Source organism: Medicago sativa, chromosome 1 (assembly GCF_051527215.1).
Source record: "Medicago sativa cultivar Bolivia chromosome 1, Bolivia_mono, whole genome shotgun sequence".
Lineage (NCBI taxonomy): Eukaryota > Viridiplantae > Streptophyta > Magnoliopsida > Fabales > Fabaceae > Medicago > Medicago sativa.
This window is the reverse complement of record NC_140749.1, coordinates 50,857,747-50,929,835: the sequence shown is the minus strand read 5'-3', so window position 1 is coordinate 50,929,835 and position 72,089 is coordinate 50,857,747. Positions and strand designations below refer to the sequence as shown.

The 72,089-nt window shown below is 36.1% G+C and overlaps 2 protein-coding genes, 2 long non-coding RNA genes and 1 other non-coding gene across 5 annotated transcripts; 1 reads left to right on the top strand and 4 right to left on the bottom strand.

Moving 5' to 3' along the window:
• Positions 1-15,138: 15,138 nt before the first annotated feature.
• Positions 15,139-18,610, bottom strand: LOC146955157 (cytochrome P450 93A3-like). The gene is made up of 2 exons (XM_085720367.1): positions 17,540-18,610; positions 15,139-16,057 (listed from the first exon to the last, which is right to left on the bottom strand). The coding sequence occupies exons 1-2, from the start codon at positions 18,458-18,460 to the stop codon at positions 15,422-15,424; spliced, it is 1,557 nt and encodes a 518-aa protein (XP_085576493.1). The 5' UTR covers positions 18,461-18,610; the 3' UTR covers positions 15,139-15,421.
• Positions 18,611-22,509: 3,899 nt separating this feature from the next.
• On the bottom strand, positions 22,510-24,045 carry LOC146955155 (uncharacterized). The gene is made up of 2 exons (XR_015016344.1): positions 23,543-24,045; positions 22,510-22,781 (listed from the first exon to the last, which is right to left on the bottom strand). It is a non-coding gene; the product is annotated as an uncharacterized LOC146955155 (long non-coding RNA).
• LOC146955156 (uncharacterized) lies at positions 22,689-23,432 on the top strand. Its single transcript, XR_015016346.1, has 2 exons — positions 22,689-22,827; positions 23,190-23,432. It is a non-coding gene; the product is annotated as an uncharacterized LOC146955156 (long non-coding RNA).
• A 3,852-nt stretch (positions 24,046-27,897) lies between the features above and the next one.
• On the bottom strand, positions 27,898-28,004 carry LOC146955154 (small nucleolar RNA R71). Its single transcript, XR_015025164.1, has one exon. It is a non-coding gene; the product is annotated as a small nucleolar RNA R71 (small nucleolar RNA).
• A 34,274-nt stretch (positions 28,005-62,278) lies between these two features.
• On the bottom strand, positions 62,279-64,941 carry LOC146955153 (3,9-dihydroxypterocarpan 6A-monooxygenase-like). The gene is made up of 2 exons (XM_085720348.1): positions 63,942-64,941; positions 62,279-63,280 (listed from the first exon to the last, which is right to left on the bottom strand). Exons 1-2 carry the CDS (start codon positions 64,854-64,856, stop codon positions 62,822-62,824), a joined length of 1,374 nt encoding a protein of 457 aa, XP_085576474.1. The 5' UTR covers positions 64,857-64,941; the 3' UTR covers positions 62,279-62,821.
• Between the last annotated feature and the right edge of the window lie 7,148 nt (positions 64,942-72,089).

Sequence of the window (72,089 nt, the reverse complement as noted above, 5' to 3'; positions counted from 1 at the left end):
ACAAATCCACTGCTAAAGCTATGTTTGCTTCTCTCTGTTCAAATTATGAAGGGAGCAAGAAGGTCAAAGAAGCAAAGGCTCTCCTGCTTGTACATCAGTATGAGTTATTCAAGATGAAGGATGATGAAACTATTGAGGAGATGTACTCAAGGTTTCAAACCTTAGTTTCTGGGCTACAGATTCTAAAGAAGAGCTATGTTGCTTCTGATCATGTAAGCAAGATACTCAGAAGCTTACCTGCCAGATGGAGACCAAAAGTGACTGCCATTGAGGAAGCTAAAGATTTAAACACTTTAAGTGTCGAAGATCTTGTTAGTTCTCTCAAAGTTCATGAGTTAAGTCTTAATGAACATGAGTCTACTAAGAAGAGTAAATCAATAGCTCTTCCATCCAAAGGCAAGTCATCAAAAGCTCTCAGAGTGGTTGAATCTGAAGAGGAAGAACAGTCAAGTTCAGATTCTGAACCAGATGCTGCTGAAATGGCCATGCTCTCAAACAGACTTCAATATCTGGCCAAGAAGAACAGAAAGTTTCTCTCCAGAAGGGGTAACTCCAGAAGCTCAAAGAAAGAAGATCAGAAGGGATGCTTCAACTGTAAGAAGCCTGGACACTTCATTGCTGAATGCCCTGATCTTCAAAGAGAAAAGTCAAAGGACAAGTCAAAGAGGTCTACATTCAAACCAAGCAAACTCAAGAAGCAGATTAAGCAGAGTTTAATGGCAACCTGGGATGATTTGGGTAGTGAATCTGGATCTGATAAAGAGGAAGCTGATGAAGATGCAAAGGTAGTTGTTGGGTTGGTAGCAACAGCAACTTCAGAAGCTGGATCAGATTCAGACTCAGAAGATGAAAATGAGGTATATTCCAAAATTCCCAGAGATGAACTTGTTGAGTCACTTAAAGAACTACTTACACATTTTGAAGTAAGAACCAATGAGTTGAAGGATTTAAAAGAAAAATATGCTGATTTGGTACAACAGCAAAAATCAACTCTATTGGATCTGAAAGCTTCTAAACAAGGACTGAGGGGCTTTGACTTCATGTGTAAAACATATGAAGATCAGCTCAGGTTCTTATGTCAGAAGCTACAAGAAAAGTGTAATGAAAAACCTTTAAGTAACCATGAAATTGCTCTTGAAGATTTTATTATATCTGGCATTGACAGAAGCAGAGTGGCTTCTATGATTTATAGCATTTACAAGAACAACAGCAGAGGAATTGGTTTTCCAGAAGTGAAACTTGAGAAAACCAATCTAAAATCTTGTTGTGAATGCATCAAGGAAGGTCTGAAAACATTCTTTGTACCAGAAGGGGCTGAGTTGGAAACTGTTGTTCAATCAGAACCTGAAGCTTCTAGTCCTAAGGCTAAGATTACTTCAACGCCAAAGAACTCTAAGTCAAAGGCTATGATCAAATCTGATTCCAAGACTTCAAAGGTCAGGATCCTGAAAAGATCAGAACCTATTCCTCAGAGTCTGGTGAAACCAAAATCTGGGGTTCTGAAGTCTAAGTTTCAGAAGAAGATAGTTACTGCTTCTGAAGTACCAAAACCTAAGGTGATGGTTAATCAGAAGCAACCCAACTCACAGCACAAGGTACAAGAAGTGAAGAGTAAAGCCTTAAGTACTAACCTTCCAGGACCCATAGAACAATGGGTACCTAAATCTAAAAATGTCAATGATGCAGGTATGTCTAAGAGCAGTGCCAAAGCAAAGATCATGGTACCTAGACAGCGGTTGCTCAAGACACATGACAGGAGACAAGTCCATGTTCCTCAGCCTAACAATGAAAGAGGGAGGAAATGTGAAATTTGGAGGCAACCAGTCAGGCAAGATCATAGGTACAGGAACTATTGGTAATTCCTCTACCTCAATTAATAATGTATGGTTGGTAGATGGTCTTGAACATAACCTTTTGAGCATTAGTCAATTTTGTGATAATGGTTATGATGTGCTTTTTGAAAAACCCAACTGTACAGTAATCAACAAGAAAGACAAATCCATTGTGTTCAAGGGAAAGAGAGTTGACAATGTCTATAAAATCAATTTTTCTGAACTGGCTGATCAGAAGGTGGTTTGCCTACTATCAGTGAATGATAAGAAATGGATGTGGCACAGAAGGTTGGGACATGCTAACTGGAGGTTAATCTCTAAGCTTAGTAAGTTACAACTTGTGAAAGGGCTACCAGACATTGACTATCATTCAGATGCACTCTGTGGTGCATGTCAGAGAGGGAAAATTGTGAAATCATCTTTTAAAACCAAAGACATTGTTTCAACCTCAAGACCTTTAGAATTACTCCATATTGATTTATTTGGACCAGTGAGTACTGCATCCCTATATGGAAGTAGATATGGATTAGTCATTGTTGATGATTACAGCAGATGGACTTGGGTGAAATTCATAAAGAGTAAAGATGTTGCGTGTGATGTATTCAGTAGCTTCTGCACTCAAATTCAATCTGAAAAAGAATCAAAAATTTTGAAAGTCAGAAGTGATCATGGTGGAGAATTTGAAAATGAGCCATTTGAAGCTTTTTGTGAAAAACATGGAATTTTCCATGAGTTCTCTTCTCCTAGAACACCACAACAAAATGGGGTTGTAGAGAGAAAGAATAGAACTTTACAAGAAATGGCCAGAACCATGATTCATGAAAACAATTTACCAAAACATTTTTGGGCAGAAGCAGTGAATACAGCATGCTATGTTCAAAACAGGATCTATATTAGACCTATTTTGGAGAAAACAGCATATGAACTCTTTAAAGGAAGAAAACCCAATATCTCTTACTTTCATCAATTTGGATGTACATGTTACATTCTGAACAACAAGCTCTACCTAAAGAAATTTGATGCCAAGGCCAAAGAGGAATCTTTTTAGGTTACTCTGAAAGGTCAAAGGCATACAGAGTGTATAATTCAGAAACACTTTGTGTTGAAGAATCTATGCACGTTAAATTTGATGACAAGGAGCTTGAAGATAAAACTTCAAAGCAAGGTGAAAGTTCTGCAGAGATACAGGTTCCTGAAGCTACTCCAGAACCTGATCAGATAGCTGAATCTGAAGATAGTCCAGAAGCTGAACCCACATCAGAAGCACAAGATGAAGCTGCTTCTGATGAAGCACAAGATGGCTCACATCAAGCAGATCCTCCCAGAAACACATTCAAACACAAGTCTTCACATCCTGAGGAGCTAATCATTGGAAACAAAGATAGTCCAAGAAGAACAAGATCACATTTCAGACAAGAGGAGTCAATGATTGGACTAATCTCAATGAGTGAACCTACAACAGTTGATGAAGCACTTTCAGATGATGGATGGATCCTAGCTATGCAAGAAGAGTTGAATCAATTTCAAAGAAATGATGTGTGGGATCTGGTACCCAAACCTCAGCACAAGAACATTATTGGAACAAAATGGGTATTCAGAAACAAGCTGAATGAGCAAGGTGAAGTAACAAGAAACAAAGCCAGGCTTGTTGCACAAGGGTATAGTCAACAAGAAGGCATTGATTACACTGAAACGTTTGCTCCAGTTGCAAGATTGGAAGCAATCAGGTTACTTCTTTCCTATGCAGTTAATCATGGCATAATATTATATCAAATGGATGTCAAGAGTGCATTTCTAAATGGTGTCATAGAAGAAGAAGTGTATGTCAAGCAACCTTCTGGATTTGAGGATATTAAATATCCTGACCATGTTTTTAAACTGAAGAAATCACTATATGGCTTGAAACAAGCTCCCAGAGCTTGGTATGATAGACTAAGTAATTTCTTAATCAAAAATGATTTTAAAAGAGGACAGGTTGATACTACACTCTTCAGAAGGACCCTTGAGAAAGATATTCTTGTTGTGCAAATATATGTTGATGATATAATATTTGGTTCTACTAATGCATCTCTTTGCAAGGAATTTTCTGAGTTAATGCAGGATGAATTTGAAATGAGCATGATGGGAGAGCTGAAGTTCTTCCTGGGCATTCAAATCAATCAATGCAAAGATGGAGTCTATGTTCATCAATCAAAGTACACAAAGGAGCTTCTGAAGAAGTTCAAACTTGAAGATTGTAAAGTGATGAACACTCCAATGCACCCTACGTGCACCTTAAGCAAAGAAGATGAAGGAGCTAAAGTAGATCAGAAGCTGTATAGAGGTATGATTGGTTCTTTGTTATACCTCACTGCATCTAGGCCAGATATTTTATTCAGTGTATGCTTGTGTGCAAGATTCCAATCAGATCCTAGAGAATCTCATATGACTGCTGTCAAGAGAATCTTCAGGTATTTGAAAGGAACAACTAATCTTGGACTCCTTTATAGGAAATCCTTAGATTATAAGCTAATTGGATTCTGTGATGCTGATTATGCTGGTGATAGGATTGAAAGAAAGTCAACCAGTGGCAATTGTCAATTTCTGGGTGATAATCTTATATCCTGGGCTAGCAAAAGACAAACAACTATTGCTATGTCTACAGCAGAAGCAGAATACATTTCAGCTGCAAGTTGTTGTACACAACTACTTTGGATGAAACATCAGTTGGAAGATTATCAGATAACTGCTAACAGTATTCCCATTTATTGTGATAATACTGCTGCTATTTGTTTGTCTAAAAATCCAATTTTGCATTCAAGAGCTAAGCACATTGAAATCAAACACCATTTTATCAGAGATTATGTTCAAAAAGGAATTTTAGATATACAATTCATTGATACTGAAAATCAATGGGCTGATATATTTACTAAGCCTTTAACTGTTGAAAGATTTGATTTCATAAAGAAAAATTTGAACATGCATTACGTGTCTGATTAGATGTTTGCTTGCTCCTGAATAGGATTTTAGGTTCTGAAGTTAGTTCAGAAGCAGTAGTCCATCAAAAGCTCTTTATTGAGGTTCTGAGGAAAACTCGCTTCTGATGACGTCAGCATCTGAAGTCCAGAAGCTGGATTTATTGCTTCTGAATAGTTGAATTAGTGGAAACGTTGGGAGTTACTTTTTAAAGTAACTTCTGGCACACTAATTTGGTAGTTACTCTGTGAACTTCTTACGTGGCCTGTATGTGTTGGTGTATAACTAAAAGGGCAATGATGATTTAATAGCTTTGAAAGTACTTTTCATGCACCCCCAATTTTGTCATTAATGTTATGTTTGTTTGTCTCTTTTGAATTGCAATCGTTTTACTTTTAACACTTTGACAATTCACACACTACTCACTCACAACAAACACATTTGCTCTCAAACCTCTTGCGAAGTAAGCGCATTCTCTCAAACCTTAGAACCCTAAAATCTTCATCTTCTTCAAATCTTCGTCAATCATCAAATGGCATCATCAAGCTCAAATGTTTCAGAATCTACTTCACGGATGGTCCCTGAATTTGACTACAAAGGAAGAAGCATGAAATTGGAAGAATGGGAACTACAGGTTCAAATAGAAAATCCGGTGGATTTTGAATCACTCGCCTTCCATGAGTGTTGGATCAGAAGCTACTATGAAGAGCAGGAACTTATGCATTACTTCAAGATGTTGAATGGACCAACATACGAAGCATTGGTAAGACACTTCTGGGTAAGGGCTAAGGTTTATGACAAAGCTGCGTCTATAACTGAAGAAAGTCAAATGGTGTTGATTTATCCCGAACTGGAAGGGAAGACCAGAGAAGAAATGGGACTTGAGCCATTTACAGGTATTGAAATCAGGTCAAGTATTTGTGGTATTCCAGTGAGAATTGCGGAATGGCAGATAGAAGCTGTACTCTGTAGAGAAGCCTCTGGAAAATACTCTGGAATTGATCTCTCAAATACAGCTGAAGAACGCCTCTGGAAGGAAAAAGTAAACTTGGCACTGTACAACTCAACGCAAGCAGGAAAGTATGCTGATCTAAGCATGGATAAGAAGCTGCTTCTGAAGATTCAGAATGAGGACTTACTTCCATGTGATGGTAGTGAGAAACCCAATTTGGCACAAAAAGTCTTTCTTCAACACTTCATTAAGAAGGAGAAAGTGAACGTGCCAAAATATATGTTCAAATACTTGATAGAGTGTCTGAAACAGAGTCAGCTGCAGAATAGAACCTGGGTACCTTATGGAAGACTCCTGTCAGAAATATTCTATCAAGGAGGAGTCTTGGACAAGCTAAGCAGTGCTGAAGCCTTCACAGATGAGTTGCTTGATACTAAAACTGGAAAGTTCATTAATGCACAAACCCTCAAGAATATGAAGTTGATCCCTGCTGTCACCAAGCTTCATACAGATTTGAGTGAATCACTTGTTAAGTCTGATCTTATGAAGGACTTTCCACCCATCTGCAAGAAGGATCCCATTGAAGTGCAGATGTACTATATAAAGGAACATTTTGAGGCAACCAATGAGAGAATCAGATTGGAAGATATTCCAGAGGAAATGTATGGTGGTGCTCTGCCACGAGCCAGAGGCAGAAAGTCAAAAAGGAAGATGACTGCAGAGCAATATCTAGAGGTTGAACAATCTGCTAAAAAGGCAAAAGTTGCTACTGATAAGCTCAAGATTGGTAGTTCATCAGTACCTTCTATTGAAGAAGCCATTGAAGACATGGATTCCAGGATGATCATGGATGTTGGCATTACTCTTGATCAACCTGCAATACCAAAGAAGAAAAGGAAGCAAGCAGTAAGGAGGACCAAGAACTTCCCTCATGTTTCTAAGAAGACTGAAGCTGCTACTATTGTGTCAGAAGCTATTGGAAAAGCTATGGAGATTGCTGCTGAGCTACAAGAGTCTGTAGTTTCAGAAGCCAAGCAACTGTTGCTGATGACCAGTGAGTCTGTTAAAGAGGATTCTGATCCTGAACCAGAGAAGGTAATTAATATATCATCAGATTCCGCATCCACACCATTATCAGATTCTGATGATTCTGATGATGATATACCCTTAGCCCAACTCTTTCAAAAACCAGTAAAAAGCAAGTCAACATCAACCAAAACCAACGAAAAGCCCTCTCAGTCAACTACTTATGAGCCAGTTGGTCACATAATTAATGAGAAGTTGGCTGAAATGGCTGTGCAGAGAGAAAAAGTCATTGAGACTATCTTTCGCCTTAACCCTCAACCCCTTAACATTCAACCTCTCAACATGATTCCTCCAGAAAATGTTGAGTCTACTTCAGAAAAGGCCTCTGAAGCAACTCCAGAAGCAGCTGCTTCTGAAAATGTTGTTTCAGAAAACCCCCATCAACAAACACCTGAACCACATAAGCCCACAACACCCCCACAATCACCAACAGCTACCATTGACCCCCAACTCAACACTCAAACATCAACATCACCACAACAACCATCAACAGAAACTGACTTTCAACCTTTACCTGAACACTCCCCAGAACCAACTCCCATGGATGTTGACATCTCTCTAGTCAATGTTCAAGCCTCAACCTCTACCACACACATTGCCTCTGACCAGCCTTCATCTTCAAACACACAAACACACTTTACCATCCCAGTTCCTAACCCTGTTCAAGATTTGGAAATCAGTGATTCTGATCTTGAAATCCTTGAACAACCACCCTCAAACATCCTGGAATCTGGATATATTAATTCTGAGCTTCTCACAATCCTGAGTCAGTTGCATAATCTTGTGGATCAACGAAGGACAATTGATCTCACAAGTGCATATGAAGACTCCTGGGCATCTCTTCAGAACCGGGCAACTGAGCTAATTGAAAGCATAAGGGCTAAGTGCATCAGAAGCAAGGAAGCTTCTGTCAGGAAATTAATGGAGCATCTGAATCAGAGTCTCAGAGTAAGAAGTTCTACACTGCTCCTGGCAAACCAGCCTTTCTTCTCAGAAACGGACTACTTGACCAGAGAAGCCAGGTTGTGTAAGCTTCTGAAGAAACAGATGGCACAACAGCAGCAAGAAGCTAAGGAAAGGGAACAGGCTCTTCTCCAGAGGCAACAACAGCTTGAAGAACTGTTGCAGAAGAAGATTGAAGAAATGGAGGAGATGAAGAAACAACATCAAACCAACACTTAGTTGCACACCCTTGTGTTTTTCTTTTTGTTTGTTGTTTGTTTTAAATTCCTAGTCCTTGCTTCTGAAACCATTCTGTTTTAATTCTCTTTGCTTCTGAATGCTTACTGATTCTGACTGTTTAGCTGCTTCTGATGTTTTAGATATTCATGTTTATATATCTTTGATCTGATTAATTTCTTGTATACTCTCTTTTGTTTGAATTTTTCTCAAATCTTTTTGTCTTTTATGCTTATTTTTTTATTTTTTTTGATAATGACAAAAGGGGGAGTATATGTGACAAGTATTTAAAGGCTCTGAGCCCCATTAATGGCATTTGAAATTTTTTGAAAAACTTCTATCATTTTTTACCTTATTGGTATAAGCTATGAACGAACGAAGAAGTATCAAAATTCAAGTAAAATTAATTGAACCATTCTTCTTATCTATACGTTAATTCTTTCAATGATTCAATTTTGTTTTTAAGCTCTGATATTTTTTATTGTGCGAAAAATGAATTTAATTAACCTGGATAGAACTTAGGGGGAGCTTACAAACCTCACCTTAAAGACTATCAGACTCAGGGGGAGTTTGAGCTTACAAACCTCAGATTCTGAGCTTACAAACCTCAGAACCCCAAAGTCAACTTGTTAATTAGATTAACAACAATTGATCAATTTTAAATACTTTTGTTTGTCATCATCAAAAAGGGGGAGATTGTTGGAACAAAATGTGTTTAACAATGAACCTTAAAGAGTTTTGATGATAACAAGGTATTAAAAATTGTAAATTGGACTAGCTAATATTTGTTCAAGTGTACAGGACCATAATTATAAAGTTACATCATCATTGGTTCTGAATGAGCAAATAAAGAGCAAAAGAAAATGAAGCTTAGATGATTCTGAAGGCAAAGCGCTCCTGAAGTCAAGCTGCTCCTGAAGAAATACCGCTCCTGAAGTAAAGCTGCTCCTGAAGAATAATGCTTCTGAAGACAAGAGGTCCAGAAGCCACATCATCAGAAGCTGCAGAAGTCATATCATCAGAAGCTGCATCCTCAGAAGCTGCCTCATCAGAAGCTATTTCACCAGAAGCTGAATCTCAACTGGATTTGCAAAAGATTCAAGAATTGAAGAATTATCAATGCAAAAGCTGTCCATTGGATTCGAAAACACAAACAAAGGATTAGTGGAATTTTGCAACGGTCATTTCAAAGGTGTTTGAAGGCTTGTGCTTGCATTTTGGACGAAAGCGTTGACATTGTACTATTGTACGAATTGTACAGCCACGTTCTCCACTACTCTGTTTTGTGTCCACGCTTCAAGACAAGAAAACAGCTCCAGAATACGGTCTCGCCTGCATATATGTTCCTTTGGATAAGGAATGGATTTCAAATTGGTTCTTCATAGGACAACAACCAAATCAGGCAAAAGATCATTGGTGAAAGATCAAGCTTCAACTAACGACTCTTTGGTGTGCTGGCAATTTCACAACGTCTCTTTCACACCTCTATATAAAGGAGTGAAGACCTAGAGATTTGGCAATGCAAGAACGCTGAACGAAAGACTCACAAGATTTTCACAAGTACCAAACCTCTGCTGAAATTGTTCTGCATTCACTTAGAATTTCTGTGTCTCAAAGTCATATCTTAGAAATTCTTAAGTCCATTGAGTCTGTATCTGATTTGTATTGTGAGCACCTCTGATTGTATATCAAGTGTTCAATCTTAAACAATTTTCTGTGTAATTTTGTTTAGTTAGGAAGTCTCTTGCAGTTGTGCTTGAGCAGGAAGTCTCTTGATTGTGTTCTTGAGCAAAGGAAGTCTCTTGCTTGTGTGCTTGAGCATTGGAAGTCTCTTGCTTGTGTGCTTGAGCATTTGTAATCAGATATTACTCATAGTGAAATCTCCTTGGAAGTGCAAGGGGGACTGGACTACTTCCGGATTGTGGAAGGAACCAGTATAATTGCTTTGTGTCGTTCTTATTCTCTCTCTCTGTTTTATTCCGCTGCATTTAGATTCTGATTATCACTTCAGAAGCTGTCTCACCTAGCTTCTGATCAGTGTGTTCAGTTTTTAGGAGAAACGAAGAATTTTTCAAAACACAATTCAACCCCCCTTCTTGTGTTTTTTCTCACCTTCATTATTGTCTAAGGGACATGGTTTGAATCTTGTATAGATACTATTACTTTAGGAATACCGGTCAGGTATATATTCATGTATGCCTTTGAAACAACTAGTTATTTTGCCACCGAGCATCTGAAGTCAGCTGATTCAATCAATCTCGTGTCGTTTTGTAGGAATGGAGATGTATGTTGATGGATAGGTGGAGTTACATCTGAATCATAAAAAGTAAACGAACGATTACTAGGAAACATTACATGAAAATATTTTTGAATGTTAACCTAGCACAAATTTCTCTATCTTGATATATTTTAATTGTGATCAAAATATCAAAACTACTTTTACAAACATGATTTTGAACTTATGTGGATTTGAGCAATATTAAAACCAAGTGTGGTCTTCGTGGTTTGATACAATTTGTTTTTTATAAAACATGCAAAATACTCACTATTGTACGTGGATAGGTAAAATCCTATTTACCAAATGGCATTATTGTTGGGGATTGCATTAAATTTATTTTGAAATATTTTGTTTATAATTAAGTTTGATTGGTAGCCAGCTAGCTTACCTACCGAACAAGACATATTTTAAGTTCCTGATTACAGGTATAGTTTGTTATTTTCTTTTTGTGCTAGGAAAAACACTTGAATGTCAAGTGATTTTTTGTACTAAGATTGAAAAGACTGAAAGGAAAAACAGACGCCATGCAAAGAGAAGGAAGAAACAAACCCTTCAACAACCAACAATAACCAATATGGTCAATAACAATGAAGTATTAACAACACCGAAGATTGGTATGATACGTCAAACGCAGAAACAACCAAAGGTCGATGGAGATTAAGATAGGAATTATCCATCTCTTTCTCTGGAATTGATTCATTGGAATGTCCAGTAGCGTCGAATAGCAAAAAGAAAACTTGTACTTGAGGTTATTTCCTAATTCTCTCATTGGACAAACCAAATACTTGTATGTGGCTCAACCAATTACAACTCTGAAGAAATGGAACACTTTGGAAGACAAGTTATCAAAATATTCTTCCTACTGAGTAAAATTCACGACGCCAAGACAACAATTGTTGTCTTTACCCAAGGTTCTGATGAAACATTATGTGATGCACATAAGGGATTCAGATGATTGTTTTGTATATGCCCTAGCCAGTGATTTAATGACATTATAGAAATCCATATCTTAAGGAATGGTCTCCAACAACCACATAAACTCTTGCTCGATGAACACCAGAAGGCGCACTCACGACAAAAAGTTCTACTGTTTCCATCAAGATTATGTATTCCATTGCCATTGATGATCAAAAGTCAGAGTACAGCCAAGGTCAACATACAAAGAAGGTCTCCATTGCTTTGTACGAGCAAAACATCCTTGGTCTCGAGCCTTAGAATGGATACCAATGATGCTTTTCTCGCACAAACCGATTTTGTTTTCATTAAAACTTTAGAGGAATTGTACAAACCAATTTTGTTCCAATAATCTCCTCCTTTTTGATGATGACAAAGACAAGTATTTAAGACAATTGCTATTGATTTAATTAACGAGTTGACTTCAGAGTCTGAAGTTTGTAAGCTCCACCTAGGTCTGGTAGTCCATAAGGTGAAGTTTGTAAGCTCCCCCAAAGTCTTATCCAGGTTAATTGAATGTTCATTTAATCAATATAAAGTGCATCAGAGCATATTAGAATAAATGAGTCTATCATTTAGATTATGGTTTTAATTAAAAACTCTTAAGTGTTGAGTCTCGTTAGATTAAGACTTCATGGTTTAATTTCCAGAGTTTAACAATTTAATAACAATTTAAGAATCATTCATTCATAATCGATCATGACTACTGAAGATCCTAGAGTTAGAATGTTCTAGGCTCTCTTATACGGTCAGCCTTAGGCTTAAATACTTTATGTCCTACTCCCTCTTTTCTCATCAACAAAAATATAATATAACATAGCACACGTAGATATGAATAAAAAGAACTTGTATAAAATAACAAAATATACATAATCAACAAGTTTAATGTGCTAAAAATTATGAACATAAAGAGGGTATCCTAAGGTTGTTTGGACAAAAGTTGTATCAAAGTCTGGATGTCAGAGCTTGTTTCATCCTACTGAGTCTTCAATTCTGCTTGATTTACCACAAACACTTCTTGAGTCTGACTCAAGGCAGATTGAGTCTGAGCAAGCTCTTCTATCTTTGCTTCCAAAACCTCTTGTTTCTCCTTCTGAGCATATAAATCTTCCTTAAGAACAGTTAAGGCTAAATCCTTAGATCTTTTCTTTCTGAAGAGAAAGTGATGGACAAAATTGGCAAGTCCATCAAATCGTAACAAGATATAAAGTAGTAAGTTTATTGTTCTCAACAAGGATTGTTGTTCAACTTAGTGATTAATAAAACTTATTTTAAATGGTAAAAGTGAATTGAATTTGAATAGGGTTGTAGGGTTAAATTGCCCTACTAAGTGTAGAATTAGGGTTTTTTATGCAGATGATTAGCGGTGATTAAGGAATCCTTTGAATCTCCCCTTCGTCATTGTTGGATAAAAACCTAAAGGTATTAAATATTTATGTATGCTACTTATGATTTAATGAAACAAGCTGATAATCCTCACACGAAGCTTCTCACAACAACTATTGCAGGACCAACCTAAATTGAGTACTACGTTGTACAAAGAAGGGAGTAATTAAACGACCGGAATTCAAACTTTTACTTCTTGATATGTATAAAAAAGGTGATCATTAGAAAAGCCAATGGAACTGAAGAATTTCGGGTTGTCAGTGCCTACTTTAATCCTATGGATCATTCTTCAAGATTATTCACATAGTTAACCAATTGAAAAAAGCATTAAAGAATGGGCATAATCTAATTTAAATTGGATCATTGTAAGACATAAACTAAATAAAACACTTTATTAATAATATACAACCAATAAGAAGGGGTTCATCATGGAACCCTGATCAAGAGGTTTAGTTGCTCATGGCAACATAAATCATAATAAAACAAAAGAGACACATACCTTAAAGAGAATAAGATAAGGAAGAATCTTACCTTGAAGCTCTGATGTTTGACCCTTGCCTTCAACCGTCAAGTTTTTTTTTTCTGAATGAAAAATAATGAGAGCAAGGGTCTCTATTTATAATAAATGATTAGGTAGGGTTTATGAGAAGAAAACTAGGCTTTTTGCACCGATCCATCTTGGAAAACAGGAAACAGGAAAAAAAAATACCCGCAGTCGGGCTCTAGCCATGCCCACAGCGGCGCTATTCATGCCCACGACAGTAGAAAAACTGCCTCAGGCGTGAGCCACGCCTAGGGCTGCCCCGGATGTGCAAAATTTTGTGTTTTTTAACATACTATTTTAAATAATAATGCAGTGATTAATAAAAATATTTCAAGGTGTTACTCATCATCATTCCAAACAAATCAAAACTCCATCGTATAATATCAAGTCCCAACGAAAAATAAGTCTCACCAACATAAAGTCATACATCATATCTCAAAATAAATACATCCTCAAATGGACTCAAGGTTCCTCAAAACATAAACTGAAACATAAATAAAATCATGTCATACCCCAATTTTTGACCTAAGATCCTACTTTCACACGCTCTTTTGACCCGGAATATTCCTTGACTTTTCAAGAAAAATTTCGGCAGAAAGCTATTTTAAAATAACTCATTTTGATTTGTTTTCGGGCCCACTTTTTATTTTATTTTTAGTCTTTTTTATTTATTTTTATTTTTATCACTTATTTTATTTTTAGTTTTTTTATTTATTTTGTTTTTGCCTTTTATTTTTTTAGGGGGCGTTTGTTTGAGGGTTACAAAATTTATTCCCAGGTATCAACTTGCCCAGGAATATAAAGGGGAAATTTTTATTCCAGGGAAAATATAAAAAAAAAGTGTTTGGTTAGTTGTTTAATTTGTAGGAACTTCTTTTAAAATAATTCCAAGGAATAGAAAAAATATGTTTAGCTCGCAATGTAGAAACCTGGGAATGAACGTTATAATTACACAAATGTCCCTATAATATAAACCATAAATCCAACGTGTGTACAATGCTCTCCTTCACTTCTAATTTTTTTTTTTTATAAATTGATTATTGTCCAGATGTAAACACAAAAATATAGAAAAAAAAAGTGTTTGATAAATTGATTATTGTTCATGTGTAGACACAAAAATCTATAGTAAAAATATGTTCAGGTATTCTTCACTTCTAAACTCCTTTTTTTTTTTTTTTTTTTTTAAGTTCTTCACTTATTATTATTAGTTTTTTTACTGTCAAAAAAAAAATTATTAGTTTTTTCAAATCTGCAAAAGATGTAAATCATATACAAGAAACATGAAAAACTTTTATTGGACTCTAACTATATCTAAACAAACTAAATCACCAAAATCCAGCGATCAAGGCTTCTTTGAGGTAGCATAAAACAACCTTCATCTGACATAAAGGCAATAGTCTTCCCATTTTATATGAGTTGAATTCTAGTGCCCTTACGAATAGCGGAGTTGGGCTGCTTAACTTTGATATCAACTATGGTGATATCAATTCTCATGATGGATGATATTATCTTGAGCCTTTGATCTTCATGCACAGACTCCACTCCTTTTGATGTATAGACCCAACCGTCTTCCTCAAAAGTTGTGTTGTTCGTCTCATTTAGAGTTGTAGAGATTTTCAACCATCTTTGCGTTGCAAACAAGATCCTCATATCACACTCTTTCACAGTGGATATTCTAATTAGTTTCATTTCTTTTTCCATGAGTTGTCATCGTTTTGCCATTGAGATTGTAAATTCTTTCCCAAATACCCAAGAGCTCATCATTTTGGATTTTAGTTTCGCTTTCAGATCTATGAACACTAGGTTGCTTATTAGAAAACATTTTGAAAAATTAAGTGAAGTATATAACTTATTAATAAATAATTAGTGTTTTTCAATAAAAAATTACTATTTTTAGTTATTTGAATATGTGTAATATTGTCCATATTAGACAAAACTTTTATAATTAGAGATTGAGAGAATCAATACATGCATCAAATCAAATCAAAATATTATAGAATATTATAAAGATAAAGAGTTTGTGGACGCAGTAAGATGCCACATAATAATAGTGACTTAAAAGTGATTACGAGTTGACAAACCAACCAACGGTCAATTGAGAGAAGTACCCTAAAGATCCTACAAACTCCAAAGAAACACAACACAAGTCACCATTTCATCTTTTCTTAAAAGTCATGAACCTTTGATTCCTTTGAGGATGTGACCGTCCTCTTAATTCTTTTGAATATAAATTGATTTTGAAATTTTGAAATTTCTTAATTACCAATATATACATTAGAAGGAATGATATTAAACCGAGGAATAGGGACACACATCAATGGATGAGCCCTTGGAAGGGTCATAGCTGGTTTCTCTTCCATGTTAACTTTTCCATCACCATCAATCTTCCAATCAAAACATTGAATCATGGCAGCAAGGTTTATTGGAACAACTTGAAGTGCTAATGTGGCACCAGGACAAACCCTTCTTCCAGTTCCAAATGGCATAAGTTGGAAATTTTGTCCCCTAACATCAAACTTATTCTCTTCACTCATAAACCTCTCCGGCATGAAGTCAAGTGGATTTTCCCACAGTTTTGGGTCTCTACCCATTGACCATAAATTAACAAATAAAAGGGTCTTTGCTGGAATCTCATAACCATAAACGACGCAACTTTCCGAGGACTCCCTACCTAGAATTGGTACGGTAGGATGAATTCTTAGAGTTTCTTTGATTATCGCGTGCAAGTATAGGAGTTTCGGAAGATCTGACTCTTCTATTAATCTCGAGTTTTCTGTTACTGCATCAATCTCTTGTCTTGCTCTCTCCATCACATGTGGGTTGTTTATCATCTCAGCCAGAGCCCATTCGATTGTTATAGCAGACGTGTCTGTTCCTGCCATAAATATGTCCTGCATAAACCATGGTCTAAAATTATAGTAGATGAGTCTCTTTTAATTCGTCCTGGTTATTTAGAACACAGCGATACCTATGAAATTTAGTTAGATATGCATTCATCATGCAATTAACATTCATATTTTTGTAAGAATTTGTTCAAAAAACAAATCAAATTTTAAATTAATTTTGCCAATGAGAAATAAAAATCATTTAACTGGTTAAATTTAATGTAATCCTAATAGGTTAGCTGCCCCTTTCATGGCTGTCGTCAGTACTGTAATATTATATATTTGGTCAATCACGGATGAAGTTGATTTCGTCCAAGTTAAAAACAAAGATTTAATCAGTAGATAATATCCACTTGCAAATTGAAGAAAATGCAATAATTGAGTGAGAAACATTTTTTGAAGTTATCTACCCCTTTCCACTAAATTAACTTTGATTGATAATGAAATTCAATAAGAGAAGAAAAAGGTCAAACAAACGCGAAGTCTTAAATTGGTAATATATATAAACACTTGCAAGAAACATATCCAATGATGCGGAGATATAAAACCTAGATACTTGACACGATACGTCATTGATACGAAGATACAGATTATTTTTTAAATTTAAGATACAATACGGTTGGGATACTTCAATAAATAATTAAGTCTAGATCTTAATATCTAAATGTAATATATATATATATACATACATATATATATATATATATATATATATATATATATATATATATATGTATGTATATATGAAAGTAATTTTGATAAAAAAAATGTGACAATTAATCAATTACATATATCCGAAAAAATATAGGTTAAAAGTTATTGTATTTGGATTGATTTTTAACCTTATTTTCAAATATCAGTCTTGCTTATATTTAATTTCAGATAGAGTATATCCCAAAAAAAAAAAAAGAACATCATCATTGTTAAACTATATCTCAAAAAAAACATCATCATCTAATGTATATGTTATAACACTACTAAAAAAACAAAAACTGTTGAGGGAAGTTTAGTGAGGGAAAACATGAAATCCCTCTCTAATTTCGTCAGTAAATTTTGCCACCAAGGAATTTGCGAAGAATTTTATTTTTTCAGTCACTAAATTCCTTTCCTAATTTTGCTTTTCCTGGTAGTATAAAGTAGTTTTTTATTTTTACTTTTCTTTTTTTAAAGGAAAAAAAGAAATTAGAAAAACCATGATTCCTTTTTTTTTTTTAAAGAATAAACTAAAAACAAAATAATAGAAAAATCTAGTATGCCGCGCACATCGGTTCTCACTGTTGTATCCCTCGCGTATCCCAAAAGTATTGGAAATGTATTGCACAATGGTTAAAATTTAATCACCGGATACTTTTTGGGTTCGTATCGAGGTGTATTGGACATATATTAGTGCAAGATATGTATTGGATACGGTTCTTCATCAATTTTGAAGTAGATAATTTGGGTATGTATATGCTAATAAAAATACTGAATTTTCGAAAATTTGCGTACCAAGATGAAAGCCTTGACATTCTCTCTTGTCAATTTTATTTCAGTGCTCTCATTCTCAAGTGTTTCCAACAAAATATCAAGTAGATCCCTAACATGAGCAGTACCATCACCCTTTTCCTTCCTTTTCTTCCTTTCCTCTTGATGCTCCCTAATCACCCTCTCCATCATTGTGTCAAACCTGTGCATAATCTCTTTAAGCCTTTTGTTCATTCCCTGAAAATCCAAATTCTTAAAAAACCAAATAAAATCTGACACATTAAACTTCCCTGCAAGCTCTGCAGTGTCTGTCACCATCTTCCTTATATCTTCAACATCGTCAATCTCATTCTCAGAACATGTTTTACTCATTGCCATCCTTGCTATTATGCTATTGGTGAGAGTCAAGAGCTCGCCACCGACATCAACAACCTCCCCGGCTTCCCCTTTCCTCTGCAAACGTCTAAGAAACCTCATAGTCTCTTGTAGCCTCACGGGACGGAGTTGATCAAGTGTTCTTCCACCAAGAAGCTCTGACATGCACATCTTCTTCATGAACTTCCAATAGTCACCATAAGTAGCAAACAAGAAACCCTTTGAGCCATATGATAAGTAGTCAACTGCTGCACTTCTAAAGCGGTTGGAGAAGTAAGTTTCATTGGTTTTAAGAAACTCCTTTGCTATTTCTGGACTGGAAGTTACTACACATAGCTTAGATCCTAGGAAAAGTTTCATTATAGGTCCATAGTGTGTAGAAAGTTTGTGAAAACTTTGGTGAGGTAATTTCGAAATAAGGTGAAGGTGTCCAATGGTAGGTAGTGATAAAGGGCATGGTGGAGTAAGATGGTTCTTCTTCTTCTTTCTAGTTATTATTATGGCTCGAACTGCAATTGTTGAGAGTAGCCAAAGCAAGAATAGTTGGATATAGTCTTTCATTTCAGCCATACTGGAAATTTTTGAAAGAAAATGTGGTGGCTATGACTTATAGGGTGGCAATAAACATATACTTGAGGCACTATACCTATATTATATCATTTGATATGTATTGTTGTTGATACACCTGTCCTGGAATATAAAATAATATGTTTTTTGCTTGTCAAAGTCAGATATAAAAAGTTATATGTAATATTTGCATTTCGGCCAAACTTGAGTATGACTTATATATAAGGTGACTTGTAGGGATGACAATGGACAAATTTATGGATATATTTATATTTGACACAATGATAGAATAGAATTATCCACACCCATTGTGGTTGCAGCTATGTCCGAAATAACAAGTGGTCAAAATTATGTTGTGATCGTAAATCAAAATAAAAATTGCATTGCAATTTGCAACTATTGCAACAAAATGAGTGCAAGAACCACATCATAATCAGTTTACAATAAACTATACACAAATTGTTTTTCTATAGGCGTAACACCCAAAAGAAAATGCATACACCCTACATCATAAACACCACTAAAAACCAAACCTATAAGAACAAATCAACACCAAAACCAAGCTAACCCCCCCCCCCCCCCCCCCCCAACCAATATAAACCAAAAGTTGAGCAAAAACCTGACAACTCCATCGTCAATGGCCACCATAACAAAATCCAAACATCTATCGTCCGCTACTCACACCAAAGTCACTCCAAAAAATCATCATACCTGCTCAATGCTCTAGCAACAGAACCCCACCTTATCATCACCACAAATGAGTCAAATTTTTGCACTCATTCGGATTCCATCACCAATCAATCATGTGTCTTCTAAAACGCATTCTTTAAAGATTGAACAAAACCAGCTAATCGAGTTGATAGGTTGGAGATTTTTAATGTTTAATCCTTCGGGGGCTCTTCATTCATCATCTTATGATCTTCCACATGTCATCTTCATATTTAATTATATTTCATCTTCTGTAGCTTCCATTACTTCTATAAATTGTCGCACTTATTCCCCACGAAAACTCCACGAGTGTTTAATGGAATCTGATTTGAGAGCTATCTTATCTGTTGCTCCAAAAAATTTATGGCGGTTACATGGTTCTTTTGGGTCAACTCTCGCAAACAAGTTTGTGTGGCTTTCATGAATTGCCTTAACATTTGGACTATTACTTTTTCCACCCTCCTCTGTTCTTGCGCGCCCTGCAAAAAAGACACAAATACCCTGGTTCAGATTATGTAATCCAAACCAGATTGTTAGCATTTCTGGAAAACGAAATCCAAACAGTTACAATATGTGATTTTTTGTGTTATCTTTGATGTCAAAGGTCTCTGTTGTCCATTATATAACCCCTGCATAAGCTACAAAGCAATTACAAGGGTTATATGAATAGTCAACAATGACCATTACACCACAAACACTCCTAAAAAACTAAACAAAAATTGAAGAAAATGTAAGAAAAGAGGTAATGTGAAGAATGAAGGAATTTGTTGAATATGGAAGCCTATTTATAGCCTAAACCAAGTCCTAGGTCATAATTACAATCAATGAAAACATGTTTGTGGTGCTAACCGTCCAAAAATGCATTAATGTCGTTAAATAGAGAGCAATCTATTTAAAACAACATGAGAAAGATCCTCAACACAATGACAAAAATGTCCATGGTTTCTTTGGTATGTTTGTGTGTTTTGCTTGAAATGAAGATGAAAACCAGAAACACTTATTTATAGAGGTATCTGGACGTTGTGGACCACAGAAATTGTCGGTGCAATGTGATCCATACAAAAGAATCCTATGCTGAAGGAATTCGGATTTTGTAATCCGAATTGCACTTACACCCTATAAAATTGAGTTGAATTCAGATGATTTTAACGTTTGAATGAACATTTTGGCATAAAGTAACACATAATGAAAATTTAGATAATATATATATATTATTTAAAACATAATAAAACATCTTAGTTGAACAACATATTACTAACACATAAATAAATAAAACATAAAACATGTAATTAAATAAAACAAAGCACGTCATCACGGATCATTTAAACTAACGTCTTCGTCTGGTGCGTCCATTACTGCCCTGATCTCCTCGTAGTTCCTTGGCCAGATCAAACTTTGTTGAATATGTTCAACAGATCTAACCAACGAAGAGTCCAACTCGACCGGCCCTCTAGTACTGAACTGACTAAAGATGGAGAACATGGTTCTCACGTCTTCGTCGTTCATGAGATTCATCCGGGTGAACCACACACTTCCGGCTGAGTCGGTCGACGGACATCGGTACTCAACATCATTCACCCTCCGTGTGTCTCTGTAGTTGAGTTTGAGGTTGATTTGATTCAGCTGACTCTTCAACCTGAAGAGGCTAATATCAGTGGGAATCCTGAACAGATGGAGTGGTTTCCCACGTTGTAGTAAACTGCAGCTAGCTTGGTGTTAAGATCAAAAACAGAGTTTTCCATTTTTTTTTTTGTGATTTCTGGTTATGAACACAGGGACACCTATTTATAAAGGTCTCTATGCATTCTGGACCACAGAAAATTTCGGTGTAATTTGGAACACATGAAAAAAAAATCATGTTTTGGATTATTGTATAATCTGAAATGTACCTCACCCCACAGAAGGCGCGCAGTTTCCTTCAATTTTGCCCAGTATCATATAAATTTGGATAATCTGGAAACCATGGGAGGTTTTCGGATTATATAATCCAAAAATAGTCAGTTTCTTTGGTCGGTGGTCTGTGCCACAAGAAACACGTTTTCAAAGGTTTTCACCAGCATTAATGGCTGGTAAAATTCCTTTGAACACGTTTTTTGACCAACATAATGGGGAGTTACAATCTAGGCAAATTTTTTCCCTATAAATAGCCTCCAAACCTTCACATTTCTCATACCATCATCTCACACTCTTTCCTCCTCTCCTCATCTTCCTTATATGCACAATGTGTTTCCACCGTTGGCCTTTCATAAAAAGAGACTACTTTGGAAATTCAGAGATTATATGAACGATCAACGGGGAAGATAACACGCTGCAAAGAAGCACGGTCTGTCTGGGTGCAAGGTTGATCTGTCTTGGGTGCAAGGTTGACCATCAAGGTCTCTTTTGCCTTAGACAAGAAACATACCTTACCCCCCACACTTCCCCACCTTGCACTACTAATTTAGCTTTGCCCAAGAAGGTTTGCTTTACTCCCCTTTTCTCATCCCCCTCCCTCCCTTCACATATTTTGCTTTACCCCATCTGCTTATGAAGGAGATTTATTTTTGCCCTAATCCCCCCTCCCTAGACAAGAAACATACATCATGGTAAATGTATCAATTATATTAATAAAATGAGATTTTGTGTATTATTTTTGTTCCTTTATTTTTGTTTTTATTTGCATTTATTTTATGACTTTGGCATCTAAATAATATAAAATAAAGCCAAGTGTATTGAAATTCTGGTAAAAGAGATTTTCAGATTAAATAATTGAAAATTTCTGGGAAATTAAATTCGGATTATGAAATCTGAAAGGCATTTTTGTTATTTTACAGAGCGCGCGAGAACTTAAGAGGCTGGGAAAAGTAATAGTGTAACATTTCTTCTATTGATTTCAGGAAGTTTTACCTTGTACCACTATATTTATTCTTTCACCCTTACAAACTATATAAAATTCCAATTATAACCATTTATCATTTGACTTCACCCTACCAAAAATTTCAATATGTATTTTTTTTTTTTTGGGAAGGCTAAAATACAGATCCACCCAATCATCTTCATACATAATATACATCGGTAACAACATTAATTAATCTCTCTTAATATAAGAAGAGAAGATGTTGTGGAAAATTTATTTTTGCCCATCAATGGTTGGCTGCCACATCTCACTATTAAGGGTAAATTTTGTCTAAAATTTACTTTTTCTAACTAAATGATGTCACTTAACTACTATGACGTCATTTAAGTACAAAAAGCAATTAGTTTGGTTTATTTACTCTTTAAAAAACCATTTCCATCACATGCCAACTAACACCAGAGATTTCGGTTGTAAGGAAATGAAAAAAGTCCCTTTTGCAACAAAGATCTACAAAATCAGACACTACATCAAATCAAATACCACACACTTATTACATTTTCCAATGTCAATTCAAATTCAAATTTGTTTTTCGCTCTCTTCACTTATTTCAAATCCTATATTTCTATAAGATACTCTATTCCTACATAAAATTGTGTTCACTCGCTTCTTCTCCCACTTTTCATTATTTAGCTGTTACCTCTTCTCAACTTCTTATCTTCAATATCTCTACTTCATATATTTTACAAGAATGGTGAATGATCCTCTTCAATCTCGAGCAAACTATAAAACAATAAGAAAAGCACAAGTAAATGATGAGAAAACATGGGTAAGTGAATGATCCTTTTATATTTTTTTTTCTTTCATTTCTGTTGGATTTTAGGAATATACTTGCTGTTTTAAAAAATATATATAACTAATTTGTAAAAAAAAAAAAACGTTCAAGAAATAAAATAAAATCTACATAAAATACATGTTTGGACACATTCCTACTTTCATTGTAGACATACTTTCTTGTGTTAAAAAATCAAATGCTCAAATATCTATTCTTCAACAGCACAAATATATATATTCTTCAATGTGCTGCTGTAGAAACTTACTACACATTTTTTTTCTTTCTTTCTAATCTCATTAGTTGTCATTGTACTCTTAATCTTCATTTTTTTACTGTGGAAATGTTTCTTTTTGTAGGAAAGTTGGACAATGTTCTTATCTCTCCAACAAACATCAAAGAAATATGAGTAAATAAATAATGAAAAACAACCAAAAAGGTTATGTTATTTCTATGTGGTCATAAATGTATTTTTCACTTCTAAAAGTTTGTAACACGTCCTGTTGATAAATCTATATGTGAAAGGAAGAAAAGAGTTTAGTTATAGTATTGTGTAATTTTATTTAAGAAAAAGTTGATATGCCATTGATGTGTGGTTATGACATACCATGTGTGAACACTTGAGGAATTATGTATGATGAAGAAAAAAATAATCATAATAAATAATAATTAGGAAAAAGTGGTGATAATAAAATAAAAAATAAAAAAAAACCTGATATGTGTCATTATTTTTTTGGTACAAGGTGTGGTAAGAAAAAATCTGATTTTTTTTTTCCAGATATGAAGTAGGAGAGATATCCATGACATTAGTGTCTTTGGTTAACGAAATTGGTTTTTTCTTTGCTTTTCTTCAAAACACTTGAATGATTTGTCTTTCCAACCATCTAAATAGAAAACAAAATAAAAGATACAGGGTTAGCAAATAGTCAATTTATTTTTTCAAAAACTATTACTAGAGATCCAATAAAAGTTACTGTACCAAAAAATACTATATATCTGGTGCACATGTTTTTCCTATCGAAATTAAAATACTATGTATTCGTTGTTTTTACAATTACTTTATGTTAAGTAAAAGAACAAAAGATCCATATATTGTAAAAAGAAAATTACACATGATTTTCAGATCTAGACACTAACAAATGCTTTTTCAAAGCTTCTATTAGAAAAACAGTTCCAGATTAAGAAAAAAAAATGCAACTGTGATGAAACAAATCCATAAGGATGTTGTCTAAAAAAAAATGCAACTGTGATGAAACAAATCAATTTGATACACGGGAGAAGTTGTTATTTACAAAAAATTGTTCTTACGAAAACATTTATACTATTTAGAATATCACCTTGGTTCAATTCTACAAATATATTCAACCCTCATCAACTAAAATGCACGGGATAAATGGATGTTGTCTAAAATATTGTAAATAAATAAAATGCATGGGAGAAGCGAGCATTGAGTAAAATTTCAGAAGTAACTCAAATGCACGGGATAAATTGTCATTGACTAAACTAACTATGATGCACAAGAGAAGTTGTTAGGGGGGAAACACCTGGAACAAACCAAACTGGTTAAGTATTATAGACTTCTACGTTTTTCACTTTTCATTTAGGACTTTTGTTATACCTATGATAATTATTTATAATATATTAACTTCGTCTAATATATGATTTTTCTTATGCAGAAATTACCATGTGAATTTGCAATTTCCTGAAGCACAACATATGCGACAACCTAATTCTCTGTGGAGACAATGGAGAAAACCAAACTTTAAACATCATTGTTAATAATGATCGCAGATTCACTACACAAATTAGACCTAAGTGGAATAAATTCGCCCGAACTAATGAATTCCGACCAAGATGCACTGTCATATTTAAATTTTTGGTCAATAATTGTTATGTTTGTGATGTATTTCATGTAAAATAGGACTATATATGTGGGTTATTTTATATTAGTCTTTTTATGACTTTGTATTCCTAAGATTTTACCAATGCATTAACATTACTATCAATTCTATTTTCTACATTATAATTGAAATTAAGTGTTTTCTACTTATTCCTAGAAGTATAAATTATATAATCAATGCGATTTAGTTTATTATAGCATCAAACATCTTTTGATACAATAGCATCAAACATCTAATACACAAATAATTGGACAACACATATAAATAATTCAGATAAATAAATAATTAATTTACAACAAAACTCTTATACAAATTAATGATCTTTTACAAATAACAAACGTTTACTGTACCCGTGCGTCAGCACGGGTTTGTTACTAGTTAATAAGGAAAAATAAGAACACAACATTAGAGTCTAAACTGGCTTTGAAGCTTTGAATCCAAATTGGCCTTTGAAGCTTTGAATACGTAAGGTTCTTGAAGCCTTTGTTGAGGATTTTAGTCTGATTTACATATGAATGTAAATTGCCTTTGAATGGAATCAAGATTGCTCAATTTGAGCGGCACCAGTAGACCTCTATGACGGCGAAGGAAATTGCTTATTAGTGTGAAATTGTTACTATTTCGATCTGAAGGTCTAGGAGAATTCGTGTTCATCACCGTGAGTCGTGTTAAATCCAAATCCGGGAAGCTTTCCTGTTCGTCGAGGGAAATTGCTTATCATTGTGAATGCTATCTGTTTTCTTCCAGCAGAAAGATGGGGTGGGGTGGGGTGGGGTGGGGTAGGGTGGGTGAAGTCATAATTTTGCCCACGGGAAAACATAACTCAAGTTTTTCCAGAAAACTTTTATGAACTTTTTTGTTGTGTGGGGTGATGTAATATTCCACTCGTCAGTATTGGGATGGTATCAGTCAAACGTGTCAGAGGAAAAATATTCATGGAAATCAAGTATGACGGGGAATGTTTTATCAGGTAAAGTCAGTCAAGCACAGATTTAATTATCACCGACAGAATAAACACGTTTAAGGGAAAGGCTTGTTAGTAATTGTAAGCGAGGAGTATATAAGTATGTTGGAGCAAGAAACATTCATTTTTCATGTGTTTCCCTCTCTCTAGAACTCTTGAGATCAGAAACTTCTCCTCCCTCTCTCTACCATTTTCGAACCCCATCCTCCCATCCTCTACCAATTTTTTCAAGCTCAAACCATGGATGATTATTGTGAAGAAGGATGTTAATAAAGGTGTTGCACTAGATGAACTTAGCATGGTTTCAAGCTTGGATTTCTCTAGATCAAGTCTTGCATGCATTAGGGTTTGCTAGGGGCTGTTAGATTCTTGTTAAAGCTGAGATTATGGTGAGTTCTTGATGAGTCAATAGTTAGTCTAATTTAATGCATTATTTAGTTTAGTTTTATTTAAGATTTGATTTAATTTTATTGCATTTTATTTCCTTTTATAATATTTTACTTTAAATTGCTTTTTATTTTATTTTGGGAACGAATCTATGGTGGAAGGTGTCTTGGAGCAAAAGAAAGAGGACTGGAGCAAATACAGTGCGAAAATACGAAGATACGGGACAAAAATATAATCCCACATAGTCAGAAGCTTGGCACGGCCCGTGCCAACATGTGGCACGGCCGTGCCCGTCCCAGAAACCTCTTTTGCTGCTTTTTCTTCGGGCCCAAGTTACACTGTTGCAGCTTTACTGTTTTATCCTTTTAGTTGCTTAGTTTCTAAGTCGATTGTAAAGCTATAAATAGAGTAGCTCTCCACCATAAACATACACCTTACTTTTGCTTAGAATATTTTAATTATCAATAAAAGTCATTTATTTACTTTCTTTCTTGCAATTTTACTTTACGGTTATTTTCTCTCTTCTTCCCCCATGTCTACGATGAACATGATTGAGTAGACTTCTTCGTCTTGGGATTGTTGGGAAGTCTAATGACATAATCCTAAACAAACCAAGCTTAAACCCTAATTTTATGTAACCCTAATTTCTAATCTAGATTCACCGTCTTAACGTGGATTAACAATTATCAAACTGTGGAAGCGAAAGCGGAGGGTTTGATAATCGTTAATCCATCATCCCAAACATCAATTCATAAAGCGAGAGCGGAGTTTTGATGTTGGAACAAGTGAATCTAGACAATAATTGCAAAACAGTGAAATAGTCTTTGCAATTATTGAGACACAAATAGTTTCAATCCTATATGCATCTTCTAGTAATCAAGTCAGCGAAATAGGCTTGGTTACTAGAAGTAAACTCTCACCGGACTTTCATCGGAAAGGTAAGGGGCTAAGGGAAACCGGTCTTTAGAAATTAAGGTGTAAACCATGGAATTAGTTGTTTAAGTCTTGTCTAGTGAAGGGTTTGTTATTATGACAAACCAATAATCCCAAGGCTTTTTATTATTATAGTTAATTACTTTCAGCAATCAAACCTCCTTTTTACTAAACTTTCTCTCCTCTAATCATTCTTTAAAAAGTTAATTAAGTTGAACAACTCCCTAGCGGAACGATACTCTTTCTTACTACTATTACTTCGATAGGCCGTGCACTTGTGGTTTGGGCCTATCAAGTTTTTGGCGCCGTTGCCGGGGAGTTAACTAATTTGATTAACTTTTTCTTAGTGATTAGAATCCTCTTTCTTCTTCTCTTTCTATTTCTTTTTATTTTTCTGTTATCATTAACTTCTTGGGTTCTCAATTTTTTATGCGAAAAACCAGAAATCGAGTTGTAATAATCAACGCGATCGAAAGGTATTTGCATAAACGAAAGAGAGACGCACAAAATAACACCGCCCTGGCCAATCGCACTCTCAAGGAGTATGCAACGCCGTCTACGGCTGAGCCACAAGCTGTTATTGTGTACCCAACGGTTGAGGATGACAACTTTGAAATCAAGCCTGCCCTACTTAACTTGGTGCAGCAAAACCAATTCTCGGGATCCCCCACTGAGGATCCCAATCTTCACATCTCTGTTTTCCTACGAATTAGTGGAACCATGAAGGAGAACCAAGAGGCCGTAAGACTTCATCTCTTTCCCTTTTCCTTAAGGGATAGAGCTAGCGCTTGGTTCCATTCCCTCGAAGTCGGTTCCATTACTTCATGGGATCGGATGAGGCAAGCATTCCTTGCCCGATTCTTTCCACCATCTAAAACCGCTAAACTTAGAGACCAAATCAAACGGTTCAACCAAAAAGATGGGGAATCTCTCTATGAGGCGTGGGAGCATTTCAAAGAAATGCTAAGACTTTGTCCCCACCATGGCCTAGAGAAGTGGCTTATAGTCCACACTTCTTATAATGGCTTGTCTTATACCACTAAGATGTCTGTTGATGCAGCTACAGGTGGAGCACTTATGAACAAGAACTACACGGAGGCGTATGCCTTGATTGAAGACATGGCTCAAAATCATTACAAATGGACCGACGAGAGAGCCATCACTAGTTCTTCATCCTCCAAAAAGGAGGCAGGTATGTACGAAGTCTCTAACTATGATCACCTTGCTTCTAAAATTGATACACTAACTGAAAAACTTGAAAAACTCAATGTTAGTGCTATCAATTCTGCTTCTACTCCTTCTTCTGAAATTTGTGGTATAACAGGTCATGCTGGTGTTGATTGCCAACTAGGTAGTGCTATTAACGGTTTTGAGTAAATGAACTATGCTCAATACAACCAAGGGATAAGACAAAATCAAAATTTTTATAAAAACCAAAATCTCTATGGACAAGTAGCACCACCCAGTTATGCAAACAACCAAAGACTCGCTCAGAAATCCAATTTGGAAATTTTGTTGGAAAACTCTATTGCCAACCAAAACAAACAACTTCAAGAACTCAAAAACCAAACCGGATTTCTGAATGATTCTCTTTCCAAGCTCAATACCAAAGTTGATTCTATTGCTACTCACTCTAAAATGCTTGAAACTCAAATCGCCCAAATAGCCCAATAAGTGGCTACCTCTTCCCAAACACCGGGAGTTTTTCCTGGTCAAACCGAAGCCAATCCCAAAGCCCAAGTTAATGTCATATCTTTTGGGGGTAGTAAGTTAGGCGAAACTTTTGCTAAGGTTAAAAACATTGGGAAAGATAGTGTCAATCCTTTAGGTGATAAAATTGTGATAGAAGAAGTAAAACCGCTTGGAGAAAACAAAACTCCATCCCCACTAAATCTTGATAAGCTTAAACTAGAGGGTAAGTTTGAAAAATTTGTTAACATACTTAGGAAGATTTGCATTAAACTTCCTTTTGCAGAGGCTTTGTCTAGGATGCCTCTATATGCCAAGTTTTTAAAGGAAATTTTTTCAAAGAAAAGGGCTATAGAGCATAGTGAGACAATAGCTTTGGCTAAGGACACTAGTGCAATCATTCAAGAGGCACCCCCTAAGCTTAGAGATCCAGGTAGCTTTGCCATACCATGTGAAATTGGGAATGAAACCATAAACAAAGCCTTATGTGACTTAGGAGCTAGTGTTAGTTTGCTGCCTTTGTCTCTTCTTAAAAGGATAGGAATAGGAGAATTGAAACCTACCAAAATAGAATTGAAGCTAGCTGATCGTTCTACCATGAAACTTGTAGGATTTGTCGAGGACATACCTGTTAAGATAGAAGGGATATACATCCCAACTGATTTTGTAGTCGTTGACATTGCTGAGGACGAAGACGTCCCTATAATCCTAGGTAGACCTTTCCTTGCCACTGCGGGAGCTCTTATAGATGTCAAGAACGGTAGGATAGTTTTTCAAGTGAGTGATAAGATGGTAGGATTTGAGTTGGAAAACGTTATGAAAGGTCCCGCTCTTTACTCTTGTTGCATGCTTAACGATCATGTTGTGAAAGAACGTTTTATAGCGTCATCTTCACAATATGATATCTTTGATCCATTCTAAGGACCCTTTCTAACCGTCAAGCTAATGACACTAAAAGAGCGCTTCGTGGGAGGCAACCCACGCATTTAATCGCATTTGTTTTGTTTTTTTCTTTGTTTTAAGTTGTTTTGTAGGTAATTGTCCAAGTGTGATTCGAAGAAAATCAAGAAATTGAAAAATTTTGAAGTCCCTCTGACTAGAAGGTTGGCACGGCCCGTGCTGAGGTTGGCACGGCCGTGCCATGGTTTGTGAAGAAAATTTGAAAGCCAAAATCAGAATGTTGGCACGGCCCGTGCCAAGGTTAGCACGGCCGTGCCCGACCTCTACACACCTTATAACACAAAATTTTCTTCCTTCTTCCTCATTCACAAACGACAACCCTCTTTCATCTTCTAAACCTTTCTCTAAACCTCCATAACCATCAAACTTCAAACTTTCACATCTTCATCAAATCTTCACCAAATCACTCAATTCTTTCACCAATCAATCACAAACTTCATTCTAAACACAAACCACCAATCAAAAACAACTTCCCTCCATCTAAACCTATAATTCACCAAACCCTTATTTCCATAAAACCTAACCCTAAAACCATAAAATCTTAACCAATCTCCACATCCAAACCCAAAAATCTCACTTGAACATCAACCCCAACCTACAACCATCCTTTTTCACAAAAATTCTTCCCAAACCCTAAACCTTCCCCAAAACTTCAATTCAAACCAAGGTTAAAGGTCAAATGGCTTCAAGGAGAAGTGTTAAGGAACCAGCAAGCTCCTCCGGAGGGCCTCCACAAAAGAAAAGGGCATCGGCAAAGAATCATGGCATCACCTTCAAGGATAACAACCAAAAAGAAAGGTAGAAAATTCTTATCACTAAACCTTTGCATCCTTGTAGGTACCCTCATTCCCATACTATGAATACCTTAGGGATTAGGGACAATGCTTTTGAATTGCTGAATAGATTAAGATGGGGTGAGATGCTTAGTCCTATGAGGGGGTATGAAAATTTCACTTATGAGTTTTTAAGTTCTATCCAATTCAAGAAAGATAAGTTGAATTTAGATGACCCCGATCATAGAGTCTCCTTCCGGCTTTTGAATATTGATTACGAGATGTCCCTTGAAAACTTTTGTAATGAAATGGGCTTCGCAAATGCGGGGTTCATCCATGACTCTTGGAATCAAGCTTTAAAGCCGAAAGACTATGACCCTGCTAGCTTTTGGAAACGCATCACCGGTTTAAATCAATATGTTTCACGTTCCAACAAGGCTAGTAACATCCACAACCCAGTTCTTAGGTACCTTCAAAGGGTAATGGCTTGTACCATTTGGGGTAGGAAGGAAGTAGGAGCATGTAGGACGAATGAACTCTTTATGCTTTGGGCAATGCTTCATAATAATCCCGTGAATACTTGTTTTTACACGCTTGACTACCTTGCCTCAATAGGAACTAAGCCTAATCTTGTAGCTGACATAGTAGTGGGGGGTGTTATCACATTCATTGCTAGGAAGTTTGGAGTGAGCGAGGAGGAAGGATAAATGAAATTCAGGGCAACAATAGGCTTAACATAGAGACACTAATCTCTATGAAATTCATTACACATCATCCACCCATGCAATATGCCCTTAAACTCAATGTGCCTATTCTATTTTTGCTTCCTAACCCATCTCAGACTAACAACGAGGTGGAGGAAAATTGGTTGTATGTTGATAATGAACAGGTACATGAGCAACATGACGAAGGAGAAGGTGCTAACTTGCACCATGAGGAAGAATACCATGGCCATGATGCCGGTGTGCTTAATGAGGATCAAAGATGGACATGGATTCACAATGAAATCAAGAGGATGAGCACCGAGCAACAAAGGCAAGGTGTTGAAATCTCCGGCCTTCGCAATGAAGTTCAAAGGGGCAACCGTGTCAATGATGAAAATAATGAGATGCTCCGTCGGATGATGCAACACCTCCAACTTCAAGGTCCTCCTTATGGACCTCAATAAGAACATGTGAGCTTTCCTCTTCCTCTCTTCCCTTCTTCTTCTTCTTCTCTCCCTAATTCTTCTTCTTCTACTTCTTCTTCTCTTTTAATTTATTTTTCTTTTGAATCATTGAGGACAATGCTTCCCCTAAGTGGGGGGGGGGGGGGGGCTAATAAAGTGTCTAGAGTCGTAGTGTCCCAAACTCCCTCGAACATTATTCTTTTTGTTTCGTTTTTATAGCAAGAGGCATGACTAGTAGCTTGTTTTTAATGTAAAATATGGCATAAAATTTTTTGTTTTGTCTCTGCTTAAAGGTTGTTTCTTGTACATAAAAGTAGTTTCTTGTGTTCTTGCTATACCCATGTCTTGTTTTATTGTGAAAATTCTCCAATGAGAAAAGCACCCGATTGCAATCATTGAGCAAGTGTATGAATAGGTATTTTAAGGAGCACGTTCTATCTTTAGTGTTAACTTAGACCCTTTAAAGTCTTAAGAGTAAAAGTAGTATAAGTTTGTGTGGGAAATTAATCAATGATCTTAATTGTTATATTCCTAAATTGTTAAAGTTATAATGGGGCGGGAGAATGGCACCAACATGTGGGGGAAAGGACAATCCCTAACTTCCTAATTGTGGTGGTGACTCCCTAATTTGAACTTAAAGTGAAACAAATTCATCAATGCTAGGGGGAAAGGACAATTACATCCAAAAAGACTTCCTACGCGGAGATGAAATAAAATAAAATTTTGCAGCACTGCTTAGGGTGATTTCGAATCTAAGGGGAAAGGACAATTACATCCGAGAAGACTTCCTACGAGGATAGATAGCCCCTAAGCATCTGCAGCCCCTTGTGCTTAATTTTTAATTTAATTTAATTTTAACTTAAATTCCCATTACTCTTATATGAAATGAAGAAAGGACTTTTCTCGGTTACTTTAGCACTAAGGATAAAACCTATTCCTCATAATATCTGTCTTATACAGGAGCAAGAAAAGGGTTGGACTGCACACACACACTCACTTGAGACTTGATGTTGGGTAGAATAGGTTCATGAGAAATATTTAAAATTGTAATTAGTGTACTTGAAGCAAAACCTTTCTTTTGAGACATGTGTTCTTAATATTGCCATGATTAATCTTTTGTTGCTGCTATGTCTGTTGCCTTTTGCTTGAGGACAAGCAAAGATTCAAGTGTGGGGGAGATTGATGAGTCAATAGTTAGTCTAATTTAATGCATTATTTAGTTTAGTTTTATTTAAGATTTGATTTAATTTTATTGCATTTTATTTCCTTATAGAATATTTTACTTTAAATTTCTTTTTATTTTATTTTAGGAACGAATCTATGGTGGAAGGTGTCTTGGAGCAAAAGAAAGAGGACTGGAGCAAATACAGTGCGTAAATACGAAGATACGGGACAAAAATATAATCCCACATAGTCAGAAGCTTGGCACGGCCCGTGCCAACATGTGGCACAGCCGTGCCCGTCCCAGAAATCTCTTTTGCTGCTTTTTCTTCAGGCCGAAGTTACCCTGTTGCAGCTTTACTGTTTTATCCTTTTAGTTGCTTAGTTTCTAAGTCGATTGTAAAGCTATAAATAGAGTAGCTCTCCACCATAAACATACACCTTACTTTTGCTTAGAATATTTTAATTATCAATAAAAGTCTTTTATTTACTTTCTTTCTTGCAATTTTACTTTACGGTTATTTTCTCTCTTCTTCCCCCATGTCTACGATGAACATGAGTGAGTAGACTTCTTCGTCTTGGGATTGTTGGGAAGTATAATGACATAATCCTAAACAAACCAAGCTTAAACCCGATTTTATGTAACCCTAATTTCTAATCTAGATTCACCGTCTTAACGTGGATTAACAATTATCAAACTGTGGAAGCGAAAGCGGAGGGATTGATAATCGTTAATCCATCATCCCAAACATCAATTCATAAAGCGAGAGCGGAGTTTTGATGTTGGAACAAGTGAATCTAGACAATAATTGCAAAACAGTGAAATAGTCTTTGCAATTATTGAGACACAAGTAGTTTCAATCCTATATGCATCTTCTAGTAATCAAGTCAGCGAAATAGGCTTGGTTACTAGAAGTAAACTCTCACCGGACTTTCATCGGAAAGGTGAGGGGCTAAGGGAAACCGGTCTTTAGAAATTAAGTTGTAAACCATGGAATTAGATGTTTAAGTCTTGTCTAGTGAAGGGTTTGTTATTATGACAAACCAATAATCCCAAGGCTTTTTATTATTATTGTTAATTACTTTCAGCAATCAAACCTCCTTTTTACTAAACTTTCTCTCCTCTAATCATTCTTTAAAAAGTTAATTAAGTTGAACAACTCCATAGCGGAAAGATACTCTTCCTTACTACTATTACTTCGATAGGCCGTGCACTTGCGGTTTGGGCCTATCAGTTCTCTAGATAGAACTCCTTCCCTTGAATGATTATGTTATGTGAGAAAATCTTAATGAACATTAGTTTATGTATATCCATGATTAGTGCCATATGTAACGCCATATTTCTATTTAAGCGATAAAACACGCGAATATAGAAAATATTCAAGAAATAGACGCTACGTCTCAAACTAATCAACAACTTGCATGCATAGATATAAATCTCAACAGTCGCAGCGGACATATAATCATACATCTCCATATCAAATCCATACATATACCATGGTCAAATACATCATCAACATAAAATTCTCCAAATCTCAACAATCAGTACATCTCAAATAAATAAAATAAGTCCAACACAACTAAATGACACTGACTCGACCTAACCAGAGCCCTATACTATGTTATACCCTAATTTTGGACCTAAAAATACTAATCAATTCTTCTTTTCTTGCATTATAAGTCATTTGATATGTCTCTGATCAATTGCATCTTTCTCTGCATTTTATTTCAATGTTATTTGCAAAATTCACATAAAAGGGTATTTTAGTCATTTCCTGCATTCAATTCATTTTAATCTTTGAAAATTGTTTGAGTCTTTTAAATTGGTTTGTATAAGCCCTTGTTTCAATCTCATGTCAAAATTCATTTCAAAAATATTAGTTAGGTCATTTTTTTTAGTCAATTTAGCCCTAGGGGCATTTTAGTCATTTCCTGTGTTAAAATTTCTTTCAGTCTTTTAAAAATTTGGTTGAGTCCTTTCAAATAGTTTGAATAAGTCTTTGTTTCTTTCTATGTCAAAACCCTTTCCAAAAATTGCGTTTGGAGTCATTTCGAGTCAGTTTTGCCCCTAGGGGCATTTTAGTCTTTTCATGTGTTAAAACCCTGTTTAAATTCTAAAATTTGTCTCTGGGTCTTTTAATTTGTTTGAATAAGCTCTTGCTTTAATCCCTTGTTAAAAAATCATTTTAAAATTGCATTTGAGTCGTTTTTAGTCGTTTTAAGCCTCCAGGGGCATTTTGGTCATTTCACATAAAATCTCTGATTCATTTTAATCTGCTTTGTTGCTTTTAATCGTCTCGCTTTACGTTAATTTTCAATTTACTTTTTCAATTCAATTTTAGTTTTAATTTTCATTTTAGTCCGCGCACTTTTGTTATTTACGTTTTAATCCCTTTTTTAGTTTGTTAGAGTCCAAGTGCCACGTGTCCAAATGTTATTGGTCCACAAAAGTTTGTTACAAGTCAAGTGCCACGTGGCAGTCCATCATTGGTCCAAGTATTTCCACATCACCTATAAAAGTCAAGGTCATGGTCAAAGTCACATTAACTAATTATTTTTCAACCATTCTTCACAAAAATCACAAACTTTTTCTCTCAATTTTTCCCTCCCATTTTCTCATCTCTAACCAACTTTCTCCACCTTCATCACCACCCTAACTAACTCTTTCCACCACCATCAACCACCATCAACCACCACAACAACCTTTAACTATCTTCAATATTCATCCTTAACCACCACATTCATCACCAAAACCACCACAAACCACCACCATTTTCACTACTCAAACTCCATAACTACCAATATTCATCATCAACAACAACTTTCACATCACCAAATCAACCATTCTCGCATCATCATCATCATCATACAACCATCATCTTCATCTTACCTCAATCACTATCACCGAATCTTCGATCGAAGTCGTCACGTCGCAACAATTACGAGCCTATCTACCATGGAATTGTGAATTCGAATCAGGCTACGTTCAATCGAGTGAAACCAAGAATCAGTGGTATGGGCACAGAACCGATTCAACCAAAGCAGTGGTTCTTCAAGACCAATCCAATCAACAGCAACAACACGTTTTGAAATCATTTTGAAGGCGAGTTGCGAAACTGAAACCGATTCCAGAATGAAGGAGAAGAAGTGAATCCGTTACAAATGCGATTGGAACACGAAGCTTCGGCGACGCCAGAACTGTACGGGAATTCGAGGAAAGGTGCGAGCAAATCGGAATCGCGACGACGGTGGCGAAACAGAATTGAAGCAAGTCCAGAACGAAATCAAATCAGAGGAAAAGAATTCGAGCTATTCCAGTTAACGTCCTGGCCGAAATCGCAAACCAAAGAGGTAATAAACTCCTTCGATTTTCATCTCTCTGTGTTGTTGTATTCGTTAAAGCATTTGTGTTTGAACCTTTCGGAAATTGGCTTCGAATCTGGAAAAGAAGGAGAATTCTAGGAGTATTGGTGTAGTTTCAGGTGATTGAGAGAGAAGAAGAGAGTGGAATAGAGAGAAGGAATGATTTTGAGAAGAATGATTTGAAAAAGAGTGGATTTGTGTTGTTTTCACGTGACAGAGAAAATGGAGAAGAAAGGACCCGTTTTCCTTGCTCCATACCCACAAACCCGCTCCATGTACCAAAAGCCCAACGTTTTTGTTTCTTTTTCCAGTTTCGCTTTTCACACCTCCCCTTTCCCAGCATTTCTTGTTAAAAACTGCTAACTACACCCCCGCATGTTTCAAAATCTTTGATAAAATTCCTAAAAAATTTCTACGCATTCTTGATTATTTTCTTGACATTTTTTTTGGTGTTGTTATGTGTTAAATCTCGATTAAAAAATATGTAGTGTTTTCTTGTTAAAAGTTTACCATTTTTTTGTTGAAAATTGTGAAATTTTACATGTGTTTGTGTCTAAAAATTCTCTAAAAAAATTCCAAAAAAATTCATGCGTGTTTCTTGATAGTTTTGTGGTATTCTGGTGATAATTGTTGCATTTTGAAATTGATAAAAATATATGTGGAGTTTTCTTGTGATTTTATGTTACTTTTTTGATAATTTCTTGTGAAAATTGTGCATGATCTTGGCCCTTGATCTTGAGTATTTGATGTGGAACCTTGTTATATGAATCTTATGAAATTTGTGACTTTGAATCCATGAAATTGGTGCTGTTTGTGAATATGTCATTAATGCCTTGTGTTCCAAGTTTTGTTTGTGAATAAATAATGTGAAATTTGACTAATTTTTGTCTTAAATGCTTGGTAGTGTATATTCCTTTAATCCTCTTTGTGAAAATTGAATTGAAATTCTTTGGAAACCCTTTGAAGTATGAGGATTATAGGTCATATTCAAGCCTTGCATTGGTGATGATTTTTTAGGCCTATTTCACATTTGTTTTTGCTTGTTTTTCTTATGTTAATTTTCTTACTTTTGGTTATGATAGCTTTGACTTGCTTTATATCTTGTGCTACTAACTTTTTTTGTTTCATGTTTCATACATCATAAGCATTCCATATCCCATCTCTTTCTCCACTTTAATTTCTTGCACTTTAAATTTGTACCAAGACTTAGAATGTAAAGATTTAGGAGTTTTGTAATATTTTCCTTTATGCACTTTTAATTTCTTGGCAAAGAGGCCATAGAATGTATCTAGGGTGTGATGTAAGGGACAATGGACTCTAATGATGTACACCGACACAAGCACCGACACATGCACACACATCACTAAGTAGCTAGAATATGCATGTTTAGATGTATGTTTAGGATTGTATGCTTAGATGAATGCCTAGGGTTTATACTTAGAAAAAAACCAATTTTCCAAACAAATGTGAACAACTTCACTCAAACCTTTTCCAAATAAACCTTGGGATCCAATATCCCATTGTATTTTCTTTTCCATTTTCTTAATCAAATTTCAATGAAAATAATCAAACTTTGACCATATTTTGCAATTCACTAATTCAACCTCACTATTTTCTAATCTCATGCCCTTGAGGCCTCTTTCTATTCTTCAAAATCCAATTTTCAAACTTAAAATCAACCAACAAAAACAAAAAACATTTTTGAGAGAGAACTACGGTGGATTTGATCCCTTAATCGGGTACGTAGGCAAGGAACAAAATTCCTTCAATTCAACTAAAATAAAAATCCAAAAACATTCTTCTCCCTCCAATTCTTCATTTAGTAACTCTTAGGTTTAATAACATCTTTCAAAATAGCATTTAAAAATAAAGCGCGCGCGTAGAAATTAAAGACGGTTCCTATAGGTTACTATAGTCGTTATGGGTGCCTAACACCTTCCCGTAGCGAAAACAACTCCCGGACCTCGATTCTCAAGGGTTTTGCTTACTTTTTCCCTTCCCAAGAAAAAATAAGATATCACCGGTTTAAAAGGTTCAAACGTAATCAATGTTTGACACCCGAAAACCAAGATAAAACAGCTGGCGACTTCACTGGGGACATTCGAGAGTTACGCCTAGTCTTTATTTCCACGCTTGCGCTTGTATTTTTACTTGCTTCTTTTACTTGCTTTCCTATGTGAATAAATGTTTAATTTCTTGCAAACGTGTGGGGTGAGAATATCAAAAGTCCTGCACCCGGGCTGAGTGAACTTAGGATTTAGGAGGGATATAATCGACAATTCATTCCGGGGGTTGCCTCGTGTTTTGGATTATGCGATCAATCCCACATAGCTGAGGCATTTTGGGGGTGATGTTGTCGGCGCGGGTTGTCGCGTTTAGGCACTTTGCTTCTAATTGTTCTATGACGCTATGAACCGTAGATAACCAAACCCATCCATGGCCATTTTCTAGGATGTAGTGCGGAGGCTAAACCGGGTGTTGTCTCGAGTTTTAGTCGTCACGCGATACTACACTCAAGTTAGACCTTCCACGTATAATCATGGAGCGAGTGTTGTCTCGTGACACCATGAGATACGTCGGAGAGGTTGCAACTTGGGAACCTTTTTAGAACCCGGTTACTATTATCCTAAAACCCTAGTTTCACCGGACACCGTGTCCACCCATGACTCCTCGACTTTGAACTTCAAACCCACCATGTTTTCTCCGAACTTGAACATAATCATGCATTCATGCATACATGCATACATGCATAAATTTTTTTCCATGCATTTATCGGAGGACTTAGACAAGTCATCTTTTGAATATCACGGATGTGAACGCCAAGTGATACCATCTCAACTAAACTTTTAGTTTTGATCAAGATTTTCAAATAAAACCGTGTTTCTCCGTGATGTTCACAACCACTTTGACAAGTCTTCCGACAAAAAAAGAGTCTTTTCGCATTTGCATATCATGCATCATATGCATCATGCATCGGTCACAAATGGCTTCCCGTGCTCATTGTCTACCTGGTTTTGTCCGCCGCAGTCTGAAAAGTGGCTCGTGCTCGCAAGAGTCTACCAACCAGATAGAGTTTATCAGACAAGATTGTACATGGCTAACCTTGAGGAAGAGAATGCCAGCCCCTCGGGCCAGCCCATTGAAGAGTCCAATCTGGACGAAATCCTGAGGCTTATCAAGAAAAGTGACTATAAGATTGTTGACCAACTGCTACAAACCCCATCAAAGATATCCATCCTGTCTCTGCTCATGAGCTCAGAAGCTCATAAGAAAGTGTTAATGAAGATACTTGAGCAAGCTTACGTTGATCACGAAGTCTCTGTGGAGCAATTCAATGGAATAGTGGGTAATATCACTGCTTGCAACAGTTTGGGATTCGGTGATGATGAACTCCCCGCAGCAGGGAAACATCACAACTTGGCTCTACATATCTCGGTGCACTGTGGATCTGATATGATATCCAACGTGTTGGTGGACACTGGATCATCGTTGAATGTAATGCCTGAGTCCACACTAAGGCAATTAAGTCATCACGGAATTTCCCTAAGGGGGAGTAGCTATCTGGTTAAAGCTTTTGATGGATCCCGCAAGGATGTTCTCGGAGAGGTAGACTTGCCAATTACCATTGGTCCAGAGACGTTCCAAATCACTTTCCAAGTTATGGACATCAACGCTTCTTACAGTTGTCTCCTCGGAAGGCCGTGGATCCACGACGCTGGAGCGGTAACTTCTACATTGCATCAGAAGCTCAAGTTCATGAGGAATGGTAAGATTGTCACTGTGCATGGTGAGGAAGCATATCTAGTTAGCCAAGTGTCATCGTTCTCTTGTGTTGAAGCAGGGTCTGCTGAAGGGACATCATTTCAAGGATTGACTGTCGAGGGCGCAGAGCCCCGGAGGGCTGGTACTAGCATGGCTTCACTGAAAGACGCCCAGAAGGCTGTTCAAGCAGGGCAAGCTGCTGGCTGGGGCAAAGTGATTCAGATTTTGGAAAACAAGCGTAAAGAGGGCCTTGGATTCTCCCCAACCTCTGGTGTTTCAAAGGGAACTTCCTACAGTGCTGGGTTCATCAATGCTATTACTGAAGGTGCTGCTGGGAGTAGTTACGTGCCCACTTTTGTTATACCAGGAGGCACTGTGAGAAATTGGGAAGCCATTGATGTTCCTTTAGTCATGCATGCTTCCATGTAATGTGTTTTGTTGCTCATGTCTTTTGTTTTCAAAATAACAATCCTTTCGCTCTGCCCAAGGCGAAAGTGATATCATTGTAAGGGCGTGTTTGTTTCGGCATTGCCGTTATCAATAAAAGTTGTCGTTTTTCTCACGACTCTTTGTTTTTTTTTACTTTTTAGTGCCTTTTTCTTGGAAATAATGGTAATGCCAGAAAAAACCAAAACATCTGTATTTTTCTTATTAATTTTAAAAATCTGCATGAAAAACTTTTTCTAAAATCATCCCAATCATATTATGCAGATTGAACCACAATAAACCCGTTGAACACAGTGACCCTATGGTTCCTCCAAATTTTGAATTCCCTGTATATGAAGCTGAAGATGAGGATGATGATGAAGAGATACCGTATGAGATCACTCGACTGCTTGAGCAAGAAAGAAGAGCCATTCAGCCTCACCAGGAAGAGATTGAACTCATTAACCTGGGTACTGAAGAGAACAAGCGAGAGATCAAGATTGGTGCTGCACTTGAGCCAGAAGTGAAAAAGAAGATTACTCAGCTTCTCCATGATTATCCAGATGTCTTTGCGTGGTCTTATGAAGATATGCCGGGTCTAGATCCCCAGATTGTGGAACATCGGATACCGACAAGACCTGAATGTCCTCCTGTCAAACAGAAATTGAGAAGGTCTCGTCCAGGCATGGCTCTTAAGATCAAGGCTGAGGTACAGAAGCAAATTGATGCGGGTTTCCTCATGACAGCTGAATACCCTGAGTGGATTGCCAACATCGTACCAGTACCAAAGAAAGATGGGAAAGTTCGAATGTGTGTTGATTACAGAGATTTGAATAAAGCCAGTCCGAAAGATAACTTTCCATTGCCTCATATTGATGTGCTTGTTGACAGTACTGCTCAATCCAAAGTGTTCTCCTTTATGGATGGTTTCTCTGGTTATAACCAGATACGAATGTCTCCTGAAGATAGAGAAAAGACGTCCTTCATTACTCCGTGGGGAACGTTCTGTTATAAAATGATGCCGTTTGGCTTGATAAATGCTGGTGCCACCTATCAAAGAGGTATGACAACTCTGTTTCATGATATGATTCACAAAGAGATTGAAGTATATGTTGACGATATGATTGTGAAGTCAAGTGATGAAGAGCAGCATGTTGTATATTTGAAAAAGATGTTCGAAAGATTGAGAAAGTACAAGCTGCGGTTGAATCCTAACAAGTGCACATTCGGTGTAAGATCTGGAAAGTTGCTAGGCTTCATCGTCAGTCAGAGAGGCATTGAAGTTGATCCTGACAAAGTCCGAGCCATCAGAGAGATGCCGGCCCCTCAAACTGAGAAGCAAGTCAGAGGTTTCCTCGGACGTCTGAACTACATTTCAAGATTCATATCTCATATGACTACTACTTGTGGTCCAATTTTCAAATTGCTCAGAAAGAATCAGCCTGTTGTGTGGAATGATGAATGTCAGGAAGCTTTTGATAGCATTAAAGAATACCTGTTGGAGCCACCTATCCTCGTCCCGCCAGTGGAAGGAAGGCCTTTGATTATGTATCTGTCAGTGTTAGATGATTCAGTTGGTTGTGTTCTCGGTCAACAAGATGAGACTGGTAAGAAAGAGCATGCTATCTACTATCTGAGCAAGAAGTTCACCGACTGCGAGACTCGGTATACAATGCTTGAAAAGACTTGTTGTGCTTTAGCTTGGGCTGCCAAACGCCTGCGTCATTATATGATGAATCATACAACTTGGTTGATATCCCGAATGGATCCAATCAAGTACATCTTTGAAAAGCCTGCTGTTACTGGAAAGATCGCACGTTGGCAGATGTTGTTGTCTGAATATGATATTGTGTACAAAGCTCAGAAAGCAATCAAAGGAAGCGTCCTTGCTGAGCATCTTGCCTGCCAGCCTCTTGATGATTACCAGCCAATTAAGTTTGATTTCCCTGATGAAGAAATTATGTATCTGAAAGCAAAAGACTGTGAAGAGCCACTGATCAATGAAGGGCCAGATCCCAATAGCAAGTGGGGATTGGTGTTTGATGGTGCTGTTAATGCTTATGGTAAAGGAATTGGAGCCATCATTGTAACTCCGCAGGGGCACCACATTCCTTTCACCGCTCGAATAACCTTTGACTGCACAAACAACATAGCTGAATATGAAGCATGCATCTTGGGCATCGAAGAAGCCCTTGACCTGAGAATCAAACACCTTGACATCTATGGAGATTCTGCACTTGTCATCAATCAGATAAAAGGTGAATGGGAAACTCATCATGAGAAGCTGATCCCTTACCGTGACTATGCAAGACGTCTATTGACATACTTTACCAAGGTTGAGCTGCACCACATCCCTCGGGATGAGAATCAAATGGCTGACGCTCTTGCTACTCTGTCTTCCATGTTTCGTGTCAATCACTGGAATGATGTGCCCGTAATCAAAGTGCAGCGTCTTGATAGACCCGCTCATGTGTTTACTATTGAAAATATGCCAGATCAAGCTAATGAAGATGTGAATGATAAAAAGCCTTGGTATTACAACATCAAGCGATTCTTGCAGAACCGTGAATATCCACCTGGTGCTTCCAACAGGGATAAAAAGACTCTGAGACGATGGGCTAGCAAATTCCTTCTGGACGGAGAAATCCTATACAAGAGGAACTATGATATGGTCCTGTTGAGATGTGTTGACAAACAAGAAGCTGAGAAGTTGATGCATGATGTACATGATGGTACCTTTGGGACCCATGCTTCGGGCCACACCATGCCAAGGAAACTGTTAAGAGCCGGCTATTACTGGATAACAATGGAACGTGACTGCAACAAACATGCCAAAAGATGCCACAAATGTCAAGTTTATGCTGACAAGATTCATGTGCCTCCGCATGCTCTCAATGTTATATCTTCCCCATGGCCTTTCTCTATGTGGGGCATTGACATGATCGGAAGAATTGAACCGAAGGCTTCCAATGGACACCGTTTCATTCTAGTGGCAATTGACTACTTCACCAAGTGGGTTGAAGCTGCTTCCTATGCCAATGTGACCAAGCAAGTGGTTGTCAAGTTTATCAAGAATAACATCATCTGTCGATATGGTGTTCCCAACCAGATCATCACTGACAATGGTTCCAATCTGAACAATAGTATGATGCAAGCTTTATGTGAAGAATTCAAAATTGAACATCACAACTCTTCTCCTTATAGACCTCAGATGAATGGTGCAGTTGAGGCCGCTAACAAGAACATCAAGAAGATTGTTCAGAAGATGGTCACTACTTACAAAGACTGGCATGAGATGCTACCTTTTGCCTTGCATGGTTACCGTACTACAGTGCGCAGTTCAACCGGGGCAACTCCTTTCTCTCTTGTGTATGGTATGGAAGCAGTTCTCCCTCTGGAAGTGGAGATTCCATCTCTTCGAGTAATCATGGAAGCAAAGTTAACCGAGGCTGAATGGTGTCAAAGTCGGTATGATCAATTGAATCTGATTGAAGAGAAACGTATGGATGCTATGACTCATGGACAGTTGTATCAAGTGCGAATGAAGAATGCTTTTGACAAGAAAGTCCGACCTCGAGAATTCAAGGAAGGCGAACTTGTATTGAAAAGAAGGATAAGTCAGCAACCCGACCCAAGGGGCAAGTGGACACCTAACTATGAAGGTCCTTATGTTGTCAAGAAGGCTTTCTCTGGTGGTGCTTTGATTCTTACACACATGGATGGTGTTGAACTCCCAAATCCTGTTAATGCCGATATAGTCAAGAAATACTTTGTCTAAAAAGAAAAGAACAGCGTGGTAGGTCGAAAACCCGAAAGGGCGGCCTAGGCAAAAATGCGCTTCCCGGTGGATCGAAAACCCGAAAGGGCGATCCAGGCAAAAGTTAGGGACAAAAAAAAATATATGAAAAAGCTCGCTGAGATTGTACGCAACTCAGGCAAGAATGAGCGCCTCGATGAGCCGAAAACCCGAAAGGGCGGTTCATGCAAAAATGAGGTTGATAAAAGACAAGTAACTATATCTGGCAAATCACCATCACCCCTTGGGGCATCTGCAACTGTCAATGATCGTCTTCATCAGAGGCTTCTGTACTTGCGAATTCAAAATTTCTATGAAATGTAGCGGTCATCGTGTTCAATGTATCACCAACCAATAAGATTACCATTTTCCAAGCTTTGTAAATCCGTGAAGCCATGCCTTTGGCTGACTTTCACTCTTCTACATCAATTTGAGCCTTTCTGTTGTTTGAAACTCTATTTTTCTTTCTACCTTCAATACTATATACAAAACATTTTCTTTCTATTTTGATAATGTCAATATCTGAAACAAACATTTTTGAAAATTGAAAAATCTTTTTCTGTCTATTTTGAAAGCAAACCTGAGCAATAGGGTACATTTCAATGAAACATGCAGGAATAAATGAATGTCAATGTCTATTTCAATACATGTTACAAGCAGGTTACTCCCCAGGATGATCTGTGGTCAATGGCAAGAATGAAAAAACAGAATGAGAATGAAAAATGGAAAAAATGAAAATAAAAAGCTCGCTAAGTTGAAAACCCGAAAGGGCGGCTTAGGCAAAAATGAGCACCCCGCTGATTGACAACCTATGAAGGCAATTCAGGCAAAAATGGGGCAATGAAAAGAATTTTATTCCCCGGTGAATCGAAAACCCGAAAGGGCGGTTCAGGCAAAAATGGGGTTTGAAAATGAAAATGAAAGAATGAAATATTGAAAAAGCATTGACCACAGATGCGAACATCCAATGTTTACCCAGCACTGACACGCCTAGCAACGGCGACCTGTATCCAAGGACTTTCCAAGGGTCCCTCCTCTACAAGTTTTATTGCCCTCAGCCATGGTCTTGATACGTCTCTCAACGACGGTCTCTCCAAAGAGGTTTTCCCCCTGTGAATATGTTGCAGCACGGGCCACTACGTGCCCAATCTTCCAATGTCTTGTCTGTCTCTGTGAAACTTTCCCTGTCAAACTACAAACCAATCATGCATTTCAAGCATTCATACATGCATAATCATGCATTTTATGTGCCCATACATCCAACAATCTTGCTATACCATGCATACATGTTGCATATCCAACTCTCAACTGTCAAATCCAATCCAAGTTTTCGACTGTCAAAGTCAAAGTCCATTCCAATTTCAATTCCAACTGTCAAATCCAATTCAATCTCAAAACTGTCAAATTCGAAGCAATTTCCAATTTCGATGTCAAACTGTCAAATTCGAAGCAATTTCCAATCTCAATTTCAACTTCAACTGTCAAATTCGAAGCAATCTCATTTCCAATGCCAATGTCAATGTTAATGTCAAATGCCAATGTCAATGTCAATGTTAATGTCAAATGCCAATGTCAAATGTCAATGTTAATGTCGAATGTCAATGTTAATGTCAAATGCCAATGTCAATGTCAATGTTAATGTCAAATGCCAATGTCAATGTCAATGTTAATGTCAAATGCCAATGTCAATGTCAATGTTAATGTCAAATGCCAATGTCAATGCCAATGTCAATGTCAATGTCAATGTTAATGTCAAATGCTAATGTCAATGTCAATGTCAATGTTAATGTCAAATGCCAATGCCAATGTCAATGTCAATGTCAATGTTAATGTCAAATGTCAATGTCAATGCCAATGTCAATGCCAATGTCAATGTCAATGTCAATGTCAATGTCAATGTCAATACTGATGTCAATTTCAACTGTCAATTCAGTTCAAATCAATGTCAATTTACTTTTGGGCCAACAAAAATGGTCATGTCTATTTGCAAATCGGGTCAATGACAATTTACCCTCAATTGGTATCTTGTTAAACCAGACTCTCAATTTGTATCTTGTTACTGGTCAAGTGCCAGGTTCAATTCAAAAAAAGAACCACTTGTACCTGCTTATATGTCTATGTTTCCGGTCAAACGGCAAGTTCGATCCAAAGAACAGTTTGAACCCTTTGCTTATGTTTTGTTATCGGTCAAACGGCAAGTTCGATCCAAAGAACAGTTTGCACCAACTTACATGTTGTGGTATTGATCAAGTGGCAAGTTCGATCCAAAGAACAGCTTGTATCTACCTTTTGTCTATGTTTCCGATCAAGTGGCAAGTTCGATCCAAAGAACAGCTTGTATCTACCTTTTGACTATGTTTCCGGTCAAGTGGCAAGTTCGATCCAAAGAACAGCTTGTACCTATCTTTTGTTTGTATTCTCTCGGTCAAGTGGCAAGTTCGATCCAAAGAACAGCTTGTACCCGTCTCTTGTTTGTATCTCTCGGTCAAGTGGCAAGTTCGATCCAAAGAACAGCTTGTACCTGTCTAGTTGTTGCCCGTTCTTTCTACCTTGATGTCTATAAATCCCTTGGTGGTGTGACACAGCCCGTAGATTCCGGTTCGATTGTCTTGCATTCATAAATGAAATGTTGCATGGCATTCGTGTTTGTTTGAAAATCTGAAAGTGTATTTTGTTGCCCGTTCTTTCTACCTTGATGTCTATAAATCCCTTGGTGGTGTGACACAGCCCGTAGATTCCGGTTCGATTGTCTTGCATTCATAAATGAAATGTTGCATGGCATTCGTGTTTGTTTGAAAATCTGAAAGTGTATTTTTATGTCCAAAAGCAGTGCAAATGTTAATATTTAAGTATCTTCGTCCCGTCAACTCTAAGACTTCGTCTCTTGACTCTCCGGACAAAGAAACTTAAATAGGGGCAGCTGTTATACCCTAATTTTGGACCTAAAAATACTAATCAATTCTTCTTTTCTTGCATTATAAGTCATTTGATATGTCTCTGATCAATTGCATCTTTCTCTGCATTTTATTTCAATGTTATTTGCAAAATTCACATAAAAGGGTATTTTAGTCATTTCCTGCATTCAATTCATTTTAATCTTTGAAAATTGTTTGAGTCTTTTAAATTGGTTTGTATAAGCCCTTGTTTCAATCTCATGTCAAAATTCATTTCAAAAATATTAGTTAGGTCATTTTTTTTAGTCAATTTAGCCCTAGGGGCATTTTAGTCATTTCCTGTGTTAAAATTTCTTTCAGTCTTTTAAAAATTTGGTTGAGTCCTTTCAAATAGTTTGAATAAGTCTTTGTTTCTTTCTATGTCAAAACCCTTTCCAAAAATTGCGTTTGGAGTCATTTCGAGTCAGTTTTGCCCCTAGGGGCATTTTAGTCTTTTCATGTGTTAAAACCCTGTTTAAATTCTAAAATTTGTCTCTGGGTCTTTTAATTTGTTTGAATAAGCTCTTGCTTTAATCCCTTGTTAAAAAATCATTTTAAAATTGCATTTGAGTCGTTTTTAGTCGTTTTAAGCCTCCAGGGGCATTTTGGTCATTTCACATAAAATCTCTGATTCATTTTAATCTGCTTTGTTGCTTTTAATCGTCTCGCTTTACGTTAATTTTCAATTTACTTTTTCAATTCAATTTTAGTTTTAATTTTCATTTTAGTCCGCGCACTTTTGTTATTTACGTTTTAATCCCTTTTTTAGTTTGTTAGAGTCCAAGTGCCACGTGTCCAAATGTTATTGGTCCACAAAAGTTTGTTACAAGTCAAGTGCCACGTGGCAGTCCATCATTGGTCCAAGTATTTCCACATCACCTATAAAAGTCAAGGTCATGGTCAAAGTCACATTAACTAATTATTTTTCAACCATTCTTCACAAAAATCACAAACTTTTTCTCTCAATTTTTCCCTCCCATTTTCTCATCTCTAACCAACTTTCTCCACCTTCATCACCACCCTAACTAACTCTTTCCACCACCATCAACCACCATCAACCACCACAACAACCTTTAACTATCTTCAATATTCATCCTTAACCACCACATTCATCACCAAAACCACCACAAACCACCACCATTTTCACTACTCAAACTCCATAACTACCAATATTCATCATCAACAACAACTTTCACATCACCAAATCAACCATTCTCGCATCATCATCATCATCATACAACCATCATCTTCATCTTACCTCAATCACTATCACCGAATCTTCGATCGAAGTCGTCACGTCGCAACAATTACGAGCCTATCTACCATGGAATTGTGAATTCGAATCAGGCTACGTTCAATCGAGTGAAACCAAGAATCAGTGGTATGGGCACAGAACCGATTCAACCAAAGCAGTGGTTCTTCAAGACCAATCCAATCAACAGCAACAACACGTTTTGAAATCATTTTGAAGGCGAGTTGCGAAACTGAAACCGATTCCAGAATGAAGGAGAAGAAGTGAATCCGTTACAAATGCGATTGGAACACGAAGCTTCGGCGACGCCAGAACTGTACGGGAATTCGAGGAAAGGTGCGAGCAAATCGGAATCGCGACGACGGTGGCGAAACAGAATTGAAGCAAGTCCAGAACGAAATCAAATCAGAGGAAAAGAATTCGAGCTATTCCAGTTAACGTCCTGGCCGAAATCGCAAACCAAAGAGGTAATAAACTCCTTCGATTTTCATCTCTCTGTGTTGTTGTATTCGTTAAAGCATTTGTGTTTGAACCTTTCGGAAATTGGCTTCGAATCTGGAAAAGAAGGAGAATTCTAGGAGTATTGGTGTAGTTTCAGGTGATTGAGAGAGAAGAAGAGAGTGGAATAGAGAGAAGGAATGATTTTGAGAAGAATGATTTGAAAAAGAGTGGATTTGTGTTGTTTTCACGTGACAGAGAAAATGGAGAAGAAAGGACCCGTTTTCCTTGCTCCATACCCACAAACCCGCTCCATGTACCAAAAGCCCAACGTTTTTGTTTCTTTTTCCAGTTTCGCTTTTCACACCTCCCCTTTCCCAGCATTTCTTGTTAAAAACTGCTAACTACACCCCCGCATGTTTCAAAATCTTTGATAAAATTCCTAAAAAATTTCTACGCATTCTTGATTATTTTCTTGACATTTTTTTTGGTGTTGTTATGTGTTAAATCTCGATTAAAAAATATGTAGTGTTTTCTTGTTAAAAGTTTACCATTTTTTTGTTGAAAATTGTGAAATTTTACATGTGTTTGTGTCTAAAAATTCTCTAAAAAAATTCCAAAAAAATTCATGCGTGTTTCTTGATAGTTTTGTGGTATTCTGGTGATAATTGTTGCATTTTGAAATTGATAAAAATATATGTGGAGTTTTCTTGTGATTTTATGTTACTTTTTTGATAATTTCTTGTGAAAATTGTGCATGATCTTGGCCCTTGATCTTGAGTATTTGATGTGGAACCTTGTTATATGAATCTTATGAAATTTGTGACTTTGAATCCATGAAATTGGTGCTGTTTGTGAATATGTCATTAATGCCTTGTGTTCCAAGTTTTGTTTGTGAATAAATAATGTGAAATTTGACTAATTTTTGTCTTAAATGCTTGGTAGTGTATATTCCTTTAATCCTCTTTGTGAAAATTGAATTGAAATTCTTTGGAAACCCTTTGAAGTATGAGGATTATAGGTCATATTCAAGCCTTGCATTGGTGATGATTTTTTAGGCCTATTTCACATTTGTTTTTGCTTGTTTTTCTTATGTTAATTTTCTTACTTTTGGTTATGATAGCTTTGACTTGCTTTATATCTTGTGCTACTAACTTTTTTTGTTTCATGTTTCATACATCATAAGCATTCCATATCCCATCTCTTTCTCCACTTTAATTTCTTGCACTTTAAATTTGTACCAAGACTTAGAATGTAAAGATTTAGGAGTTTTGTAATATTTTCCTTTATGCACTTTTAATTTCTTGGCAAAGAGGCCATAGAATGTATCTAGGGTGTGATGTAAGGGACAATGGACTCTAATGATGTACACCGACACAAGCACCGACACATGCACACACATCACTAAGTAGCTAGAATATGCATGTTTAGATGTATGTTTAGGATTGTATGCTTAGATGAATGCCTAGGGTTTATACTTAGAAAAAAACCAATTTTCCAAACAAATGTGAACAACTTCACTCAAACCTTTTCCAAATAAACCTTGGGATCCAATATCCCATTGTATTTTCTTTTCCATTTTCTTAATCAAATTTCAATGAAAATAATCAAACTTTGACCATATTTTGCAATTCACTAATTCAACCTCACTATTTTCTAATCTCATGCCCTTGAGGCCTCTTTCTATTCTTCAAAATCCAATTTTCAAACTTAAAATCAACCAACAAAAACAAAAAACATTTTTGAGAGAGAACTACGGTGGATTTGATCCCTTAATCGGGTACGTAGGCAAGGAACAAAATTCCTTCAATTCAACTAAAATAAAAATCCAAAAACATTCTTCTCCCTCCAATTCTTCATTTAGTAACTCTTAGGTTTAATAACATCTTTCAAAATAGCATTTAAAAATAAAGCGCGCGCGTAGAAATTAAAGACGGTTCCTATAGGTTACTATAGTCGTTATGGGTGCCTAACACCTTCCCGTAGCGAAAACAACTCCCGGACCTCGATTCTCAAGGGTTTTGCTTACTTTTTCCCTTCCCAAGAAAAAATAAGATATCACCGGTTTAAAAGGTTCAAACGTAATCAATGTTTGACACCCGAAAACCAAGATAAAACATACTATAACTCCAAAATGATAGCGGAGGCTAACTCCAGCTATCCAAGCACTCATGTAAGCGGACTACTCCTGCACAGTGTCTACCCATCCATACAGACAGGTAGGCGATCAAAACCACTGGAGGTTAGTATTGCATCAATCATAATCAATATAAATAACTTGATATAGATAAATCAGTTCAATTCTCAATTAATTATCATGAACATTTAACCTCCACATCCACATTCATATAACAACCTCAATCATTGCAAGTATACAATCATTTAGCACACTCATCATCAACATTCATCATTCAATACAACAAACAAGACTCATGCAACGTGATATGCCTAAACTCGACACATACATGCATGTGGTACCAAATCACCTCAAGGTCGTCACCTTCGATGCAACAAAAACATCGTAATCACCTCAATTGGATATAAAATCCACCACCATCAGTCATGAATGCATGAACATATGACTCAACTACAATGCATATGTTAACACAAACAAATCACCTCACCATCACCAACATTTAGTATATATGCAATCGACAACAATTCACCATCATATATACATTCACCAACAACATCCATAATTCAATCAACATATAGTTGTCACATATATATATCATCAAACATCTCCACATAAATTATATCAACTATCCCCAAGGGATTCATAAAGCAATTGGCTCTTAAAAACATTTTCAACAAAGTTCGTCTCTCAAAATCACCACATTAGAAATAATTGAGCATTTAAGCCAAAACCAAGTAAACAAGTTTCAATGCCTCAACTAAGTATACCTCTAGGCCACATGTGGGTGAAGTAGAGGATATCTTGGCGTTTCACCGGCCAAGTGCGACGAAATCGTGAAAAACTCAAAGTTCGTCTCACTTAATCACTTTCACAAAAGAATGCAATTTTCAAAGCAAAACAAGTTAAAACTTGATGAACCCAATCACAACCATTTTTAGAAATCATATAAACATTATACAACCTTAACCCCACTTCAATTTCCAGAGAAAAACAAGTTTTTGGAAAAATCAACGTTTGGATCTTTTTCAAAAGTTTGAGTTCAATTCACAAACCAAGTCCAATTCAATTCAAATGAAGTTCCAGTAGGATTAAGTGTATGAACAGAGGTTAAACAAGTCAAAAGAAACATTTTAGAAGTCTCGGATTGGTCCCCAAGTGCACGAAACGAAAAATCAAAAGTGGCTGAAAAAGGTGCATCTCGCTTAAGCGAGGGCCTGCTCGCTTAAGCGACCAAGCTCCAGTAAGTTCTGGACTTGCTCGCTTGGAGCTCGCTTAAGCGAACTTCGTCTAGAAAGTTCTGGGCTGGCTCGCTTAGAGCTTGCTTCCAGCTCGCTCAAGCGAGCCTTCATATTTTCTGTCAAAAAGTTTCGGGTTCCAACCCCTTTTCACCCAAAAATCCCAATTTTGATCATCCCAAACCCCAAAACTTAATGCCAAAGATGTTTATAGGTCATATATACTCCAAAACACTCAAACATGTATACAACTTACAATCACAACATCAATTCATCAAAATTCACCAATTCACCAAAACTTTCACAACTTTCAACAACAACAACAAAACCTCATCATAATCCACTAATTCATGTTACCCAATGTATCTATTCATCAACAACCCATTCAACAACAACAACAACAACATTTGAACATGAACTCATCATCAATCTAATAACCACAACAATATTCATCATCAATTTCACATATAAACACATTATGTTCATATCTACCCATTTTAACATGCAAATTCAACAACAGCAACACAATTATCATTCAATTCATGCATATAATCATATCATCATAATTAAGCACGAATTTCTACAACAAAATCCCAATTAACAACCTAAACAAGAATTAGGAATAAACTACAACTATTGATTATGCTTCACTTTAGCTCCAATCCTTGAAGTTTGACCTCCCTCTAGCCTTCTCTAGATCTCCTCTTCAAACCCTTGTCTTCTCTCTATCTCTATCTCTATCTCTTCTCAATTGCAAATGAAAATGTTGGTAAAACCCTATTATCTCTACAAACTAGAGCTTATATAGGTTCTATCTAATTGGGCTCAAATCACAACACCTTAATGGGCCTAACCCATTACTAATCTAACTCCAAAATGTTACTACTCACTTAACGGTAAAATGTAATAGGCTTAAACCCACTTTTTACCCCCTAAGTTTGCAAAAGTTGCAATTTTGGCCCCCTATTAAAAAAAATGGCAAAAATGACCCCCCATGTTTAGCCCCTTTTGCAAAACACCAATCTTGACCTGGTCAATCCTATGTGTCACGCCAACTGTGTATTTTCTGAATTAAAAAAAGGAAAAGCCACGCGTGTATTTATAAAATTAAAATATAATAATGATGAAATAAAATAAATGGAAAAGGAAAAGGAAAAAATGGGAGGGCACGTGTTTTCTCCTTTCCTCTCTCTCAACCATCTCCCTAACCTCCATCAATATTGCAGCAATCATAAATTACCACAACCCATTCCTCAACCACCAACTCCTTTTCCTTCATTCTCTCCACCAACTCAACATCCAGTACCTCATCTAACCTCAGTTCTACATCTTCTTTGTCAGCAATCTTTTCTTTAATGTTGAATTTTATGAGTTGTTGAATCTCATTTTGGTTTTCCTAAATTATGTTTTAGGGTTTTCAATTTCAAGATTGGAACATTTCTTTTTTGGGTTTCTGATTTTCACTTCAAGCAAGAGTGAAATTAATGAGTAAGTGAATGTTGTGAATGGGTTCAAGTTTCATTTGCAAGAGTGGAATTGATGAATGTTGGAGATGAATTCGTGTTTCTGGGTTTTGATTCAAGTAGGAGATGAATTGATAAATGTTGAAGATGATTTGATGAAGGCTGGAGCCATGTGAATAAGAAACTCACCACAAATTCATGTGAAGGGATTGATGAATGACAGTTGAGAATGAAAAACGAGTATGTTGCCACCATCACTGTGGGTCTCGAATTCGTGTGTTTTGTTGGGGAGGGAGGTGGCGGACTGGCAGCAGAATGGTGGCAAGGTGAGGAGGGGTTGGTGGTTTCTGATTTTTTTGGGAGAGAGGTGGGGTGGTGCGTGTTTCACTCATGTGCCCTTCCTTCTTTCTTTTATTTTTAATTTACTTAATTCCATTAATATATGTTTCACTCACCTTTTTTTCTTTTTGTTATTTTTGGTTCTTTTTTAATTAATTATACACGTGGAATTAAAAAAAATACAAAATAAAAATAAATACACAGGTGGCGTGCCACATACGGTTAACTGAGTCAAAATTGACGTTTTGCAAAAGGGGGTAGACATGGGGGGTCACTTTTGCCATTTTTTTTAATAGAGGGCCAAAATTGCAACTTTTGCAAACTTAGGGGGTAAAAAGTGGGTTTAAGCCAATGTAATACTAACGGTCACCTACCGGTAATAAAATAATTACTACACTCTCTCTAGCACTTAGTAAAATAACAACTCTCACTAACCACTAAAAATAATCCTCAACGAAATTATTAAATTACCCCTACCCTCAAAATGACCAAAATACCCCTAAGTCCAAAATGACTAAAATACCCTTCTAACACCGAATTCTACAATTCCCAACCAAAAACACACACAGAGGCAAATAATCACATAAGAGCACATATAACACACATAAAAAGTAATTAAATAAATAATAAAATAAATCTAGCGAAAAATCGGGCTGTTACACCATCTTTATGTGGATTGTTGTTGAATGATGTTCTTATTGCCATGCATTTCGATTTCCTTAAGTTTTATGCATTCTAGATGATTCTGGTGCTTTAGGTTATTGAGAATTGAGGTGAAACATCAAAAATTGCAATTTCTACACTTCTGGTCTGAAGAAACTCGCTATTTGCGAAATTATTTCTCTAATAACGAAATTTCCCAGAACTAGTTGGCTAATAGCCAAATTTTGGCTATCAGCAAAATTTCCAGATAGCCATCACAGAGCCATTTCGCTATTAGCGAAATTTTGGCGAAAATGGCACACCAAGTTTCACTTTTAGCTGGCTTTGGGGCCTCTTATGCCATTCGAAACCATTTGTTTAACGCTTATTAATCTAAAGAAGACCCTGAATCTCTAATAACCTAATGTACCATCACACTTGAGTTTGAAATGGAAAATGCATGAGACATATGAACATATTTCGACAACAATGGCATTTGAGAGAGTTTAAGCATGTTTATTTGGGTAGCGATAAACTAAGAATGGGGAAAAGGATAGAGCCTCGACATAGATCGTCGAGAAACTAGAATGTTAGCAAGAACCCTAAGTAAGTTAAGCCGTGAATTGATATGTATAATCTCTTCACCGTGAACAAGTATGACTAGTAAGCAAGTACTAAGATAAGTTATCATGTATGAACAAGACTTTAAGCAAGATGTAGGTGTCGTGTCTCTTGCTATCCACGCCAGGGGATAGAAGAGGTTCACGCCAGGGGGACGAGACACGCTCCTCAAGGTAGGCCCGCACGACACTGAGGGATTCCGATGTACCTTAGCCAGGATTTCATCGGTCAAGTAAGGGAATGTACTCGGGGTTAATCCACTCGATACACTCCGTAAAATGAACCAAGATAATGTTGTTTGTTACACGCTAACCTCTAACATAATGAATGAACATGATTATGATATGATTACGATTATGATATGATATAAGACATGTGTAAGCTTATGTATCAAGATAAGGTTATGAAGTTACACCGTTGACGATCTTAGGATCTCCCCGATCGTCCGGTTTAGGATTGTGTCATGAATAAGTTATGTTTAGATCTTAATGCGTTTAGCGTATCTTGATATAGCGGTCTTAGGTTCCTTTGACCGCCAAGACACGTATGATGTACGACTAGACCTGTAAGCTAAGTTATAAAGAACCTGTGACGGATCTATTATGCACGATTGTCTAGGTAAGCATGATCCACACACGTATAATCAACCGATAGGTTGTATTGTAGACACGTGGTGACCCTAGGATTCCCCCGAGGTTAACTATATCTTAGGATTAGATAGAACTCACTAAGACATTATGTCTCATTCATTCTTATTTGTTTCGGATCAGCAGGTTGGTTTAGCAGTATGTGGCAAGCTTATGGCTGAATGGATAATCAGCAAGGACTTGTTCGTACCTGCTGCAGGATGTTCTTATGGATTTAAGAGTGTTTTACTATGTTTGAATAGATTTGTATCATTGATTGTACGAACGCGTATTGTTGTATGTAATTATTCATTCAAAGACTTATTGTTGTAAATTTTAATGTATTCAGCACTAAAAATAATGTACATGCTAAACTTTCTATATACCTTTAGTGTGGGCGTTACACGTGAAATGACAAAAGGGTTAAAATTGGAATTTTAAATGGTTTGTAGGGGTAAAAGTATAAATGTAGAGGTATAAGGTAAAATTTCCTTGATTTCATGACGAATATTTTGTGTGGATTAGGGTGCGTTTGTTTCAACTTTAAAAAAAAAATATTTTGTGTTAAAAGAATATAGATATTTTTTTTAGAGATTTTTAAAAATAATCTGAAGTTATTTTTGTCTGTCTACTACCCATAAAAATCCATTTTTTTTTTTTTTGAAAATAATGAGCTTTGACTTGTACATGTGTTGCCACCTTGTTTTTGAAAAAAATAGATTTTGAGAAAAGCTAATCCTAATAGCTTTTCATTTTAAGGTCAAAATGGATTTTTTTGTTAAAATGATTTTTCTAAAAATCCTAGACAAACACTTAATAATGAAAAAAGTGATTTTTTTAAGGGAAAAAATAGATTTTTTTTTTGAAAAAAGTCTGAAACAAACAGACCCTTAATGAATTTCCCTAACATGGATGGGCTTTGATTTTAACCCATTAGGTATGTAATGGGTTTGGATTTCTGCTCTTCTCCCAACACATTTTGCTCACGCCCAACTGAAATATCTAAAATACCCCTGCGATAGTTAACCAACGCAAGTGTTAAAATATGCGCAACCTAAGTCACGCAGCGTGGGTTAAGTTGCGCAGAGTTCTTTTATTTACTTTATTTATTTACTTTATTTACTTATTTAGTTTATTATTTACTTTATTCTAATTAATTTATTCACTTTATTCAAATTAATTTATTTACTTTATTCTAATTTATTTATTCACTTTATTCTAATTTATTTATTCACTTTATTCAAATTAATTTATTTACTTTATTCTAATTTATTTATTCACTTTATTCGAGTTTATTTATTTACTTTATTCGAATTTATTTATTCAATACGCAATCATAAAATAAATGTAAAAATTAACAAAAATAAAGGAACATAAATAATTGATATAAAATATCATTTTATTAATATAATTCTTATTACATTTACAATGGGGTAAAACTAAATCCGCGGAAAAAAAAACCACAAGAAAACCTACCTATCTGGGGTAAAACTAAAAAAGCCACAAGAAAACCTAGCTTTCTGTGGTAAAACTAAAAAAAGAAACCGCAAGAAAACAAACCTCTTTAGGGTAAAACTAAATCTGCACATTTAGTTTTACCCTTGGGGTAAAACTAAACCTGCTTCGTTTTACCCCAAGAAGGGCTGCTCACCAATCATTTTTTTATCCAAGATTGACCACTTTTTATACCAAAACCCTAAAAATAATAGATACTCCCTCCTGTCACTATTATAAGCAAATTTATACCAGATGAAGAAGACTCTGAAGAAGCAAATGATGACTCAGGAAATGCAACACAATCTGGAAACCAAACACAATTCTTTCTTCAAGGTGTAAACCCACACACATGTTAAAATAAGAAGAAAATAGAAAGAGAAAAAAAAGAAAATCAAGAATCACTCCACTACAGTAGAAACACTATTAAACACTATAAGACGAGTTTTTTTTAATCTATTTTGCAAAAAGTATTTGATAATAATATATATCAAAGCGGAAAGACGGACATGTTAACAGGTTTGGTCTTTCTTCTAGTACAGTGTAAAAGAAGTATTTTCCATGCTATTTTACTCACTACACATGTTCGTAGGATAAAACTTGAACAATTGTCCGATCACAAATTTGGTAGTACAGTTAAAGACTAATTTAATAAAAAAAAAACTAGGCTTTGTGCTAAAAAAAGTTACGTAATTCTAAAAGTTAAAGACTAATTTATTTCACTAATATTCTTATATCATGCGTGAACACTACGGTTTTGACATGAATTCCACTAGGTTTAATTTAGACATTAACACTTATATTCTGTGTTATCTTGATTGTATAATCAAAAGCTAAACTACAAAACCAACATCAAAATGCTGGAATTTTATTTTTTTTCCTATTCTAGTTTGAGTTCAGAGTAGGTTTAATTTCATGTGGTCTAACCATACTTAGCCCCTTTACTTCGGTTATACTGCATACATATAGATCCTGGGTAGTGCATACGAGTAAATTTCCATTACACGCATTTTGATTCTGTTGTGAAAGTGAGTCAAAATTAAGTTTGAGAATCTACCAAAATCGTAGCACGATTTTTGGACCAGGATTGACACTTCCCATTAGAAAAAAATCGTAGCACGATTTGTCAAAATTGTTGTACACGATTTTACACTCATGGAGAAAAACAAACATATTTTCAGCATGAGATTTGTTCCAATTTTTCAGGGATGTTTTTACTATAAATATAAACCTTGTATCAGATAAAAATTAGGTAGAGAGTAGAAAAACAAGGTTTAGAAACAAACAACAAACTAGGGTCTATAGTGCTTTCTCTTGGCTACAAACACTAGGGTTGAGATTGATTCACCTTGGGAAACACTATTAGGATTGAGTCTCTTGGTCACGGAAAGAGATTGGGACTTTGGGTAGATCTAGGTTTGAAGACTAATTCTTGTAACCCTTTGATATCTCTTTTGTAAAGTTACTCATCATTATAGTGGAACGGAGAGCTGCTCTCTCCCCCAGACTAGGTCAGTATTTGACCGAACTGGTAAACAAATTTGCATGTGTTCTCTCTTTCTTTCTCTCGTTGTTTTCTACTTTTTCTTGTGTTTATAATTGTTACCGACGTTGATATTGGTTTGCTTGATTAATTTGCTCCATACATCAAGTATTTTATTGGTGTGATTTTTCAACGAATTCACAACAATTAGAGCCCACTGCGGGGCAAGGATCAAATCGATAATCAGGTACCATTGGTTCAAAGTGGGATATTGAGAAGTTCACCGGAAGTAACGATTTTGGGTTATTGAAGGTAAAGATGGAAGTGGTGTTAATACATCAAAAGTGTGAGAAAACTTTGAAGAGTGCCATTGTCTTGTGCCTCGGGGATAAAGTTTTGAGAGATGTAGCGAAGGAACCAACCGCGACATCGATGTGGTAAAAATTGGAGTCTTTGTATATGAACAAGTCTTTGGCTCATCGACAATTCCTAAAGCAACAACTCTACTCATTCAAGATGGTAGAGTCAAATCCATCATGGAGCAACTTACGGAGTTCAACAAAATCCTTGATGACTTGGAGAACATTGAGGTTCATCTTGAGGATGCAGGTACTTTGGTGGTGTGTTGTTGGGAGGATGAAGAATGTGGCGTTTCTCTCATTGTGAATGATGATTTGTAGAGCGGTGGTCGTCTAGAGAGACGTTAAACACTCAACTTCAATCTGAAGAGGTGGTGGAAAGAATACTCATGGTAAGTCTGAAGAGGCGGACGTAAGAATACTCGTGATCAACCTTTGAGGTGGAGTTTCAAGGTGAAACTCATAGTGGATGTACGCATTTACTATTTGAGGTAGTGAAATCACAACTTGAGGTGGAGTTGAACACACTGGGAATGATACGACTATGGAGACCTTAGGTGATATGCTCTAGTTGCGAGCAAGGGAATTCTTCATGAAGACGGAAGGAATTCCAGAGTTTGAAGAATGTAGAGCATGGCTTGTGGGATTACCCTAAAATACGAATGATGATTGGATGCAAGGAGATCTTCAAGGTAGCAGGAGACGTTTCGTGGTTGAAGATCAGGTTATGGTATATACTTGTGGAGCTACAAAAAATTCCTAGTGTAGTTGGATGCAAGCTAGGATGGTCTTCAAGAAGGCGAAAGGAATTCCGATGGTTGAAGAGGTTGGGTGGAAACTTGTGGAGCTACTTGGTGTAGTTGGAAGCAAGGGAAGTTGAAACATGGAGAGAGCAACATGGTGGTTGATGGTTAAATTGACATCATCACTAATTTAGAGTCAAGGTGGAGATGTTGTGAAAATAATTCAAAATTGAAGTTTGGGAATCTACCAAAATCGTAGCACGATTTTTAAAGCAACCAGAACCATTTGTTCTTTCTCAGAATTCCATGCAAAAAGCACGGACACGGAACGAGTATTGGATACGACGCATATCCAACAGTATCGAATACAGAGATACGTCATTCATTGAAAAACTTAAAATAGCTTTAAACATTTATTTACTTTTTGACAAAAATTGAATGGAATTTGTAGAAAAAATATTTACAATAAAACCTAGAAGAAGAAAAAATGACACAAATCTTAAACATTTATAGTAAATATAAAATGGTTAAATATATCAACAATTAATTAAAGAAAAGAAAAACGTATATAAGTAATGGAATCCTAGAAAAGTTTACTTTATCTATTAAAGGAGAGAGAAGAGGTAACTAAAGGAGAGAGGGGCAAAGGAGAGAGAAGAGGTAACTAAAGGAGAGAGGGGCAAAAAAGGAGGGGAATGTTTTTATTTAAAAACTAAACGGTCAGAGATGAATGGTGTATCCGAGACCCGTCAGCAGCATATTGCCGCGTGTCGACGATGTGTCACAATAATTTTATTTTAAAAAAATAAATAAATAAATCGAATACTTCGTGCTTCATACTCCCTCCGGTCACATTTATAAGCAAAAATCAACTTTTTAGGTTCATTGAATAATTATTGCATCTAGTCACATTTATAGACCATATACATTAGTCATTCAATGAACCTAAAAAGTTACTTTTTGCTTATATATGTGACCGGAGGGAGTAGCTTCCAAGAGATTAAGAAGTGACCAAGAATGAATTAATTGCAGTAACACAACATCTTGAATCCGATAACCCTCTCTAATCTGCATCACTTACCAAGAACTTAAAGTTACATTGTTATATATGAAAGTCCTTGACGGTATGAATTATTTTCAGTACTGTTAGTAAATATAGTGTGAGAGCTAGTGGTAAAGTTTTTAGTAATATGGCACAAGAGGAAACACATTAGTAACTAACTCATTGTAGGAACAGAGAATATAGTATGGTGAAACCTTTAATATTATTGACATTGCATTTCAAAGCCTTGAAGTGTACATGTTTTCCTATTTATAGATGTTAGAGGTATATTCTCGATACTACATTCAAGAATGTTCATGACATTTCCTTATACAACTATAGTATTATTAGTTTATTCTACCAACTACTCAAGCATTTTCGAAAGATCTACAAGTGTGCATTATCACTTGATAAGCGGGGGTGATTCTATATCTTTCTAATGTATTCTAGAAATGTGCATGATATTTCAACAAGTCTCTTGTATCATTTTCAAACTATGTTTTGATTTGTTTCTTGTAGTTCAAAGTTTTTGTTCGTTGCAATGAAAAGATAATGTAACCTATGTGTTTGTAGCTTTATGGTTAACTATAATAAAAGATCTAGTATAAAATCCGTAAAAAAAAAGTTGGTGATGAACAATTTAATATGAGCAATTCTTACATGGACACAAACCCAAATCAAATTTATTTGGGCATACACACAAATGTAATAAATTAAAAGAGAAATTATTTAATCACATCATTTAAATCTATTTTCTTTTAATTTTTTTGATTTGTGAATGTGTGTCCAAATGATTTGATTTGGGTTTGTGTCCAAGATAGAATTTCTCATTTAATATTTGCCACAACGAAGAAATAATATGCACAATGTGATATGGTGTTGGTTAGGTGAGGCAAATGTCAAGTTTACAAACGAGTTTTAAGGAAAAGCTAATGTAAGTTTATAAAGTTAGTTTTATATTCTTACACCTAAATCTCATATGATTTGCATTCAGTTTCTTAAATACTTGTTGGATCATTGTTTCTCTATCCCCTTCGTATCTTATGCTTTCATTGAGTCATGTGACTCACCTTATTTCTTTTCATTTATTTTTTTCAGATCCACATTTTGCAGAATAGATACTTCCGGATATTTGTAGCTCTTTATAGGGGGTGCACCACTTACAAAAACTTCAGATGATTGTCCCAACTTACACCACTAAAATAATCCTTTGTAGTATTATGAGATCCAATCCGTTAAAATAAATTTATAAAATATATCAATGGCTTATATTAATGTGGTGTAAGTTAGATCAATGTATTTCGTGGTCCAAACTAAACTTAAAATGCATCAATTAGATTTAAATTGTTGAGAGAAAATTTATAGAAAGAAAATATAAAATAACTTATAATAACAGTTACCATTTTCCCATGGAACAATGGCAATAGTACACTTATATATCAGTACCATTTATCGATTTATAATACAACCTAAGAAGTAAGAACACATATATAGTATGTTTGCTAGAGTACATTCAATAGAGCACACTTATTAATACATGAAAATGATAACTACTTTCAAAGCCATATACAATACCATTATATATCCACAGTGCATGTTTGGATCCATATAAATTTGGTGAAATCATGGTGGACTACCATAATTTTGACAAAACTAACATTTTAGAGCTTCAATGTAATCACAATGACACCATGATTTCATCATACTTACCGTAAATCCAAACATGCATATATGGTCTATTTGGAAAAAGAAAAGAAATTAAAACGAGGAATAGGAACACACATCAAAGGACGAGCCCTTGGAAGGGTCGTCGAAGCTTTCTCTTCCATGCTAACTGTTCCATTACCACCAACCTTCAATTCAAAACACTGAATAATAGCAGCAAGATTTGTTGGAACAACTTAAAGTGCTAATGAGATACCAGGACAAGCTCTTCTTCCAAATCCAAATGGAATAAATTGGAAATTTTGTCCCCTTAGATCAAACTTATTCCCTTCACTCATAAACCTCTCTGGTTTAAACTCAAGTGGATTTTCCCATAGTTTAGGGTTCCTATTCATTGACCAAAAATTAACATATAAAATAGTCTTAGCTGGTATATCAAAACCACTAACATTACATCTCTCTGATGATTCTCTCACCAATATTGGTATTGTAGGGTGAAGTCTTAGCGTTTCTTTGAGTATAGCTCGCAAATACGGAAGATTGGGAAGATCGGACTCTTGTATTAATCTACTCTTTCCAGTTATTGAATCAATCTCTTGTCTTGCTTTCTCCATTACATGTGGGTTGTTTATTAACTCAGCTAGAGCCCATTCAATTGTTGTAGAAGATGTGTCTGTTCCAGATAAAAACATGTCCTGCTCGAAACAAAGTCTAAAATTATGATTTTATTTAATATATGAAAACTGACATGATAACTAACTTGACTAAATTGATTAACAGATTCTAATTTGGAATACTGATAAAGTAGAGAATTAAATTGAGACAAGTGACAAAAGATGGAGATTATTTTATAGTTCCTATTATAAAATAATAACCAGGACTTTTGAAAAGAATCCGTAATAGTATGCGAAGAGTAGATGTTTTTTCTGTTCCACGAGAATTCATGTATACACGAATCAAAATAAATTATATGGATGAACACCGGAAATGTAGCATTGCTTCTCGATTACTTTTCTTCCTCTTCTTGGAGTTAAAAACGCCGAAGGGTTAACCCTTATTTGGCACGCTACAATTTGGAAGATATTAGAGGGTTGGAACCAGGTTATTTTTTCTTGTAAGAATTTTAAGGTTGAAGAGATCGTGGATGGTATCAAATCAACCTAATGTAGGTGGTTCTTATGCCTTAATTCTTGAAGGGGATTACTTTTTTTGTTTCGTCGAGTACCTCTTATACTTTTTCCAAGTTATGGCCAGAGTACTCTTTGTACTTTTCCCATTTATCTAATAAATTTTGATGTTAAAAAAACAAATAAAAAATAAAGTATGAATATCATCAAAGTTAGAAAAAATTCTTACAAAGATGAAAGCCTTGACATTCTCTCTGGTCAATTTTATTTCAGTGCTCTCATCTTCATGTATTTCCAACAAAATATCAAGTAGATCCTTAACATGAGCACCTTCACCATTTTCCTTCCTTTTCTTCATTTCCTCTTGATGCTCCCTTATGACGCTCTCAACCATTGTGTCAAACATCTCCATAAGCTCTTTTAGCCTTTTGTTAAATCCCTGCAAATCCCAATTCTTAAAAAACCAAATAAAATCCGACAAATTAAACTTCCCTCCAAGTTCTGAACAATCTTGAACCAATTTCTTAATGTCTTCCACACCAAAATCATTTTCACAAGTTTTACTTATTGTTGTCCTTGTCATAATTCTATTGGTTAGACTCAAGAGCTCTGCACCGACATCAACAGCCACACCGGCTTCCCCTTTCTTCTTCAAAACATTAAGAAGCCTCAAAGTCTCTTGTTGCCTCAATGGACGGAATTGATCGAGAGTTCTTCCACCAAGAAGCTCAGACATGCATATCCTTTTCATGAACTTCCAGTAATCGCCATAAGGTGCAAACATAAAATCGTTTGCGCCATATGATAAGTAGCGAACTACACCGTTTATTAACCGATTGGAAAACGAAGTTTCATGAGTTTTAAGAAACTCCTTGGTCATTTCTGGACTGGAAATTACTATAGAGGGGATAGAGCCTAGGGAAATTTTCATTATGGGTCCATATTGCGTTGAAAGCTTGTGAAAATTTTGGTGAGGTGGTAACTTAGACAAAAGGTGTAAGTGTCCAATGATAGGTAAAGCAAGAGGGCTTGGTGGAGGAAGATGTTTCTTGTTCTTCTTTCTAGTAAGCATGTGTCGAATAATTGCAATGGTGGAGAGTAGCAAAACAAAAAAAAGTTGGATATAGTATTCCATTTCAGTCATACTTGAAATTTTTTGAAGAAATATACGGTGGTACGTTGTTTTAAAGTTGAAACATAAACTTAGGGGTAATACATTATCCGTATTTATATGCAAATGAATACATGTAGCACTACTTAATATATATATATAACTTTTTAGGGCCAAATTGACGATAGAACGATAGTTTAGCGACTGTTTACTTGTTTTCTTATTACATATTTTCCGTGTTAATTTAGTGTGTTCTATAACTGAAAGGTTTTCTTTCTACACTAAAATTTGCTCTTTGGATTATCAAACTTGTTCACCCATCATTGGTATAAGTTTTGATTGATATTTGTTGCTAATATCGTCCCTTACTCTCCTTTATACAATTTTAGTATAGTAGGTCTACTGTCACATTCAAATTTATTATGATATTTTTGCGTAGTAAATCTTCATTTTCATCCTAGTAGTGACACTTGTTGCGACAAGTCTTTGGATCAACGAAAACTATTAAAAACTCCTCTAATGTTAATTAGGTTAGTCATTTTAGTCTAAATCATTAATTTGGTGTTAACTATGATGATGCATCAATTTTTTTTTTAATAGGATGTCCATGTAGGCAAGGTACTAGATTCTAAACAATTATCTCATAATATTTTACACTAATATGACTAACAGAGTCGACAATTGGGGAGTTTCTCATAATTTACGTTGATTCATGGATGTGGCTGACAGTCAATGGCACTTCCTAGGACAAAAATGAAGGTTTGGTCTATTAATTATTTCTTTTTACATTAAATTAATAGAGTGCAAAAGCATCATGTAAATGAAATGACATATCAATTATGTTGACACTCCACTCCCTTCACCTATTATTTACAACCCTCAATAAATATTATTAATAAGATAAAAAAGATAACCATCCTTGAGAGATTAGACCAAAGTTTAAGGGAGTACAAAGTACAAAAAGGTGTCTCATTAGAAATTTTATCTGAAAAACTTGATATAAAACCAGAAGAACGAAAAAAGAGTGTATTTGTTGGACGAAAATGACAAGTGTACTATATTGTAACAAGTAATAAAATAGTAAATTTATTGTCTCCATAAGAATTGTCGTTCAATTTAGCAATTAGCAAAAGTTATTTAAAGAGTAAATAGAAAAGAGATTAAAAGAGGATTGCAAGCTTTGATTGCCCTGCCCAATGCGAAATTAGGTTTGTGATTCAGATATTTAACGGTGATTAGGTTCGTCTTTCTTGAAATTATCTTAGTAAATAATCAATTATGTGGTGTCTACTTATGATTTGAGAAACCAGTTTTAAAACTCATGTTAATTCTAACGACAACATGTGTGGTAAGTTAACCTAGTTAAAGTTACGGCGTCACAAATGGAAGAATTAGAAAACATGAGGTTTCATACTTAATTTCATTCACTAGAATCAAGAAATAAGAAATTAAAACTAACATGAAAAGAAGAATAATTTCGGGTTGTCAATCCTACTAATCTATAGGCTTAAACGCACTTTTGGCCCCCTATGTTTCAAGTAGTTGCAGTTTTGGCCCCCTAAGAAAAAAAACAACTTTTCAGCCCCCTAACTTTACATTCAGTTGCAAACCATTGGCCCCCTCTGAATTTGACCTTGTCAGCTCCGACGTGGCAACTATAACCCCCTATGTTTTGCTACACGTGGCTTTTCATGAAATTAAAAATTAAAAAACAAAATAACAAATTAAAAAAAAAAACCAGGCACGTGAGGAGAGAGGGAGTAACGGTCGGATTTTAGGGTTATTATATCCCCAAATCAGAATTCAATTCATTCATTCATCTTCTCCAATTAACCACTCCTCCTTCATTCATCTTCTCTGAATCGCCGGTCCTCCTTCCATAATCCTTCTTGTTCCTTCATCTTCTATTTTCTTCCCCCATTAATTGTTCCAGTAAACGAAAACGAAAATGGGAGGGGATTATTATTCTTCTTCATCTGTTTCTTCAACACCATTGAAGCGTGGAACAAGGTTTCTGTGTCGCTGTGGGGTTGAATCTCTATTGGTAACATCTTGGACCGATGAAAACCCAGGAAGAAGATTCTATGGATGTGGGAGGTATTTTCTGAGAAGGAAATGCAATTTTTTCAAATGGTTCGACCCTGAAGTTCCTGAGAGACAAAGGAAGATAATTCGAGCTTTGTTGAAGAAGAATGATGAACTGAAGAACAAAGAAAGAAGGCTTGCAATTGTCATTGTTGTTTTAGTAGTTATGTTGTTGATCTCTATGTTTATTATTTGTATTAAGCTGTTTTGATGTATTGTACCAAAAAATAGTTGTGTAATCAACTGTTTGTGTTAGTTTTATGGGGTTTATCATGTAATCAAGCTTGACTATTATGTTGAAGATGTAAGTTATCTATGGAAAATGAATGGATTAATGTGTGTTGTTTTAATATAGTTTGACAGTTTATTTTCCATATCATTCTAATATCATACCTAAATATTGAGATAAACTTGTAAATAACAAAGCATAATATTATAGCATAATAGTAGTCACCATATGGTTCTTATCATTACAAAAGAAGTCACTAGAACATATACTTCATCATTAGAAGTAACCAAAGTGTACTTAATCATACAAGGTTAATACCAAATCAAACTTAGCAAGCAAAATGTACTTAATATCAAACCAAAATAAGTAACCAAATTGTACTTTTAAGGTTACAATCCAAAATATCTCATAATGATATATCATGAATGAGACTAAATCTTGTTCACGGACTGCTGAGTTCCAATAGCTCCATTTCATTAGCTTTCCTCTTCAAACCACTAGACCTGACCTTCCTAGGAACAAAAATTGCAGCTTCTCCCACAATGTGTTTTCCTCCTTTTGTTGCATTCTGAGCTGAGTTGCTTGTAGATGGTACACTTGGTTGAGCAGGTGCAGAAGCCTGAACTGATATGGTTGCAGTTGCAGGTGCAGAAGGTTGAGTTGCAGCAGGTTGAACATTTGATGTTGCAGCAGGTTGAGCATTTGATGTTGCAGCAGCAGGAGCCTGAGTTGTTGCACTAGGATGTTGAAGCTCTGTATTGTCCTTGGGAAATAGAAAGTAAAATCAGGTTAATTTACAAGAAGCAAAAATAAAAAATCAGGTAATTTATCATAAGCAAGTATCAGAATTACTTTACCTTGTTCCCCCTGGAGGAATTGCCCTATCAGCAGCAGTTTTCCCTCCACAAGTTCTCATATTATGACCAAGCCCTTTGCATCTCCCACACTTCACAGTATCCTGGTTCCTCTTTGGAATTCTGGTTCCAGAAGATGAAGGCACCTCATCATTGTTCTTTCTCCTTACTTTTTTTGGCCTACCAGGTAACCTTCTCATGTAAGGGGGTCTAATTGGCTCAGTGTCAACTTGTGGCCACAACTTTGGACCATTTGAAGGAAGGATGAGATTCTCATATGTATCTAAAAATGTTTGTTTTCTGTTTCAAATAAACAACACAATCAGATCACAGAAACAAAATTTTTAATTAAAATTGCTTAGCAAATGAACAAACTACTCACCTATACCAGTGTGCAACATACTCATCTGGGTTTTGATTGTTGAACCACATGCAAGCAATTGCATGAGGGCAAGGTATCCCATTGAGGTCCCATCTTCTACATGCATAAGTTTTCTTGCTTTACTCAACAACATAACTGTCAGTACCATTAGAAACACTGAAATGGGAATAATCTCTGTCCCCACACCAATGTGGGGACCAACCATCAGCCTCTTTCTTCAATACATCTAGCCTTTTCATTATCATTGGGCAAATATCACCCTGATACCTAAGAATGTAGTCCCTAAGTCTTACTATCCTACTGCTTAAGTAAAATTTCAGGCCCTCAACTAAAGATATGATAGGCAGCTCCCTATACTCTAAAATTGCACTGTTAAATGCCTCACACATGTTGTTAACTTGCAAGTCGCAACATGTGTAGGTACTATACCCTGCCCTTGACCACATACCTGGAGCTACTTTGTTCATTTCATCCCAAGCAGGCTCACTTAGCTTCTTCAAGTTTTCCATAGCTTTCTTGAACTCATTCATGGTGGTTGCTCTAGCACATCTCCATAATGCTTCCTTTAAGTGCTCACCAGCATGCCTCTTCTTGAAATTTCCATAGAGATGTTTTACACATACTCTATGCTCCACATGTTCAGAAAGGCCAGCAATTGTGTTCACCAGACCCTTCATAAAAAAACATAATAATAAGCATTAAAATACAGTTTTGTAAGCATAATATTAACATACACATAAGCATAAACAAACAGTTTTGTAAGCATACCTTTTGCTGATCTGAGATGAAAGACCATCTATTGTATTGAATTCCATTCAAGTCAGAAAGCAGAAGTTCAATGAACCAGTCCCAGGATTCTTTTGTCTCAGCTTCAACAATGGCAAAGGCAATTGGCATCATCTGATTATTACCATCCTTTCCAACAACTATTAACAACTGGCCAGCATATCTTCCTTTCAGAAAACAGCCATCAAGGCCTATCAAAGGCTGCACAAAAGCCTTCTTGCATGCATAGAAACACACATACATTCTTTCAAACACTGGCCCATTAGCACCTGGTTTGCATTTAATCTTCACTGAACTACCAGGGTTACTTCTTAACAACTCTTCAGCATAATTCCTCAAATGAGCATACTGCTCTTCAACTGCACCTTGTATCATCTCTAAAGCCTTATTCTTAGCCCTATATATCTTAAACTTGGTCAAGATTACCCCCCACTGAGTTTTACAAATTTTAGACAAACTCTTCAGTGTTGAATTTGGTGTGTGTTTCAAGATTGGAACAAACTTTTGAGCTAACAACCTAGTTTTTGCCAGCCTAATTTTTGAATTCCTATAACAATACTTGTGATCAGGGGTGAAACTAGCAAGGACAAAGTATGATTTTGTGTCTGTCCTACTAAATCTCATATGAAAGGGACAATCTTTTACACACTTCAGAATAATCCTCTTACTCTCATTTTTTTTCAGGTAGATGTTTTTCCTAACTTGCAAGGCATACTCCTTAACAGATTTCCTAACTAATTCAGCATTAGTAAAAGTCTGTCCTAATTTATAGACAATTTGATCACCTTCAGAAAACTTAAACTTCCTAGACTTCTTCTTACCTGATTGATTGTCATCTGAGTAAAGGCTTTCAAGATCTGATGAATCTCCATTTTCATCTTCAAAGTCTGAAAGGGTTGTCTGGCCTTGATTGTTTGATGACTCAACAGCAACCAACCTGTTATCAGTTGAAGGCACTACATGTGTTGGATTTAAAGTTTTCTCAGGCAATACACTGGTCCATTCCCATTCTTCATCATACTCACTATCATCTAAGGATCCATCTACACTGTTGCCTCCATCTAGATCTTCAGCGCCATCTTTTTCAGCATGCCCTTCTTCTCCATCAGCAACATACTCAGGATCTGTTTCATATTCATCTTCATCAACTTCCACTACCTCTTCAACATCAGTATCATACCTTGCATCAAGACCATCTGCACCTTTGCTTTCCACATACAATTCAGCTACTGATTCATGCTTATACTCATTGATGAAGTTAATTGTATCTCTGTCAGTCTTTAACACCCTAATACCATCCTTCAACTCTGCACCAGGACTAACATACCACAACTGATAATCTCCTTCCACACCTAGTTCTTTGACAAGCTTATCCAAATCATGCAAGTTCACTTCATCTATGTCTGTTTGAGCCCCAAATTCGTGAATTTCCCCTTTCTTATAGTCAACCACAGGGTCAGAGATGAAATACCCTTTGTAATGGAACCTTATCTTCAATGAGTGGTTCTCAACAGTCCTAGCACAAAGAAACAAAGTTTTTTTCATTAAAAAATTGCAATATTAAAAACCACACCAACCATTTGACACATGCAATATTATTGTATTGTAATGAAGACACCACACCAACCCTTTTACTGAGACATAAATAGGAACCAAAAAAAATGCTTTCTTAAATAATACACAACATAACAACCATAAACAAACAAAAAAACACTTACTTTGCACCAGAGTTGTCGGGAATCTTCTCTTTTCCGGACCCAGAACGCTTTTCACCAACCCTTTTTTGAGATGCAGCCTTCGGACCGTTCTTCCTGTGCGAACCAACCTTCTTCTGAGAAACATCCTTCGAGCCACCCTTTTTCTTCGAAGAATCACCAGCATCACCAGCCCACTTCATCGTTATCACCAAAACGATCAAACCCTAGCAGCGATTTGGTGTTCGTATGAGAGAGAGTGAGAGAATGGAACAATGTTGGAAAGTTGAGGGGTTAAAAATGAAACCCTAACTTATCACTTTCCAATCGTTCTCCTCACGTGCCGGTTTTTTTTAATTTGTTATTTTGTTTTTTAATTTTAAATTTCATGAAAATCCACGTGTAGCAAAACATAGGGGGTTATAGTTGCCACGTCGGAGCTGACAAGATCAAATTCAGAGGGGGCCAATGGTTTGCAACTGAATGTAAAGTTAGGGGGCTGAAAATTTGTTTTTTTTCTTAGGGGGCCAAAACTGCAACTACTTGAAACATAGGGGGCCAAAAGTGCGTTTAAGCCTAATCTATATGGATCAATTTTCAAGATTATCGATACAACTCAATTGGAAAGGCAGTAATCACATGCAAGGATGAATTAAATCGATCACAAGAAAAGTATAACTAAATAATAACTTTATTAATGGAATCCAACAAATAAGAAGGGGTTCATCTTAGAACCCTAATCAAAGAGAACAAGAGGATGATGGAGACCATTTGCCTTGGAATCTGATGTGTGACCCTTGTTTTGAACCATTAACATTCTGAATGAATAAGAATGTGTGCAAGGGTCTCTATTTATAGCATATGGTTACTTAGGGTTTAAGAGAAGAAAAATGAGCTTTTTTTTTCACCGATCCAGCTTGAAAAATGCAAAGAGTGATTTTAACCCTAGGGCACATGATGCATATGAGGCAGTGACAAACATTGTCTAATGCGCAATGGTGCATTAGGCAGTCCCTCATGTGTGAATTCTTGTGTTTTCGTCTTGTTTTCTATCGTTCTTCCGTATATGAACTCCTATAAATTTGAAATGAATATTTTTAACTTTGTATTGTTTTTAAAAAGCTTTTAAGAACCATTGATCTTCAATCTTCATATCCTTGATCCTTCAAGTGATGTCTTGGTTTGTCGATTTACATGATTCCTCACTGCAAAACACCCAAAACACCTATAGAGTTG

Excerpts from the sequence above, each read along its gene's own strand:
- LOC146955157 (XM_085720367.1), bottom strand. The coding sequence starts at position 18,460 with ATGGCTGAAATGAAAGACTATATCCAACTATTCTTGCTTTGGCTACTC. Across the intron at positions 16,058-17,539 it reads ATGTCAAGGCTTTCATCTTG|GACATATTTATGGCAGGAAC; the intron begins GTACGCAAATTT and ends TGGTTTATGCAG.
- LOC146955153 (XM_085720348.1), bottom strand. The coding sequence starts at position 64,856 with ATGACTGAAATGGAATACTATATCCAACTTTTTTTTGTTTTGCTACTC. Across the intron at positions 63,281-63,941 it reads ATGTCAAGGCTTTCATCTTT|GACATGTTTTTATCTGGAAC; the intron begins GTAAGAATTTTT and ends TGTTTCGAGCAG.